The sequence below is a fragment of the Salvia miltiorrhiza genome, chromosome 1 (assembly GCF_028751815.1).
Source record: "Salvia miltiorrhiza cultivar Shanhuang (shh) chromosome 1, IMPLAD_Smil_shh, whole genome shotgun sequence".
NCBI classification, from domain to species: Eukaryota; Viridiplantae; Streptophyta; class Magnoliopsida; order Lamiales; family Lamiaceae; genus Salvia; species Salvia miltiorrhiza.
The window spans coordinates 590,001-662,089 of record NC_080387.1 but is presented as its reverse complement, the minus strand read 5'-3'; the positions used below and the strand labels follow the sequence as shown (position 1 = coordinate 662,089).

At 37.7% G+C, this 72,089-nt stretch overlaps 2 protein-coding genes and 3 long non-coding RNA genes across 9 annotated transcripts; 4 read left to right on the top strand and 1 right to left on the bottom strand.

Annotated features, from left to right (window-relative positions):
- The first annotated feature begins 7,399 nt into the window (after window positions 1-7,399).
- Window positions 7,400-8,740, top strand: LOC131007187 (uncharacterized). Of its 2 annotated transcripts, XR_009095946.1 has the most exons (4): window positions 7,400-7,725; window positions 7,929-8,066; window positions 8,343-8,507; window positions 8,695-8,740. It is a non-coding gene; the product is annotated as an uncharacterized LOC131007187 (long non-coding RNA). The 2 variants fall into 2 exon arrangements; XR_009095945.1 differs by having other exon boundaries at window positions 7,401-8,066.
- Window positions 8,741-23,767: 15,027 nt separating this feature from the next.
- Window positions 23,768-26,467, top strand: LOC131007189 (uncharacterized). Its single transcript, XR_009095948.1, has 3 exons — window positions 23,768-23,905; window positions 25,663-25,729; window positions 26,237-26,467. It is a non-coding gene; the product is annotated as an uncharacterized LOC131007189 (long non-coding RNA).
- Window positions 26,468-41,320: 14,853 nt separating this feature from the next.
- LOC131007180 (uncharacterized) lies at window positions 41,321-42,555 on the top strand. Its single transcript, XR_009095935.1, has 2 exons — window positions 41,321-41,933; window positions 42,332-42,555. It is a non-coding gene; the product is annotated as an uncharacterized LOC131007180 (long non-coding RNA).
- A 6,345-nt stretch (window positions 42,556-48,900) lies between these two features.
- Window positions 48,901-50,272, top strand: LOC131007174 (uncharacterized). Of its 4 annotated transcripts, none has more exons than XM_057934346.1 (3): window positions 48,901-49,522; window positions 49,580-49,797; window positions 49,885-50,243. In XM_057934346.1, the coding sequence occupies exons 1-3, from the start codon at window positions 49,113-49,115 to the stop codon at window positions 49,905-49,907; spliced, it is 651 nt and encodes a 216-aa protein (XP_057790329.1). In that variant the 5' UTR covers window positions 48,901-49,112; the 3' UTR covers window positions 49,908-50,243. The 4 variants fall into 4 exon arrangements, with proteins under 4 accessions (XP_057790329.1, XP_057790328.1, XP_057790326.1 ...); XM_057934345.1 differs by having other exon boundaries at window positions 48,915-49,520; window positions 49,557-49,797; XM_057934344.1 differs by adding an exon at window positions 50,250-50,272 and having other exon boundaries at window positions 48,933-49,797; window positions 49,885-49,908.
- Window positions 50,273-55,752: 5,480 nt separating this feature from the next.
- LOC131007165 (pectinesterase 4-like) lies at window positions 55,753-57,789 on the bottom strand. Its single transcript, XM_057934329.1, has 2 exons — window positions 56,571-57,789; window positions 55,753-56,497 (listed from the first exon to the last, which is right to left on the bottom strand). Exons 1-2 carry the CDS (start codon window positions 57,568-57,570, stop codon window positions 55,803-55,805), a joined length of 1,695 nt encoding a protein of 564 aa, XP_057790312.1. The 5' UTR covers window positions 57,571-57,789; the 3' UTR covers window positions 55,753-55,802.
- Window positions 57,790-72,089: the final 14,300 nt, after the last annotated feature.

Genomic DNA, 72,089 nt, shown 5'->3' with positions numbered 1-72,089 from the left:
ATCTTTCTTGTCTCCATCTCTTTCTTTCTTTAATCGAAGAATTTGGACTTCTGCGTATGGCATCTGTCATGGAGTCGGGTTGGGCTTGACTTGAAGTTTTGCTCCCTATTCTCTTCGGTTTCAAATGTTTAGAAGAGTGTTTTCGGAATGCCGAAGGGAGTCGAGGGCAGCCGGAGGTGCGGCAAAGAGCTTGGCAGCATCAGCAGCGAAGAGACCGTGTCTTGCCGAGGTAAGCTTCTTTGCAGCCTCTCTTTTATTGTTTTGAGCCTTTGAATGTGTAGGGTGTGCTTCCTTTAACTTCTTGGTATGCTTGCATTCTTACCCTTGTCTTGTCCATTTGAGCTGCAGTTTTTGAAGTAGTTGTTCTCTCTGTGATTCTTGTTGTATGAGTTGATGTAGAAAACTCTAAGAATACAGCTTTCCTTTAGTTGCAGCCATAGCCTCTGTTTTTTCTCTTGTAATCATTCCAGTTAGCTGCCACTTATTGTACTTCGTATGATGCGCAGCTCGTTGGAGGGATGGAACGAAGGAGAATGAAGTTATAAGGAGGCTGTTGCTATCCCTTTTTCCATGGCTTCTGCAGCATTGACTACAATAGGCTCGCTGAGGAAGCGAAACATCGATACAAGTTCCGGTAGAGGGCGAACGAGCAACTGATGGCAAGCCAAAGAGAGGAACGAGGTCGTGCCATGCGGCGGTGCACCAGACCCCTTTGCGGCGATGTAGAACCGGTGTTGTTTGGAGTCCTTAACGATGGAGAGGAGGGCGTTGATTTGGCGGTGGAGGGAGGAGAGCAGAGAGCTTCTCACTGCCGTTCGCCGGAGATTGAGGAATCAGTGGCCTTGAACTTGGGGTGGTCCAGGCTGGAGAGCGCCAAGGAGGCTGTAGCTGACCATGACTGGAGGTCTTTGGCGACGACGTTGCTCTAGCGGGGGGCTGCTGTCGGAGCAACACGGCGGCGAGACGCCGAATTTGATAAAAGGAGCAGAGCAGCGTCGTGTATGTGTGTACTGTCAGCGAAACGAAAGAGAGTATCACCTGCAGAAAATGTGGCGCCGGCAACGGGAAGAGGTTGGCGGCAGTGGGCGGATTTTGGGTGGACAGTGGCGTGAAGGAGACGGCGCCGGGCATAGCTCCTTGTTGCTTCCCTATTTTGCTGGAGTTGCGCGCATAGCGGCAGTCCCCAGAAGCGATGGCGGTGCGGCTCTTTCAGGATTTCAACGGTGGTATTTCGCGGAAGATCCAAGTCTTCGGAGCGGCGGCGGGAGTAACTCCTTGTTGCTGCCCTGTTTCGCCGGAGCTATGTGCGCAGCGGCAGTCTCCAGAAGCGGTGGCGGGTCTGCTGAGTTGTCTCGCAAAAGTTCAGATGGCGAGGAGAGGCGACCGGAACGAGGCCGGATGGCAGGCGGTTGCCGGAGAAGGGAGAGTATGAGAAGAGATGCGCCGCCTAGGAGTGTTGGCTGCGGTCTCATCCGAGGAAAAGAGAGAGTATGCAATTTAGCCCTTGGTTGAATTTATGTTGGGCCTTCTTTTTGGTCCCCAACCCTTTTTCATGGTTCAGATCTAATTTTAGAAACAAAGTATAGGCTCGATTTAAGTCACTTCAGACATATCAAGTCTATTTCTATAAGGAAATCACAAAATTAATTGGGCAAGAACTATGACTTTTTTTTTTTTTTTATGCAAGTAAATTTTCAATATGAATTTTTTTTTTCTTTTCTTTTTTTTTTTTTTTTTTTTTTTTTTTTTGCAGTTGGCAGCAGCGAAAGCTTGGTGATAGCGACCTTGGAGGGTTATATTCAAGATTGGCGTAGTTTTATCAATCAACTTCATGGCGGATTTTGCCCCAAACAAGATGCTTTGAGTATTTGCAAAGTTCGGAATCTATTGTCATTTTTCTTTCAGTTTTGACATCTCCATTAGCCCGACTAAAGACCGTCCTCAGAGAGTTTATCCAAAAATCTGGCGGCAGCTCATCTAAGACCTTATTTGAGTGATGTTTACTTTGCACTTCAGGTGGTTCAATTGGCTTTTAATCAGATTTCGGGTGCGCTTGGATCTGGGCCATTGTGAGTCCAACCTTTGAAGATTGCTGGTTACATCTTTTCTTTGCGCGCATTTGAGCAGGCTAGATGACTCAAATGTGTGAACGTGTATTTCCACTCCACAAATAGTTTCAACTTTAGAGAAGTGAAGTTGGCGATGCATAGCTGACCTCAACGCCAGATGACTCAATTCTTTGACAGGTCTTGGGTGCGCTCGGACCTGGGATTGTTCGAGTCTGGTTTGAGTGAGGTTGTTATGTTTGGCATCTCACGAAGTTGGGAGAATTCTGCACAACGACTCGAGAAGATTGAGTCTTCTCTTCTTGATGCTTAAGCCAAGGAGAATGAAGCCATCGTCAGAATTGCTTTGATCAAGGAAGAGCTTGCTATGATAGAGATGTGGGAGATGGAGATGTCGTCGTCCTTCAAGCAAGATAGTGTCTCCTTTCATACCGTCCGAGGTGCAACCCAAGAATTCAAAAGAGAGTTTGACAAACATAAAGCTGCACTTATTGACGAGGAAATGCTGAGGAATTTGAAGACTTCAGCGTCACTTTTGATCTCTGCTCAGAGAGCTTTGGAGGATCAAGACCCATTTTGCTTAGTATTGGTGCAAACCGTAGTTTCTATCATTTTCCTCTTTTGATGACTCTCATTTGGTTTGTGGTGGATATTTTGACATCTTTTTCTCCAGATACTTGTGCTTCTTTTGATAACTTGATCTTCTTCTCAATCTTAGAATGAGACATATTCGGCGTCACATAATCAACTCAAATCATAATTTGATGATATAAATCGAAAAGAGTCAAACACAACTTATGACTGAACCTAGAAATTATCTAAGCTGCCTACGTATTTGAAAGGGATCAAGTCAAAACGTAGTTCATAAGATCAACAAGTGTTTGAAAATGGGTGCCGTGCACAGTTTATATACATGCGGGCTAGGAGTAACATGCAGTTTAGGCTCGTGCGTCAAGGAGCTGTCTTCATACACTCCATTTTGTTGCTTTTCTCCATTTCTGCTTTTTCATCTAACTCATTTTTTTGGCTTTTCTGCTTTTCTATTTTTTTTTGGCTTTTTCTGTTTTTTTGTTTTTTTGTTTTTTTTGTTTTTGTTTTTTTTTTTTTGAAGAACTATATACATATGTTCATGCTTCCTTCTCTACTATTATTCAGGGATAGTAGCGTTTCAAAAACTTGCCGTTGATAGGCCCGATTCTGACGTTGTCATCTGAAAGAAGCCTATACGCCCCATTTGTATAAACTTCCTTGACAACATATGGGCCGTCCCATCTTGATATGAATTTGTTTCCAACACGGTGAGTGACAATAATTGGCCTCCTTACAGCGAGGACCAGGTCTCCAACTTGAAAAGAACGTACTCGCACCGTTTTGTTGAAAGATCTTGAAAGGCGAGCTTGATAGTATTTCAATTTTTGCTGGGCTTCTAGTCTCTCTTCATCCAGAGTTTCCAGTTCTTTGGGGCTCAAGTGCGAATTCTCTTCTCCAACGACCATTTTCTCGCAGGAGGTGATATGGTTTGCTGTGACAACGTCTTCATCCTTTCGGCGAGGATCTTTGCAATCAAAATACGTCTTTATGCTTTTATTTCTCTGGCGTATGAAGGCCATATTCTCTGCAACGCTTGTTGTGATAACGCCACTTCTAACGAGACTTGCAATTTCACGGGGCTCTTGACTTTGAGTAGTATGAGGAACTGGATTACTAGCACTATTAGTAGTGTAGTAAGAGGAAGCCACACTTTCTCTATCTTCTTCATCTATGGCATCTCGTGTGAAGATGGTGGTCTTCATTTGAGCTTTCATTTCTTTCCCACATGACATAAGCAAAGTGGTGTATCTTTTCATTCGAGGAGGGATCAAACTTCTCCATTTCTCTGTTATGTGTAGTTCATCACTCCATTTTGTCTTGCTTCGTTTCCATGATTTGCCTTTGCCAAGTCTTTTAAAGACAGATACTCGTTGAGCTTCTCTTCTACCCATCCTTCTGAAAACAGAAACCCTTTGAATGTTTGACGATTCCAGGGTTTGTTGGGTGCTAACATAGTTAGTGGAAGCTCTTTTGATGGCGATACGAACGGGACTCTGCGCTGTATATCCCAAACCTGCTTTGGAGTTTTGGCCCGCGTTATTAGTCTTTTCCAAATGAGACTTTGACATAGAGCTTTCTTGAGGATTGTATCCAGCATTCACGAGGAGTTTATATGCCTTCGGACCAAAGTGCTTTGAGAGTTCTTTGTTTGAGAGATCTTCATGATCTGTGACGCCACTTCGCTTTGGTCGGACAAACACTTCAAATGGTTGGAGAATTGGCTTCTTGGCATCAATCTTCGTTAAAGGCATGGTGAATCCTTCCATCTTCAGAAAAGATTCTTTCTTCTTTTTCTCCTGGCAAGATCCCGACTCGTCATGTGATGTATCATCTTTCACCATTGAGACTTTGGTTCTTTCCAAATAGAACTTAGCATCAGCAAAATGTGACTCTACTTCCGTAAATGGCTTTTGATCACCAGCCACTTTTCTTACGGCTCCATTTTGATAGTACTTGAAGCATTGATGCAATGTAGAAGGAATGACACCGTTTTCATGAAGCCACGGTCGCCCTAGAAGCATGTTGTAGGATGTCCTTGCATCAATCACATGAAACAACGCCGTGGAGTCCATGTCCTGCATCTGCAATCGTAGCTTTATAGTACCAAGAGCTCTTTGTCCTTCATGGTTGAAACCTTGAATCATTAATCGGCTATTTGATAGCTCGTTTTCTTGAATTTCTAATTGTTTCAAAGTCCTTAGTGGTAAAATATTAACCGCCGAGCCTCCATCGATGAGAATTCGATTGACCTTCTGCTCCTGTGTATAACAACTCACGAACAATGGCCTGTTATGAGGTTCAGATCCAAGCTGCAAGTCTTCATTGGAGAATGTGATTGCCAATACATCATCATCTTCATCCATATTTAGCTCAGGTTCTTCATCTACTTGATTGGATGTATCATACAGAGCTCCAATACCTTCTATTATGTCATTCAAGTCGGTGGAGACCATATTTACAGTAGTAGCATCTTCTTCAAAAGATATTTTCCCTTCTCGAGCTAACCGCATGACCTTGTCTTTGAAGATGAAGCAATGATGTATGGGGTGCCCAACCAGACGATGGTATTTGCAGTAACTTGGATCGTCTGTCCTCCCTGCTTCATTTGGTCGCTTCATTTCTGGCAACTCGATAAGCTTTTCTTTGAGCAGGTCATCAAAAATTCCTGAAACATCAGAGTCTAAGAATGGATATTGTTTTTGTTGCATTTCTTTCAAGGTAGGTCTTCTTTGCCCCACTGTAAACACAAATTTTTGTATTTCAATTTGATAAAATACAAAATGGGTTACAAAGATAATTTGATAGATTTGAAGATAGATTTATGCGGGTTGCAATCTCTAGTTAATCCTCTGATTCTTCTCTTCCATTTGATTCTTGAACAAGCTCGAAGGTTATTGAAATACTTGATTTGATGACGCCAATCCAAGGGACTTAAGTCGTGATTTTGGATTGAACGTTGAATTTGATTTGATTTGAGAAGAACGTCCTTAGAATTTTGTAAGAACGCCTTGAAGCTTTCGAACTTGATTTGATTTGATTTGAAGAACGTCCTTAGAATTTGTAAGAACGCCTTGAAGGATTTGATTTGAGGAAGATCGTTCTTGGAATTTGTAAGAACGCCTTGAAGCTTTGGGATTTGGTTGATTTGATTTGAGGAAGATCGTTCTTGGAATTTGTAAGAACGCCTTGATCACTTGAAGATTTGAAGGTTTGATCACTTGAAGATACTTGAAGAATACTTGAAGACTTGATAGAATTCTTGAAGACACTTGAAGAATACTTGAAGGTTTGAATAGAATTCTTAGAGATGCTTGAAGTTCTTCAATTCTTCCAAGACTTCACTTGATACTTGATAGAATTCTTTGAACTCCTCAATCTTCCACTTCAACTTGCGATACTAGAGAGGATTCTTTATGCTCTTCGATCTTCCACCCCTTCAAGTCGTGATAATGAGCACCCCAACACCTCTATTTATAGATTTTAGAGATGGGCTTCATGGGCTTTATGAGCTTTGGGCCTTCATGCATGGGCCTTAGGGCTTTAAGTGGCCAATAAGCCCATTAATTCATTTTATTAAATATTAATCATATATATCTATTTAATTAGGAATAAAATCCCATTTAATAAAATAGAAAATATAATTGAATATTTAATTCATGAATTTACACGTGGCACGATTTAATTCGACGACAAATTTAATTGTCTACAAATTGCCCCATCGAGACTTGTTTATGGACGAAATGCCTTTGGTAATAGACGAGTCTCGAAATTTATTTTTTGATAATTTAAACTCTTATCGAGGTGTTCTTGAATTTCTTTGGATTTATAAATAGTTTATACTCGTATTTAGGAGTTCTTCATTTGATTTTGGAATTTTAAATAGTTTATACTCGTATTTAGGAGTTCTTGAATTTCTTTGGATTTATAAATAGTTTATACTCGTATTTAGGAGTTCTTGAATTTCTTTGGATTTATAAATAGTTTATACTCGTATTTAGGAGTTCTTTATTTGATTTTGGAATTTTAAATAGTTTATACTCGTATTTAGGAGTTCTTGAATTTCTTTGGATTTATAAATAGTTTATACTCGTATTTAGGAGTTCTTGAATTTCTTTGAATTTTGTAAATAGTTTATACTCGTATTTAGGAGTTCTTGAATTTCTTTTGAATTTATAAATAGTTTATACTCGTATTTAGGAGTTCTTGAATTTCTTTTGAATTTATAAATAGTTTATACTCGTATTTAGGAGTTCTTGAATTTCTTTTGAATTTATAAATAGTTTATACTCGTATTTAGGAGTTCTTGAATTTCTTGAACTTTGTAAATAGTTTATACTCGTATTTAGGAGTGCTTCAATTTGAATTTGAATTTGTAAATAGTTTATACTCGTATTTAGGAGTCCTTGAATTTCTTTGAATTTTGTAAATAGTTTATACTCGTATTTAGGAGTTTTTGAATTTTGTAAATAGTTTATACTCGTATTTAGGAGTTCTTGAATTTCTTTGAATTTTGTAAATTGGCTACAAATTCTTGGCGCAACTTTAGACATTGCAGCCTATTAATTAATGCTTTACTTGAAGTGGGCAAAAATCATAGCCACAATTCCAAACTTCACGTTTGTTTTTTTTTTTTTTTTTAAAAAAAAAGCCATATAATTTTTTCGGCCAATTCCCTTTCTTCCAGACTTTTAGAAAATGATCCAACAATTTTCCTCCAATTTAAAGATGAGTGGCCCATCACCGATTAGTGATTACACCCACTAACACCACTCCACTAAAGGGGAATGAATCCACTGCCACTTTTATCTTTGTCTTCAAGTTTCTGCCAACTATTGTTGAACAGCTGTGGAGGTGTCTTTGTTTGCATTTAATGAAGTCCCTTTTAAGCTTTAACAGCTTGTTTGAAGGGCCTTTCATAGCTGGAAGAACAACTAAAACTCCACTCTTCGTACACTTTTTTTTTTTTTTGAAGTTTGCCTATAAATAGAGACAATGTTGCCACTCTTCCTCATTCACCAATTCCCTTAGTAGTAGATTTCAGTAGCCGTTCACATTTCCGCTACTAACAGTAGGAAATTTCCTCTTCTTTCTTTCCGATTTCTTCTCTCCACCTTGATCTTCTCTTAACCTTGCAGTAGATTATCTTCTCCATATATATTTTAGAGATAGAACTATGTCACTTCACTCTTTCTCTTTTTGTTTGTTTTAGCTTCAACGCCGGAATGTCGTCGGCGACGAACTTACAATGCCTTGCTTTTATTTGATGTTCAGCTCTTTTCCGGCGAAGTTACTACCGTAACGGAGTAGAGGTTCGAGCTCGGAGCTGCTACGGTGTTGGTGATGGAAAGGCGTAAGCTTTGGGTCGGCGAAGGAACAATGTCGGCAGCGACGTGACCGTGCTTCATCAAGGTAAAACTCCTTTGTAGTTTCTCTTATATTGTTTTCGAGCTTTTAAATTGTGTATAGCGTGCTCCTTTCAACTGCTTCGCATGCCTACATTTTGTCTTCGCATTGCCCATTTGAGCTGCACTTTGGAGTAGCTGCCTCAATCTCTTTCGTGTATCCCTTCTTTTGCTGAGTATATTTAGTTCCAAATTTTAGTTCAAATGCCCAGAGCCGATTTTAGCAGCTCCATTTCTTGTATTGTTCTTCCCAAACTCAGTGGCTACTTTCTTAACTCCACAGCTATTGTCCTCTACGAGAAAAGCGCAGAATCTGGCGGATACAACAAAGCACAAGCTCGTGGTTTGGGTGACTAACATGGTGGAGTGAGTTGCTTTGATCGCATCGAGCGTGGAGAGAAGCGGCAGTGAGAGCGGAGACCGCTGCTACTAATGGCGGGAGATGGAGGTACGGTAGTGTTGGAGGTTGGAATCGCCGGATTTCCATCAAAGGCGACACGACGGCTGCAATTTCAGAGAGACGGATAGAAGCAGCAGCAGTTCATGGTAACTCCAGCAAGAGGTGGTCGGTGGGCCATGTTAGTTCTTGCTGATTTTTTTTTTACCAACGGCGGCGGTATTTTAAAGAGATGGAGACGGCTTCTTGCCGGATTTCAGGAACCACTAGGCACGAGGGTGCAGGTGAGGGCTCGTCATCTTCTTTCTTTCTTGTCACGTTTCTTCCATATCTTACTTCTCCTTCGCCGGTGGCGGAGGCGGCGGCGCGGTGAACTCGTGCTTGTTGAGAGCCTCCTGAATCAAGAGCTTGAATTCGTCGAGAGCTTTCTTCTCTGGATTGACGAGGTCATCGACTTTGTTGCTCTCCTCTTTAAAGGAAGCGGATTCAGCAACCTTCTCATCCGCCGTCGCCGCTTCATCTTTCTCCTTCTCCGCAGGCGCCGCCACCTTTTTCGGCTCGGGTTCGGGCTCCGGCTTGCGGGGGCACGTCCTTCTCCGGGGCAGCGGGCTTCTCCGCCACCGGCACCTCCTCAGCCGCGCATGCTGCCGCCTCGGGAGCCACCGTCTTCTTGGTTTCCTCGGCCTGCGGTTCTGTCCTATAACCCACAAACCCAAATTGCCGACTCTTCCCATCCTTGGTGCGCATAAGCTTGGCATCTGTCACTTCCCCTTTCTGGGAGAAGAATTCTCTAAGATGGTCCTCCACTACATACTTGGGCAAGTTTTTCACACAAACTCGCGGCATGATTTGCGGATATTGTTCTTATACAAAATAAGAAGCAAAAGGCTGTAAGACTGCAAAACTCCACGCCGCACAGATAGCTTCAACGAGATAGACATACGCGGGCAGCGCAGAAAGAGACGGAAGGCGGTTGTTGTGATTACGAATTAGGTCGCGATTTCTCGGAGAGACAGAGAGGGAGAGGGAGCTTGTCGTGCGGCAGCTGCTGGTGCGGCTGGAGGGCGCTCTGCTCTAGTGCTGTGGACGACGACGACAGCTGTTTGGATGTTGCGGGCGGCGGCAAGAGAGAGAGAGAGATGAGTTCGCGTGCGTGACTCATGAGCAGGAGGCAGTAGCAGCAATTAGGATTTAGGAGAGGGATTTTTGAGGAGTGAGAGAGAAGTGTCGGTCGACGATTTGAGGCGTTGGCCCTGGATATTGGGCTGAATCCCTACTTTTGGGCTGTAGAGAGAATTGGGCCCCTATTTTTCATAGAGAGAGTGAGCTTGGTGGGCCTTTCATTTGTGTAGATATATAATTTTAGTCATGAGCTCGACTAGATCTCATTTTTCCATTCAATGACTTGAAGTCACATTTTTATTTTGATGCAAATAAATTTCTAAATCTGAATTCTGCTTCTTCTTTTTCTTGCAGTTAGTGGCCCTTCGAACTTAATGATGACGACCTGCAGAAGACCGTTGCACTGTTCCATCACTGTATTCAAGATTGGTGTAGTCTTATCAACCAACTTCATGGCGGATTTTGCCCCAAACAAGATGCTTTGAGTATTTGCAAAGTTTGGAATCTATTGTCATTTTTCTTTCAGTCTTGACATCTCCATCAACCCGACTAAAGACCATCCTCAGAGAGTTATCCAAAAATCTGGCAGCAGCCCATCTAAGACCTTATTTGAGTGGTGTTTACTTTGCACTTCAGGTGGCTCAACTGGCTTTTAATCAGATTTCGGGTGCGCTCGGATCTGGGCCATTGTGAGTCCAACCTTTGAAGATTGCTGGTTACATCTTCTATTTGCGTGTATCTGAGCAGGCTCAACGCCAGATGACTCAATTCTTTGACAGGTCTTGGGTGCGCTCAGACTTGGGATTGTTCGAGTCTGGTTTGAGTGAGGTTGTCATGTTTGGCATCTCACGAAGTTGGGAGAATTCTGCACAGCGACTCGAGAAGATTGAGTCTTCTCTTCTTGATGCTTAAGCCAAGGAGAATGAAGCCATCGTCAGAATTGTTTTGATCAAGGAAGAGCTTGCTATGATAGAGATGTGGGAGATGAAGATGACGTTGTTCTTCAAGCAAGATAGTGCCTCCTTTCATATTGCCCGAGGTGCAATCCCATAATTCAAAAGAGAGTTTGACAAACATAAAGTTGCACATGTTGATGAGGAAATGCTGCGAAATTTTGAAGACTTCAGAGTCACTTTTGATCTCTGCTCAGAGAACTTTGGAGGATCAAGACCCATTTGCTTAGTATTGGTGCAAACCGCAGTTTCTATCATTTCTCTCTTGATGATTCTTATTTGGTTTGTGATGGATATTTTGACATCTTCTCCAAATGTGCTTATATTGCTTTTGATGGCTTGATTTTCTTCCCAATTTGAGACATATTCGGCTTCACATAATCAACTTGAATCATAACTTGATGATATAAACTGAAAAGAGTCAAACACAATTCATGACTGAACCTAGAAATTATCTAAGCTGCCTACGTACCCTTTTGAAAGGGATCAAGTCAAAACGTAGTTCATAGAATCAACAGGTGTTTGAGATTGGGTGCCGTGCACAGTTTATACTCATGCGGGCCAGGAGTAACATGCAGTTTAGGCTCGTGCGTCAAGGAGCTGTCTTCATACACTCCATTTTGTTTGCTTTTCTCCATTTCTGTTTTTTCATCTGACTCATCTTTTTGGCTTTTCTGTTTTTCTATTTTTTTTTTTTTTGCTTTTGCTATATATATATATATATATATATATATATTTTTATTAAACTATATACATATGTACAAGCTTCAACTTCTACCACCCTTCAAGGATAGTAGTACTTCAAGAACTTTCCGTTGAGAGTGATAACAATTGGCCTCCTTGCAGCGAGGGTCATGTCTCCAATTTGAAAAGAGGGCGCTCGCACTGCTTTGTTGAAGGATCTTGAAGGAAGAGCTTAATAGTATTCCAATTTTTGCTGGACTTCTAGTCTCTCTTCATCCAGAGTTTCCAGTTCTTTGGGGCTTAAGTGCGAATTCTCTTCTCCAACGACCATTTTCTCGCAGGAGGTGATATGGTTTGCTGTGACATCGTCTTCATCTTTTCGGCGAGGATCTTTGCAATCAAAACACGTCATTATGCTTTCATTTCTCTGGCGTATGAAGGCTATATTCTCTGCAACGCTTGTTGTGATAACGCCACTTCTAACGAGACTTGCAATTTCACGACGCACTTGACTTTGAGTAGTATGAGGAAGAGGAACTGGATTACTAGCACTATTAGTAGTGTAGTAAGAGGAAGCTACACTTTCTCTATCTTCTTGATCTATGGCATCTCGTGTGAAGATGGTGGTCTTCATTTGAGCTTTCATTTTTTTCCCACATGACATAATCAAAGTGGTGTATCTTTTCATTCGAGGAGGGATCAAACTTCTCCATTTCTCTGTTATGTGCAGTTCATCACTCCCTTTTGTCTTGCTTCGTTTCCATGATTTGCCTTTGCCAAGTCTTTTAAAGACAGATACTTGTTGAGCTTCTCTTCTACCCATCCTATTGAAAATAGAAACCCTTTGGGTTCTCCGATTGCTTGAAGATTCCAGGATTTGCTTGGTGCTAGCATAGTTAGCAGTGGCTCTCTTGATGGCAATTCGAATGGGGCTTTGCACTGTATATCCCAAACCTGCTTTGGAGTTTTGGCCTGCGTTATCAGTCTTTTCCAAATGAGACCTTGACATAGAGCTTTCTTGAGGATTGTATCCAGCATTCACGAGGAGTTTATATGCCTTCGGACCAAAGTGCTTTGAGAGTTCTTTGTTTGAGAGATCTTCATGCTCTGTGATGCTACTTTGCTTTGGTCGGACAAACCCTTCAAATGGTTGGTGAATTGGCTTCTTGGCATCAATCTTCGTTAAAGGCATGGTGAATCCTTCCATCTTCAGAAAAGATTCTTCTTTCTTTTTCTCCTGGCAAGATCTCAACTCGTCATGTGATGTATCATCTTTCACCATTGAGACTTTGGTTCTTTCCAAATAGAACTTAGCATCAGCAAAATGTGATTCTGCTTCCGTAAACGGCTTTTGATCACCAACCACTTTTCTTATGGCACCATTTTGATAGTACTTGAAGCATTGGTGCAATGTAGAAGGAACAACACCATTTTCATGAAGCCATGGTCGACCTAGAAGCATATTATAGGACGTCTTGGCATCGATAACATGAAGCAACGCTGTCGAATCCATGTCCTGCATCAGCAATCGCAACCTTATAGTTCCAAGAGCTCTTTGCCCTTCATGATTGAAACCTTGGATCATCAATCGACTGTTTGACAGCTCATCTACTTGGATTCCCAATTGCTTCAAAGTCCTTAGTGGCAAAATATTGACCGCCGAGCCTCCATCGATGAGAATTCGATTGACCTTCTGCTCCTGTGTATAACAACTCACGAACAATGGCCTGTTATGAGGTTCAGATCCAAGCTGCAAGTCTTCATTAGAGAATGTGATTGCCAATGCATCATCGTCTTCATCCATATTTAGCTCAGGTTCTTCATCTACTTGATTGGATGTATCATACAGAGCTCCAATACCTTCTATTATGTCATTCAAGTCGGTGGAGACCATATTTACAGCAGTATCATCTTCTTCAAGAGATATTTTCCCTTCTCGAGCTAACCGCATGACCCTGTCTTTGAAGATGAAGCAATCATGTATGGGGTGCCCAACCAGACGATGGTATTTGCAGTAACTTGGATCGTTTGTCCTCCCTGCTTCATTTGGTCGCTTCATTTCTGGCAACTCGATAAGCTTTTCTTTGATCAGGTCATCAAAAATTCCTGAAACATCAGAGTCTAAGAATGGATATTGTTTTTGTTGCATTTCTTTCAAGGTAGGTCTTCTTTGCCCCACGTCTCGGGAAGAGTTCTGATTGTCTCGTGAAGTGTTCTGGTTGCCTTCTTGTCCAGCTTCTCTCTTTAAGAATTTCACCGAAGTTGCCTTAATCGCCATGGATTCTCTCTTTGGTGTTTCATCGGATGGTTTGCTTCCTTTCTTGAATTCTGGCTTGAATTTGCGAGGTTCTCGGATGGGTGGTTCTTCGATCCCGCTTGCCATCATGCTCAACTCCATATCATGAGCTCTTGTAGCAAGTTCTTCGAATGTTCTAGGCTGGATTCCTCGCAAGATGTATTGCAAGCCCCAATGCATCCCTTGAATACACATTTCGATGGCAGATGATTCAGACAATCGGTCCTTACAGTTGAGACAAAGGTTTCTCCATCGGTTGATGTAGTCAATGACTGGCTCTTCTTTGAATTGACGCGAACTTGTGAGCTCCACCATGCTGACAGTTCTTCTAGTGCTATAGAAGCGGTTGAGGAACTCATGCTCCAGTTGTTCCCAACTATCAATTGAGTTTGATTCTAAGTCGGTGTACCAATCAAAGGCATTACCTTTCAATGAGCGAACAAACTGTTTGACCAAATGATCTCCATAAGTACCAGCGTTGTTGCATGTTTCAATGAAATGAGCCACGTGTTGTCTCGGATTTCCTTGGCCATCAAATTGTTGGAATTTGGGGGGCTGATAACCAAGAGGCATCCTCAAGTCGTCGATTCGCCGAGTATATGGCTTGGAGTAGATCAATGATGACTTTGAGTTTCTAGCAGAGTTACTCTTCATTGTTGCTTCGATGAACTCTTTGAGTTGGTTGATGGGAATGAGGCCACTAGACGAGAAGAGAGTGTCATTTCCTGAAGGCTTTTTTCCATCACTCTTTGGCTTATCTTTGGAGATTTCTTCATCGTTATTCTCTCCATCTTCTTCGCTTTCTTCGCCTTCCCTATCGTTGTTGGCGTGGCTTGAATCTCTTTTTTCTCCCTTTTCTCCTTTGAGCTTTACAATCTGGGCATCTTGCTCTTGGATGTGCTTGGTTAGAGATTCAACCATCTTTGTTAAGTTCAAGAGTTGTTCCTCCATGGTGGAAGTGTTTGTCATCATGACACTTGCATGGAGTTGATAATTTTCAATGGGGAATGTGAAGCTTCTCTTAGAGTTGTCATCTTCTTCATGGATAGATGGAAGATGAAAGATCGGCTTGGATACTCCTTGCATCGATTTTGATTTGCTTCGCGTTATCATACCGATGCTTGCCGAAGAAACTTTGGATGAAGCTGGAGCAGTTGCATTTGATTGAGTAGACATAGTTCAAGATTTTTGGTGAAGAGTAGAGATGAGAGGTAGAGATGTCCCACCGGGCGTGCCAAAATTTGTAAACACAAATTTTTGTATTTCAATTTGATAAAATACAAAATGGGTTACAAAGATAATTTGATAGATTTGAAGATAGATTTATGCGGGTTGCAATCTCTAGTTAATCCTCTGATTCTTCTCTTCCATTTGATTCTTGAACAAGCTCGAAGGTTATTGAAATACTTGATTTGATGACGCCAATCCAAGGGACTTAAGTCGTGATTTTGGATTGAACGTTGAATTTGATTTGATTTGAGAAGAACGTCCTTAGAATTTTGTAAGAACGCCTTGAAGCTTTCAAACTTGATTTGATTTGATTTGAAGAACGTCCTTAGAATTTGTAAGAACGCCTTGAAGGATTTGATTTGAGGAAGATCGTTCTTGGAATTTGTAAGAACGCCTTGAAGCTTTGGGATTTGGTTGATTTGATTTGAGGAAGATCGTTCTTAGAATTTGTAAGAACGCCTTGATCACTTGAAGATTTGAAGGTTTGATCACTTGAAGATACTTGAAGAATACTTGAAGACTTGATAGAATTCTTGAAGACACTTGAAGAATACTTGAAGCTTTGAATAGAATTCTTAGAGATGCTTGAAGTTCTTCAATTCTTCCAAGACTTCACTTGATACTTGATAGAATTCTTTGAACTCCTCAATCTTCCACTTCAACTTGTGATACTAGAGAGGATTCTTTATGCTCTTCGATCTTCCACCCCTTCAAGTCGTGATAATGAGCACCCCAACACCTCTATTTATAGATTTTAGAGATGGGCTTCATGGGCTTTATGAGCTTTGGGCCTTCATGCATGGGCCTTAGGGCTTTAAGTGGCCAATAAGCCCATTAATTCATTTTATTAAATATTAATCATATATATCTATTTAATTAGGAATAAAATCCCATTTAATAAAATAGAAAATATAATTGAATATTTAATTCATGAATTTACACGTGGCACGATTTAATTCGACGACAAATTTAATTGTCTACACCCACATCTCGAGAAGAGTTCTGATTGTCTCGTGGAATGTTCAGGTTGCCTTCTTGACCAGCTTCTCTCTTTAAGAATTTCACCGAAGTTGCCTTAATCGCCATGGATTCTTTCTTTGGTGTTTCATCGGATGGTTTGCTTCCTTTCTTAAATTCTGGCTTGAATTTGCGAGGTTCTCGGATGGGTGGTTCTTCGATCCCGCTTGCTGCCATACTCAACTCCATGTCATGAGCTCTTGTAGCAAGTTCTTCGAATGTTCTAGGCTGGATTCCTCGCAAGATGTATTGCGAACCCCAATGCATCCCTTGAATACACATTTCGATGGCAGATGATTCAGACAATCGGTCCTTGCAGTTGAGACAAAGGTTTCTCCATCGGTTGATGTAGTCAATGACTGGCTCTTCTTTGAATTGACGCGAACTTGTGAGCTCCACCATGCTGACAGTTCTTCTAGTGCTATAGAAGCGGTTGAGGAACTCATGCTCCAATTGTTCCCAACTATCAATTGAGTTTGACTCTAAGTCAGTGTACCAATCAAAGGCATTTCCTTTCAATGAACGAACAAACTGTTTGACCAAATGATCTGCATAAGTACCAGCGTTGTTGCATGTTTCAATGAAATGAGCCACGTGTTGTCTTGGATTTCCTTTGCCATCAAATTGTTGGAATTTGGGGGGCTGATAACCAAGAGGCATCCTCAAGTTGTCGATCCGCTGAGTATATGGCTTGGAGTAGATCAATGATGGCTTTGAGTTTCCAACAGAGTTACTCTTCATGGTTGCTTCGATGAACTCCTTGAGTTGGTCGATTGGGATAAGGCCACCAGACGAAAAAGGAGTATCCTTTCCTGAAGATTTTCTTTCATCATAGTTTTCCTTGTCCTTGGAGATTCTTTCATCGTTATTCTCTCCATCTTCTTCGTCTTCTTCATCTTCCCTATCATTGTTTGCGTGGCTTGATTCTTCTTTTTCTTCCCTTAGCTTTGCAATCTGGGCATCTTGATCTTGGATATGCTTAGATAGAGATTCGACCATTTTTGTTAAGTTCAAGAGTTGTTCTTCCACAGTGGATGTGTTTGTCATCATGACATTCGCGTGGAGTTGATAATTTTCCATGGGAAACATGAAGCTTCTTCTGGAGTTGTCATCCTCTTCATGAATAGATGGAAGACGGGAGGTCGACTTGGACACCTCTTGCATCAATTTTGCTTTGCTTCGTGTAATTACACCGATGCTTTCCGAAGAACCTTTAGATAAAGCTGGAGCAGTTGCATTTGGTTGAATAGACATTGTTCAAGAGTTTTGGTGAAGAGTAGAGATGAGAGGTAGAGATGTCCCACCGGGCGTGCCAAAATTTGTAAACACAAATTTTTGTATTTCAATTTGATAAAATACAAAATGCGTTTACAAAGATAATTTGATAGATTTGAAGATAGATTTATGCGGGTTGCAATCTCTAGTTAATCCTCTGATTCTTCTCTTCCATTTGATTCTTGAACAAGCTCGAAGGCTCTTGAAATACTTGATTTGATGACGTCAATCCAAGGGACTCAAGTCATGATTTTGGATTGAACATTGAACTTGATTTGATTTGAGAATTTGTAAGAATGCCTTGAAGCTTTTGAACTTGATTTCTTTGGATACTTGAAGATCACTTCAAAGATTCGCAGAAATACTTGAAGATTTGAAGAAATACTTGAAGATTTGAAGATACTTGAATACTTGAAGATTTTGAAGGATACTTGAATATTTGAATGATACTTGAAGATTTGAATACTCAAACAATTGAAGATTTGAAGGAGACTTGAATGCTAGATAGAATTCTTCAAGATACTTGAATACTTGGAAGAATACTTGAACTCTCCAATTCTCCACCTCTTCCACTTATGATACTAGAGAGAATTCTTTGTGCTCCTCAATCTTCCACTCCTTCAAGTTGTGATAATGAGCACCCCAAGCCCTCTATTTATAGACTTTAGAGATGGGCTTTATGGGCTTTATGGGCTTTGGGCCTTCATGCATGGGCCTTAGGGCTTTAGGTATCCATGAGCCCATTAATTCATTTATATCAAATACTCCCTCCGTCCCTAAAATAACTTCCTCTTTTTCCATTTTGGGACGTCCTCCAAATAACTTCCTCTTTCTTTTTTTCCATTTTTAGAAACCTACCCCACCACTAATAATACTTTATTTATTCTTACTTCTCACTTTTCACCACTCTCAATACTAATTATAACACTTTTCACAACTTCCAATAATAATTATATCACTTTTTCTCCACTATCAATACACTTTACAACTTTTTATTAAAACCCGTGCCGTCCCCAAAGAGGAAACCATTTCAGGGACGGAGGGAGTATTAATTATATATCTATTTAATTTAGGAATAAAATCCTATTTAATAAAATAGAAGATATAATTAAATATTTAATCCATGAATTTACACGTGGCGCGATTTAATTCGACGACAAATTTAATTGTCTACAGCAGGTAAATACTAAGCTCAGCTTATTCAAATCCAGTGCATGCATCATACCATCGATCACATGTTTGAATAAAAATACAGAGTATACAGATGACTATATGCATAAAGGGACTTAGCAATCACACCAAGTTAGTTTATATACATGTTCTTCATGAGACAAATGCATTAAGAACTCTTATCAAACAGATGCAATCACATGCCTTTAGTAATATAGGAGCCAACAGAGTTGAGTTATGAACTGCCAAAAACTAGAAGTTCTTCTTCACAGCAGAGTAGTACTGAACTTAGCATTTAGGAGGGGAGGGAGGCTTATTCAAGGTATTTTGTTGTACCTGATTTTCATTGAACGGGGACGGATGCCGGTTTGATGTCGACGCTAACCGCGAGGAAAAGAGAGGGAGGCTAGGGCTCAACGGAGAGGCTAGTTTTGGCCAAGGAAAGCGCGGCGGCGCTGGAATGCTTAACAGCGGGGCCTCGCCGGAACCGGATGGGCGAAGCAGCAGATTGAGTTTGAGAAGAGGATTAGGGCTCTGTTTCGTTTCCAATTGACAATGTGTGTTTTCTGAAATTTGGGGATCGGGAGGAAAAGCACGAGAAGAGAGGTGGGACGAAGGGCGTGACGGCAGGGAAGATGAGGACGCCAAATGGCCGTCGCCGGCGGCGCGGCTTTCAGAGGCGGCGACTTGAGAGAGAGAGAGAGAGAGATCGCAAAACAGGGAGAGAATGCAAGAAAGGAATGGCGACAATCAGTCGCCGGAGTTGAGAGAAGAAACGTCGGATTTCAGAGTGGCGGAGGCGGCCGTTCGCCGGAGCTAAAAAAGTCAGCGGCGGCGATGAATTTGGCATGAAGGAGAGAGTGCTGATCCTTTCAGCCGTTCCTGACTAAAAAAAAAAAAGAAGAGGTGGGCCTCTTGCTTGGGCTGAATTTATTCCTTAAGGTGGGCCGAAATGTTGGGCTGGATATAATTAGAAAAGGGCTTACTTATTTCCTTAAATGAGCCCAGGTTTGATATTAAGTAGAGTAGACTGATTAGAATTCATTGAATTGGGCCTTTATTATTTCTCCTATATTTAAGTCTAATTGAAATCAGTTCAACACTCATTAGTTTATTAATTTCTGATTATGGATTAAATAGAGTAGATCTATTTAATTAGTATGTGGGTTAGAATACTCTAAGATGAATGAATATATTAAGATTAATTATCCGATACCCTAAGACGAGCTTTAATCCTATAATTCGATTATTATTTAAGGAATATGAGCCATGCATATTTATTTTACGCATTCTCATTTATTTGAGAATTTTCTTCGAGCTAAGGTTTGACCTTATGTTCTCGCATTAAAGGTTAAGTGCAAGGGTAAGAGCTAGTCAAGGAGTTACTGAACTGTAGCAAAGATTTGCTATCAGGTGGGTTTACTTTCATATATATTGAATGAGTTAAATGTTATGTTTCAACAAGTTATTTCATTTCAAACCTTTGAACTGAAATTATTTTAAGTATTGTCTTGTCATAAATGTTTCAAATTTTAGTATGATATCTATCTGCTTTGGCTTTGCCAATGATGCAATCGAATTCGGGTCCTGAGCAGTTGATAGCTATCCTGTCAGGACTAGTGTACACCAGTGACCGTGAGTCATCTAGCGGGTTGGCCGGTCAAGTGTTTGTGAGAGGTGGCCACCTCTCCGGCACACAGTTCCAGATATGATAGATTACAAGAGAACTTAGTCTGATCAGACGAATTTTAAGAATCACAAATGAATTTAGTAAGCTTGGGCCTTTTAGCTAAAACTCCCTTGCTGTACTGTTTATGATGGCATGACAATTTATAGTTTTTATGCAATCATGTGTATATTTAGGCATACGTGCCCACTGAGTACTCTCGTACTCAGCCCTGCATATATTTCTAAATGTACAGGTTGAGCAGTGGCTGATGAAGATGAAGTGAAGAGCGGAGCTTTTGTCATAAGTTAAATGAATGAACTCTTGGATACATGTCTTCATACATGTGATCAGATTATGTTATTCCACTGCGTACTCTTAGGTTTTATGTCCTTTTAGTTTAGTCGGATTCATCTGAACTTACAAGTCTGTTTGAGTCTTTGTGACTAAACATCAGTTATATTATGAATTTTTCCTTCTTTAACAATTATTTTAGTTCGATCCTTTATTATTTGTTCACTCTCTTTCTATCGCCGTTTATAACTGTGTCCTTAGTTACGATTTTCTGGCTTAATTATCCTTAATTAAGTCTGGTCGTGACAATAAATTATTTAAGAGCTCATATATATTGTCTTAATAGCTTATAAATTGTAAAGTATTTGAATAATTAAGCCTAAAATACTATTTCCCACGGAACAGCTCGATCGGTTCTCTCTTAAGTTAAATAGAGAAAATCATAACTAGAGTGAGAAAATTGAAGATAAATAAAATCGCAAATTCTTCTGTACAGCCGATCTGCAGTCATACCGAATTTAACCCGTTTTCACCCAATCTGCATCAATACCATATATAACAATTCTTAACAAATAAATGCAATAGTAAGACTTTGGTGCAATGGCTCCAGCTCCACCACTTTCCCTTATTCCAAAAGGTGGGGGGTTTGAAACCATTTACATGCATTTTTTAAGTTTTGTGTCCTTTTTTTTCTTCTTTTGTAAGTTTTTTGTTTTCTTTTCTTGTTTTTTTTTTTTTTACATTTTTTCTTTTTGCGGTTTTGTTTCCTTTTTTTGTTTTGTTTTTACATTTTTTTTCTTTTCTTGTTTTCTTTATTTTTTTGTATTTTATTGTAGTAACCCGCTCTCTTAATTATATTTAAGATTAGTAATGCGATAATTAATTATTGCATCTTTCAGTGATGAAACCCAATGTTGATCTATGTTTGTTTTCGACTTATGATTTTGAGTTATATAAAACTTAAAGCAGAGTTATTATTTTATTTCGCGTGAGAAACCGCGATAAGGATTATTGAACAATCAATAATTTTTATTCCAAGTTCATAACTGACTTAGCAAAGTCATGTTATTTAGTAGAAATATTTTTTATATTATTAGTTGTTATTATTTTTGTACTTGTTTAAGTCGTGAATTTATTCCCGCTTGTGAGGAGAATTAAATCTTCGGATTTAATTTAGATATTAGATGAGCAAACGAATTTAAATCTACATATTTAATTTAGAATTATTTTTTACAGTCTATCGATATTAATATCAAGCAGATACACCATCACACGTTACATATTACAGTTATAAAAATTCTTTTCTATACTCCTATTACACACCGGCTGCATCATCAAAGGTGAATGAGTAAAAGAAAGAAGAAAAGAAATAGGAGAAAGAAAGGAAATAGGGAGGAAATAGGAGAAGAAACAAAAGAGAGAGGAGGCGTGCGTGTGTAAAGCAGCAACAGCTCTGCCACAGCCGCCCAACTCTACCAATCCCCTTCTCCCTACACCCTACCCCTATTCCTTAGCAGCTGCCAGCCGCCCCACTTCACCAATCTGTTAGTCAAAGGTTCTACAATTTTTTTTTTAGTTTGGCAGCAACTCTTTCCATTTTTGCTGCTTGCAGCAACATTCCCTTTTGTCAACATTTGCTGCCACTACACCCTACCACCTACTTAGCACAATCAAGTCCAAGCAACCCTTTGCCTTCTCTTAGTCTCAAACCTCCAGCCAGCAATCTCACTTCATTCTCCCCCATTCCACACTAAGGACTTTTGAGAGAGAAACGGGAGAATCCATTGCTGCTGCAAGACTTCAAATAAGGTAAGCCCTGACTTCAATCTCCTCCACCTGCTTCCATGATTCCACCTTCATTTGTTAAGAAAAACAATACATAATTCTATTTCAGTTTGTCTCCACGAGAATCAATAGCAACACAGCAGCCACCCAACAGTTTGAACATATCCAAGGTATTTCACTATCCCAAGTATTCAATCCAGTTCGCATTCATTACAAAACATGGCTAGTTTCGATTAATAAATGACCATAAGCATGTTAAACTTAGCAAAGTTACATGTTCTCTAAGGGATAACATCACTAGAATTAAGGACTAATAGAAAATAGAGGGAGACGAGAACTCAGCTTTTAGAGAAGGCGGGGCTACTGCCCTGTTTGTTCGGACCGAAGGACGTCGAGTGGGCGGCAACTCGCGGGGACAGCAACGTCGGCGGCGTCGAGCGGTGAAAGGCAGACGACTCCCGACCTCGGCGATGGCTCTCGCCGATTCTGGATTTCAGCAGCGGCGGAGTACCCTTCGCCCGAATCCAGCAGCAGCGTGGCGTCAGACCTCGGGGAATCGACGGAGGCGGCGAGAAACGCAACGGCTGCGGCAAGATTGAGAGTGGGCTGAGGACCAGAGCTCGACCTCTGCCTCGGGTGTGTGTGTGCGTGTTCCCGGAGCTTCCAGAAGGGAGAAGAGGTGAGGAATGGCGCCGGACTCAGGCTCTACACCGGCGGTGATTTCCGATTTGGGAGAAGGAACGACCGCGGCTCATCGAAAGTTCAGGGGCGGCGGCGGTGATTTCCGATTTGGGAGAATTAGGTCCCAAATTTTTGGGTGGCCTTCCTAAATCTGAGATACAGCAGCAGAAGCTCGGCCGGCACGGTCTTGCCGGAGCCGTTCGCGGCGGAACCGGCTGGAGACGGAGCGAGAGAGAGAGAAAGGGAGAGAGAGGCGTTCTGATTTTTTTTTTTTTTTGAGAAAGAGGAGTTTCGAGAGGAGAGAGTGAGATGGACGAGAGGCGCCGCCCTCGGCCAGGTGCGGCCGCGCCGGAGTCGCGGCGGCGGAAGCCTCGGCAGATTGAGATTTGGAGAATTGAGAGGAGAGTGCTGAGCGTGATTTGTAATACCCGGGCTTTTGATGAAGTGTTTAATTGCTTGAGTTTGAGTAATTAGGGTTTAGATCCATTGTTTGATTTACTTTGTAAAGATATGAGGAGTTATATAAAGTTTTCTTGTTATTTTTAAGATATTGAGATGTTATTTTGATGATGTGAGAATGACGTGGGATTTTATATCCGTAATTGAGTTTGAGTATTTGAATAATTCGTGATAATTATTTGAATGAAAACGATGAACTCGGAAGTGAAATCTGAGTCCGTTAAGACGTTTTTGAAATTTTTGACTTTTTGACGATGAATAGTAAAATTCGGCTATTTCGTCTTTTTGTCGACTTTCAAAATATTACGTGCACGTCGTCGAGAAATATTCTTAGTTTTTCGATATGAGTCCAATAATGAAAGTTTTTATTTATTTATTTATTTTGGACGATGAGTGAATAGTAAACCGGGATTTCTCGATAAACGAACCGAGCTCGTTTATCAGAATTTTGAGAACGAGTTTGCGTTTTCTATATTTATATAGAATAACGAGTGTAATGAAAGTGAGTAGGAGTTAAGAGGGCGAGTAACGAAGAATATGGGTAGTTAGTCGTTAAAACGAGACGAAACGAGATATTTAACGACTAAGTGGGATAATATACTATCTACCCTACCCTACCCTAACCACTCCACCAACCACCCAACCCCACCCACTCACACTAACACTCCACTCACGCTGCACACAACACACACACTAAAACACATTAGAAACACACACACTTCACGTTAACACCATTTCTTTGGTGTTGGAACTTTTGACCTCCGATTTGAGCACCGAGACGAGCGCCGATCATCTTTTCGATCATGTATCTAAGTAGGTAAGATCTCTACCTACGTTTTGATGGTTTTCTTTTCGATTTTCGTCGACGTCGAAAAACGTCGATTCTCGACTTTATTTTGAAACGACGTCGGATCGTCGTGAAATTTTAGTATGTTGTTCTTGGGTAGATGTTGAGCATGTTTAATGAAGGGAGTAAGAACGGAACGAACCATAGCTATGAAACCCATGAGGGCAGCCCCGTTTTTCACATATTAGCTTGTCTTTCGATTTTGTTTGATGGAATTGACTGGGTTTATGAATGTTTATATACTGGAAGCATGCTAATTGATTTATAATTTATGGATGATAATTGTTGAACGAAATTAAAACTGGAATTCTGTCAAAATTTTACAGCAGTTTCAAGCTTATGTTTCGATGAGTTTTCATTGCTTGATGGCTCTGAAATTTTAGTATGTTTATCTATGATATATGTATTTCGTCGCTGCAAAATTTCATGTCTTTTGGATGATGTTTGCTATTTTAAAGATATTTTGAAAAATCCTTGACAGAATCTGTCAACCGTTGGTAGACTTCATAAAAACGTTTATATCTATTAATCCATGAAGGATTTTGCATCACCGTTTTTTTTAAAACGAAACTAGACTTCAATACCTTTCTAAAAACATAAGATTTCGATTTTTATGACCTCTGAAACAGAGCAGTTTATTATTTCAAAAATGCCTTGTTCTGCTGTCATATTTTTCCAACTGTAAAAGTGTATGAGTTTCATTGTTTATTTGGTAGATCATATGAACGTTTTCTCTTGTAAAATTTTAACCAAATCTTCAAGGATACCTTTAGTTTTGGCTGATTAAATTTGATGAAATTTTATTAAGGTTTGCCTTGATTTCTAATGGCCTAAACAAAATTGGCAGAAACTGTCAATCTTTGACAGCCTGCACTAAAAGAGCAATATCTCCAAAAACCTTTAACCTTTTTGGTTAACTACCATTTTTAGAGTGAACTACACTTCATGAAGTTTTTGAGATCAATTGGTATGAGAGTTTATGATGATTGAGTTGGTTGTTATGAATTTTTAAAGATGACACAAAAACAGCAAAACTTTCTAGATAACAACTTGATTATATTTGTTTTGATGGATGATACGATATGACTAAATGGTGTGAGTTGTGAGAGTTTTGATTTACGCACATACGTGTTGGTATCTGACACTCGAACAATTGGCTTCGAGTATAAATGATAGTTTACTGATAAAGAGTTTTGATGATTTTGAATTGTTTGGTTTGCGTTGAAAAGATGTCAAGATGTTAAGTTTTGAGTCGAGAGACGAGTTCACGTAGTGAGATTCACGCGTTGAAATCTCGTGGCTGACATTATATATGAATAGGTCATGCCGAAATTTTTAATGAATACTTTGATATATCATCAAATAATCATTATAATTTCTAAGTGAAATTAGGATTTGAGTATAGTCAATTCTTGTTGACCCGTGATTCAAATACATGCCTAATGGAAAGTTTAATTTTCTAATTGGTTAATTAGATGAGATGAGAGTGAATAGATCTACTAAGAAAGTGGACTTTTCGATGTGTTAAATATTTCTTTTTAATTGAAGCGCTGCTAATTATAACATAAGGATGTTATAATTAATGAGTAATGACGAGAGATAATAATTGTTATTGATTAACAATCAAGAGAGATGAACATTAGAGATACTAATGTTTCATAAAAGAGATTAGATTGTTAATCGAGGTTTCTTTTATAACTTCTCATCAATTCTTCATAACGATGAAGGTCCTTTTGGGAAGTAACAACTTGAGGGAGAGAGTGACGTTACTCATTGATACAAAGACACAACGAGGTGGGCATTACTTTCATATATATCAAATGAGTTTAAATGTTACGTTCAAGCAAGTTATTTCATGACTAAATTAATTGAAGTTATTTCAAATATTGTCTTGCCATAAAATATTTAAATTTCAGTATGATATCTATCTGATGTGACTTTTATTATGCAATCGAATTCGGGTCCTGAGCAGTTGATAGCTATCCTGCCAGGACTAGTGTACACCAGTGACCGTGAGTCATCTAGCGGGTTGGCCGGTCAAGTGACCGTGAGAGGTGGCCACCTCTCCGGCACAAAGTTCCAGATATGATAGATTACAAGAGAACTTAGTCTGCAGACGAACTTTAAGAATCACAAATGAACTTAGTAAGCTTGGGCCTTTTTAAGCGAAAAACTCCCTTGCTGTACTGTTTATGATGGCATGACAATTTACAGTTTTGAAGCATGTATTTTTATACTTAGGCATACGTGCCCACTGAGTACTTTTGTACTCAAGCCCTGCATATATTTCTAAATGTGCAGGTTGAGCAGCTACCGATGGTGATGAAGTGACGAGTGGGACTCTTTTGTCTTATTATGTATTAATGAACTCTAGGGATACATGTCTTCATACATGTAATCAGAACCTTATTCCGCTGCGTACTCAGAAGTTTTATGTTATTTTGACTAAGTCGGAGTTATCCGAACTTACTAGTTATTTGAGTTTATACGACTAAACCTCCGTTATATTATAAATATTCCTTTTGTTAACAATGATGAAATGCGATCCTTCCTTGTTTGATTATTCCCCTTTCTACCCCGCTTCTAATCTCCCTCCATTAGTCACGGTTTCCCCGGCTTAATTATCCTTAATTAGGGCCGGTCGTGACATGATTGGAGATGAGAGAGAGGCCGATTTTGTGGGAGTATGGGAGTTGGGCCAATTTTTGGGCCTTGTATTATTTTTCCTTTGGGCCTCCCCTAATTTATTTCTATTGGGCCTCATCTATTTTACTTGGGCTATTTCATTTTATTCTTCCTTCGAGCTGCTTATTTATTTCATTTGGGCCCAGAGTTATTTAATAGTTTGGGCTGGTAGTTATTACATATTTGAGCTTATTATTTAGTTGATGGGCTGTCATGACTTTTAATTAAGGCCCACTTCTACGTATTTAATTATTTGGCTACCTTATGTTTGGGCCTTTTAATTATTGGATTATTTATATAAGCCCGATTCATGATCAGTCCTTAATAATCGATTAATTGGACTCAGATAGTTTTAATTACAGATTTCGTATTACGTAATTATTAAGTGATTAATTCGATTGAGCTATTTCCTTTTAATCGATTACAGAGCGAGATCTATTATAATTATCAAGTGGGATAAGAACACTCTAGATAAGCGGATTCATTATAGTTATTATCCGACCTCATGCGACGAGTCTCATTTAAGTTATTTAATTTATTTAATCCGAGAGTTAGGATTAATAGTAAAATTTCCCGGAGTAATAAGTCGGAATAAAGAATCATACATAAGAAGTCATGCATAGTTATTTTATACATTCTCATTCATTTGAGAATTATCATCGAGTTAAAGTCTTATATTATATTCTCGCAATAAAGGTCAGGCGCGAGAGTAAAAGCTATTCAGGAGTAACTAAGCTATAGCAAAGGTTTGCTTATCAGGTGGGCATTTCTTTCATATATATCAAATGAGTTTCATATTACAGTTGAACAAGTTATTTCATGACAAAATCTTTGAATTGAAGTTATTTCAAGTATTGTCTTGCCATAAAATGTTTCAATTTCAGTATGATATCTATCTGATGTGGCTTTGCCAAGTTATGTAATCGAATTCGGGTCCTGAGCAGTTGATAGCTATCCTGCCAGGGCTAGTGTACACCAGTGATCGTGAGTCATCGGGCGGGTTGGCCGGTCAAGTGTCCGTGAGAGGTGGCCACCTCTCCGGCACACAGCTTCAGATATGATAGATTATAAGAGAACTTAGACTGATCAGTCGAACTTTAAGAATCACAAAAGAATTTAGTAAGCTTGGGCCTATTTCACGAAAACTCCCTTGCTGTACTGTTTATGATGGCATGACAATTTACAGTTTTGAAGCATGTATTTTTGTACTTAGGCATACGTGCCCACTGAGTACTTTTGTACTCAGCCCTGCATGTATTTCTAAATGTGCAGGTTGAGCAGGCGATGGAATGGATCGGTGTTGAGCGGATTTTCCTTTTCAAGGTTATGTAATGAAACTTTGAGTATGCATCTCCATATGCATAACTCACACGTTTTTCCGCTGCAAATACTCTGACTTATTTATCATTTCTACTTGAACTTATTACTACTTTATCTTGATTAACTTTCATTTGAAGTCTAGTCGTTATGGTAGGCTCGTTTGTAAATTACCCAAGCGATTATATATATATATATATATATATATATATATATATATATCACTAGTTTGTTGTTGTTAATGTTGGTTACTTAGCAAATCCCTTAAATTTCTGTTTCTTATTGTTCACCCCAAGTCATAACCCCGGTTAACCCGTCATTGGGATATTGGGCTGTGACAGAGTGGTATCAGAGCAGTTCGTTTGCTCTGGCCCTAGAAACCTTATTATATAAAAAAAAAAAAAAGTCTAGTTTGATTCACTAGACATATGTGGGATCATACGACACCGCTCAACACTCCATTGCATCGTGCTCAATCAAGGAAAAAGGTAACTGCAATTACAACGTTTTAAAGATGTTATTGTTCTAAACTGTTTCATGAAGATGTTTATGTAAAGAGCATGCTATGATGAAATGTTGAATGTTTTGCCTTTCATTAAAATGTTGAATGTTTTGCCTTTCATGGCATATCATTACAGTTATGATGATATAATAAGAAGGATGATAGAGAATTGACACGTGCTTTCCCCAGAAAACATAGATTGCTATAAGTTGCATGATCACGATTCTAAAAGAACATAGACTGCTGGATTAGTAGGATATCTCTACAATCTAGATTCTTGAAGTAATGATTTAGAAGAATGATAGAGAACTTAGAGCATTTCAGCTTCCACAAGAAAACAATGGTTCTTTTGAACTACAAAGAGGAATGAAAAGACATGTACGCGTTGAAGGAAAAGCACGGAATGATGATACAAGATGAATTCAAGGCAAACGTTGCATCAAGGGTTTAAGCATAAGTCTCTACGTTCGAATGTTTACCCACGATGGAACATTGAATCGACTTATGTTACACGATAGATTATAAAAAGGGCGTGAATTGATTGTCTGCGGGTTATATATATATTTGTGACATACATGGGAAATGGGATCCGAGTCCACTAGAATAGAAGACCTTAAAATAAGTTTAGTTGTCTTAATGAAACTTATGTTTTGTTATGCGTAGTATGTTCATAACCGTGTACCTTTAAGAGTTTTGTGTCTACTTACGTATAAGAAGACTCAGACTTGCCCTTATCTATTAAAGATAGTTAAGTTCAGACTTATTCCGATGGTTAGGAGAGCTCCGTGTTTGACCCCAGCAGAGACTACCCGGGCATATCAGGATTTTAGTATAGCTTTTGACGACGACATAAGAGTTGTTATAGCTCAGTATACACGCCTTTGGACTGTTGCTCATGTCTTTAGGACTACAAGTTATATAAGAAAATATGGTTCGACTGTCTGTATGTAGACCCTTGGGGAATAAGAGTCTAGTTCAATAGGACTAGAACCTTAAGTTTGAGCTTTAAGCTGCCACTACGAACTTGAGTTTTATTATGAATAGTTGTCCACGGCTTTCTAAGTTCGGGACGATGTTTTCCGTGTGACTGGGAGGTGATGATGTTGGACCTGGCCAGTCCACATGATCCAGATCTCAGTAGACGTCTTTTGAGTTTATAAACTCCTGTATTTCAACTTCAGTTTAAAAATCAGATGGGTTCTCACTCTAGGTCATTTTGTTCGACCTGGTAGTTACTCTCTTCTACCCTCTGGTTATTTATTTGAGTCTCTTGAACAAATTTTCCGCAACACTTTATTATGACATCATTTGAGATTTGAGCTTTTGCAACTTTTGAATTGCCCTAGTAGACTCTTTTGAGGTATACGACTAAGAAGTGTTAGTATATTGACTTAGTAAGTCACCCAAACTATAGCTTGGTAAACTGTCCATCAGTTGTGTCTAAAATTAGTTGATATTAGTTCTTCTCCTATGATTATTATCAACCATACATTTTGTTAGCAATTTAGAGTACAAACCGTAATGTAGGGTTTCAGTACAAGGACTTGAGTTGTTTTGTCTATGATGATTTTACGATTGAATCCTTACACATGTAATATGTGGCAAGGAGTGTGTTGATTATCGCTTTTCTCTTGAAAATAGAATGTCGTGTAGACGAGGAACTAGAAACAAGGTGGGGACAGAAATGAACCATTACGAAAGGTTGAGGAACTTTTTCTCGAGTAAAGCTTGTTTTATTTATTAAAACCAAGAATCTAGTTGAGGGTAAACTCTAGATTAAGACGATGAAGAGAACCTTTGATTTTCCTTGTACCGCACGAAAATGACTTCATGTGTCGCATTCCAGTTGACTAGATCTACAGATTTTGGTGGGAGGCCAAAAGAAAGGTAATGACTCCTCAATAGTTGGCAAATTTGCCTTGGGAAGACTTTAAGACGGAAATATATGACAAGTACATTCCAAAAAGCTACCGCAAGAAAAAGAAAACTGAATTCTACAACCTAAAGCAAAACAAGATGTCTGTAACAGAGTATGATCGTGTTTTCTGCGACATGTCCCGCTATGCTCCACAACAGGTGGATACTGATGAAAGGATGTCGGAGAAGTTTTGTTCTGGTCTTAGACACGAGATTAAAATGGCACTCGCCAGTCACGGTGATCTTACTTACTCTGAGGCGCTCAGCAGAGCTCTGGATGTCGAGGCAGCTATGCCCGAGGATCGCCCGACACAAACTCAACTCAAGAGCAAATGATCGAGGAAAAAGGTAATAAAAAGGAAACAACAACAATAGATACTACTATGATAGTCAAAATGACAAAAAGACTTGGTAGGAAACATAGTGCCCAAAGGCAGGGGCAAGGACGTCAAAAGAACGTAGTACCTGCTAAGGATAATCAGGGCCAGCTTGGGACACCTCTATAGCCGAGTTTTCCAAGTCATATTATGGTGTATGTTTGGATGGTAATAATACCTGCTTTAAATATAATCAGAAGGGTCATTTTGCTAAAGATTGCCAAGTGAGGCTACAAGGAGAAATGTAAAGATAGAATCAACTCGGGTCAAACTCAACCTTTTAGGATCATTCTAGGCCAACAACTATTATATCCACCACAACTCCCTTAAGTTAGAACCTATGCCGTGCACAAGATTAAACAAGGAAGCAACCAAGGAAACCTGATAAGTATGGATACGCTACTCAGCACGCCTGTTATACTTTTGTTCGACACGAGTACTTCACATTCTTTCATTTCAAGTGCATGCGTCGACACTCTAGAACTCAAACAGGAAAGTGCTAATCAGGATATGAGAATTTCTTCACCAATAGGAGGGGTGACGACAGTTACACACGTTTGCTCGAACTTAGATTTGAACATAAGATCACTTAAGGTTGTAGTGAACAACTTGCATGTTATACCAATATGGGACGTGGACGTAATCCTAGGAATGGATTGGCTAGCAGAGAACTATGCCACGATTTTATGCAAAGAACGAGAGATCTCATTCAAATATCCAGGGAAAGACGCTTTGAGTTTTCACGGAATAAGTATGGGTAGGAACATACCAATCATTTCAGCCCTACAAGCGAGAAAGAAGATGAACAAGAAAGACTGCCGAGCTTTTCTTGTGTACCTAGACGGAGAAGCTGGAACAGAAGGAGCAATCGAAGATGTGAAAGTTGTACGAGAATACAATGACGTTTTTTCCAGATAACTTGCCAGGACTACCACCAAATAGGCAAGTGGAATTTACCATTGACTTGGAACCAGGATCAGCACCAGTTTCAAAAGCACCCTACAGGATGGCTCCAAAGGAATTGGAGGAGCTAAAGATCCAATTACAGGAATTATTGGACCTAGGTTTCATCAGATCTAGTGTATCTCCATGGGGAGCGCCAGTTTTGTTTGTCAAGAAGAAAGACGGCACTTTGAGAATGTGCATCGATTACAGAGAGCTGAATAAGCTAACGCTCAAGAATAAATATCCTTTGCCAAGGATAGACGATTTGTTTGATAAACTCAAGGGCGCGAGCGGGTTTTCAAAAATCGATTTGAAGTCTGGGTATCATCAGTTAAAGGCTACATGAAGATATACCCAAAGCGGCTTTCCGAAAAAGATATGGCCACTATGAGTTTGTAGTTGTGCCTTTCGGATTAACAAATGCGCTAGCTGTATTCATGGACCTCATGAATAGAGTATTACACCCTTACTTAGACAAGTTTGTCTTAGTATTCATAGATGATGTCCTCATCTATTCCAAGAACGAAGAGGAACATCAGGAGCACTTAAGGACTACCTTGCAAACACTAAGGAATGAATGACTTTACGCCAAATTCAGCAAGTGTGAGTTATGGCTTAAAGAAGTTACTTTTTGGGACACATCGTATCATCAGAATGAATCAAAGTAGACCCCGCTAAGGTGGAAGCGGTGCAAGGATGGAGGTCACAAACAACTCCAAATGAGATAAGAAGTTTCTTAGGATTGATTGGCTGGCTACTATCGAAGATTCATTGATGGATTTTCAAAAAAAAATAGCAAGACCAATGACGCAGTTACTTAGGAAATGAATCAAGTATACTTGGACTGATGAAGTGCGAGAGGAGTTTTCAGCAGCTCAAAGACATGTTAACCACTGCACCAGTGCTAGCAGTTCCAGAACCAGACAGGGAATATGTGATCTACACGGATGCGTCGGAAAAAAATGGATTAGGTTGTGTGTTAATGCAAGAGGGAAAGTTGATAGCATATGCATCAACTTAGACCACGTGAACTGAATTATCCAACCCATGATTTAGAATTAGCTGCAGTGGTGCATGCACTGAAAATCTGGAGACATCACCTATACAGAGTTAGGTGTGAGATATTCACCGATCATAAAAGCCTGAAATATTTTTTCAAGTAAAGGGATCTGAACATGAGACAAAGAAGATGGCTCGAACTAATAAAGGATTATGATTGTGGTATTAACTACCACCCAGACAAGGCCAATGTAGTAGCCGATGCATTGAGTCGTAAAGTCTCGTCTAAGTTAGGATACTTTCTCACGAGGGAAGATGAACTCATTAAAAAAAAAAACTTGACAAAATGAGGATAGAAGTGATTAAACCACCTAATACAATAGCGAGTGTTGTTGCGACAATAACCAGTTTGAGAAAAATGGTGGTAGAAACACAAAGGAAGGACGAAAAGATGGAGAAGCTACGAGGAAGAATAAGGATAAGAAGTTTCAAGAATTACAACGACGAATCAGATAATGCTATCTTCTTTGAAGGGAAGATATGCATGTCCATGACAATAAACTTAAGAATAAGATAAAGACATGGCACCCATATACTGTTACCAGAAAGTACTAAGATGTATTAAGATCTAGAAAAATTCTAGTTAGGAGGAATGAAACGAGATGTAACCTCATTTGTTGAAATATGTCTTGCGTGATAGCAAGTGAAGGTTTTACAACATATCATATTGTTACTTTGAGTCTTGGAGCTCATAAAGTCAAGCTTAATGTCGTGTTTGGGACAAACTGAGCCCTTAACGAACCAATGAATTTCGTTGTCGAGATGGATTTTTTTCGAATCCGTCAGACTTAAGCAAAGGTTGTCACGAAAGGGGGCAGTCAATGCCCACATGACTCGAGATTCCTTCGATGAATGAATAAAAGTTTATAACGGCGTTTTAGGCTGACTGCCTACATGCTCGAAATGGTTGGTCTCCTTACAAACTGTTTAAGTTGCCTTAAGAATGCTCTAGAGATATTAGTCATTATAGTTCATCTTAAACGACATAGAAATTACTAATAAGGTATGTTGGGGATGACCGAGCTAAACCGGGGTGAAAGCTGATAACATGTTTTTGCCACTCATTGTGAGACATATAATACCAGTTATAAACCGACTATCGATATGTTGGCAAATGAGGCGTTATACCTGAGGAAATATAGATCACCACCTTGTTGGGATGAAATGGCGAGATGATTGAGATCGTCCGTCAAATCAGAAAAATGAATCAAGGAAACCCAGGATAGATAGAAGTCATATGCTGACAAACGCCGAAAGGACCTACAGTTTGAGGATGGAGAGAAAGTTTTTTTTTCAGAAGGTTTCTCCATCAAGAGGAATCGTTAGATTTGGTGTAAAGGGTAAACCTAAACCCCGTTTTATAGGACCCTATGAGATCCTAGAAAGGGTGGGCCCGGTAGCGTACAGGCTGGCGTTGCCGCCAAGTCTTGAGAATGTGCATAATGTGTTTCATGTGTTGAAGTTAAGGAAATATGTTTATGATCCAAAACACGTGATCCAAGAAGAGATGATCCTTAGCCCAGACTTGAGCTATGAAGAGAGGCCAGAGGCCATTCTAGATCGAAAAGTGCAACAACTCAGGAATAAGGCAATCACATCAGTGAAAGTCTTATGGCGACACCACGGACAAGAGGAAGCCACGTGGGAGCTTGAAGATAAGATGTAGGAGAAATACCCCGAACTATTTTAGAAGAGATATGCAAATTTCGGGACGAAATTTTTGTTAAGAGGGGTAGTATGTAGTAACCCGCTCTCTTAATTATATTTAAGATTAGTAATGCGATAATTAATTATTGCATCTTTCAGTGATGAAACCCAATGTTGATCTATGTTTGTTTTCGACTTATGATTTTGAGTTATATAAAACTTAAAGCAGAGTTATTATTTTATTTCGCGTGAGAAACCGCGATAAGGATTATTGAACAATCAATAATTTTTATTCCAAGTTCATAACTGACTTAGCAAAGTCATGTTATTTAGTAGAAATATTTTTTATATTATTAGTTGTTATTATTTTTGTACTTGTTTAAGTCGTGAATTTATTCCCGCTTGTGAGGAGAATTAAATCTTCGGATTTAATTTAGATATTAGATGAGCAAACGAATTTAAATCTACATATTTAATTTAGAATTATTTTTTACAGTCTATCGATATTAATATCAAGCAGATACACCATCACACGTTACATATTACAGTTATAAAAATTCTTTTCTATACTCCTATTACACACCGGCTGCATCATCAAAGGTGAATGAGTAAAAGAAAGAAGAAAAGAAATAGGAGAAAGAAAGGAAATAGGGAGGAAATAGGAGAAGAAACAAAAGAGAGAGGAGGCGTGCGTGTGTAAAGCAGCAACAGCTCTGCCACAGCCGCCCAACTCTACCAATCCCCTTCTCCCTACACCCTACCCCTATTCCTTAGCAGCTGCCAGCCGCCCCACTTCACCAATCTGTTAGTCAAAGGTTCTACAATTTTTTTTTTAGTTTGGCAGCAACTCTTTCCATTTTTGCTGCTTGCAGCAACATTCCCTTTTGTCAACATTTGCTGCCACTACACCCTACCACCTACTTAGCACAATCAAGTCCAAGCAACCCTTTGCCTTCTCTTAGTCTCAAACCTCCAGCCAGCAATCTCACTTCATTCTCCCCCATTCCACACTAAGGACTTTTGAGAGAGAAACGGGAGAATCCATTGCTGCTGCAAGACTTCAAATAAGGTAAGCCCTGACTTCAATCTCCTCCACCTGCTTCCATGATTCCACCTTCATTTGTTAAGAAAAACAATACATAATTCTATTTCAGTTTGTCTCCACGAGAATCAATAGCAACACAGCAGCCACCCAACAGTTTGAACATATCCAAGGTATTTCACTATCCCAAGTATTCAATCCAGTTCGCATTCATTACAAAACATGGCTAGTTTCGATTAATAAATGACCATAAGCATGTTAAACTTAGCAAAGTTACATGTTCTCTAAGGGATAACATCACTAGAATTAAGGACTAATAGAAAATAGAGGGAGACGAGAACTCAGCTTTTAGAGAAGGCGGGGCTACTGCCCTGTTTGTTCGGACCGAAGGACGTCGAGTGGGCGGCAACTCGCGGGGACAGCAACGTCGGCGGCGTCGAGCGGTGAAAGGCAGACGACTCCCGACCTCGGCGATGGCTCTCGCCGATTCTGGATTTCAGCAGCGGCGGAGTACCCTTCGCCCGAATCCAGCAGCAGCGTGGCGTCAGACCTCGGGGAATCGACGGAGGCGGCGAGAAACGCAACGGCTGCGGCAAGATTGAGAGTGGGCTGAGGACCAGAGCTCGACCTCTGCCTCGGGTGTGTGTGTGCGTGTTCCCGGAGCTTCCAGAAGGGAGAAGAGGTGAGGAATGGCGCCGGACTCAGGCTCTACACCGGCGGTGATTTCCGATTTGGGAGAAGGAACGACCGCGGCTCATCGAAAGTTCAGGGGCGGCGGCGGTGATTTCCGATTTGGGAGAATTAGGTCCCAAATTTTTGGGTGGCCTTCCTAAATCTGAGATACAGCAGCAGAAGCTCGGCCGGCACGGTCTTGCCGGAGCCGTTCGCGGCGGAACCGGCTGGAGACGGAGCGAGAGAGAGAGAAAGGGAGAGAGAGGCGTTCTGATTTTTTTTTTTTGAGAAAGAGGAGTTTCGAGAGGAGAGAGTGAGATGGACGAGAGGCGCCGCCCTCGGCCAGGTGCGGCCGCGCCGGAGTCGCGGCGGCGGAAGCCTCGGCAGATTGAGATTTGGAGAATTGAGAGGAGAGTGCTGAGCGTGATTGGAGATGAGAGAGAGGCCGATTTTGTGGGAGTATGGGAGTTGGGCCAATTTTTGGGCCTTGTATTATTTTTCCTTTGGGCCTCCCCTAATTTATTTCTATTGGGCCTCATCTATTTTACTTGGGCTATTTCATTTTATTCTTCCTTCGAGCTGCTTATTTATTTCATTTGGGCCCAGAGTTATTTAATAGTTTGGGCTGGTAGTTATTACATATTTGAGCTTATTATTTAGTTGATGGGCTGTCATGACTTTTAATTAAGGCCCACTTCTACGTATTTAATTATTTGGCTACCTTATGTTTGGGCCTTTTAATTATTGGATTATTTATATAAGCCCGATTCATGATCAGTCCTTAATAATCGATTAATTGGACTCAGATAGTTTTAATTACAGATTTCGTATTACGTAATTATTAAGCGATTAATTCGATTGAGCTATTTCCTTTTAATCGATTACAGAGCGAGATCTATTATAATTATCAAGTGGGATAAGAACACTCTAGATAAGCGGATTCATTATAGTTATTATCCGACCTCATGCGACGAGTCTCATTTAAGTTATTTAATTTATTTAATCCGAGAGTTAGGATTAATAGTAAAATTTCCCGGAGTAATAAGTCGGAATAAAGAATCATACATAAGAAGTCATGCATAGTTATTTTATACATTCTCATTCATTTGAGAATTATCATCGAGTTAAAGTCTTATATTATATTCTCGCAATAAAGGTCAGGCGCGAGAGTAAAAGCTATTCAGGAGTAACTAAGCTATAGCAAAGGTTTGCTTATCAGGTGGGCATTTCTTTCATATATATCAAATGAGTTTCATATTACAGTTGAACAAGTTATTTCATGACAAAATCTATGAATTGAAGTTATTTCAAGTATTGTCTTGCCATAAAATGTTTCAATTTCAGTATGATATCTATCTGATGTGGCTTTGCCAAGTTATGTAATCGAATTCGGGTCCTGAGCAGTTGATAGCTATCCTGCCAGGGCTAGTGTACACCAGTGATCGTGAGTCATCGAGCGGGTTGGCCGGTCAAGTGTCCGTGAGAGGTGGCCACCTCTCCGGCACACAGCTTCAGATATGATAGATTATAAGAGAACTTAGACTGATCAGTCGAACTTTAAGAATCACAAAAGAATTTAGTAAGCTTGGGCCTATTTCACGAAAACTCCCTTGCTGTACTGTTTATGATGGCATGACAATTTACAGTTTTGAAGCATGTATTTTTGTACTTAGGCATACGTGCCCACTGAGTACTTTTGTACTCAGCCCTGCATGTATTTCTAAATGTGCAGGTTGAGCAGGCGATGGAATGGATCGGTGTTGAGCGGATTTTCCTTTTCATGGTTATGTAATGAAACCTTGAGTATGCATCTCCATATGCATAACTCACACGTTTTTCCGCTGCAAATACTCTGACTTATTTATCATTTCTACTTGAACTTATTACTACTTTATCTTGATTAACTTTCATTTGAAGTCTAGTCGTTATGGTAGGCTCGTTTGTAAATTACCCAAGCGATTATATATATATATATATATATATATATATATATATATATATATATATCACTAGTTTGTTGTTGTTAATGTTGGTTACTTAGCAAATCCCTTAAATTTCTGTTTCTTATTGTTCACCCCAAGTCATAACCCCGGTTAACCCGTCATTGGGATATTGGGCTGTGACATTTATTTCTTTATTTTTTATATATTTTCTTTTTGTTTCTTTTCAGTATTTTTTTTTTCTTTTTAGCATTTTTTTACTGTTTTTCTTTTGCATTTTTTTATTTTATTTTACTGTTTTTCTTTTGCATTTTTTTTTATATATTTAGGGTTTTTTTCTTTTCAGTATTTTCTTTATTTTTCGTTAGCTTTTTTATTTACTATTTTTATTTTGCATTTTTTTATATATTTTCATGAAAAAATGTAATACTTTTAAAATATTACATTTCTTCATATCAATAATTACTTTTTTTTACGACAATACTTACTTGAGCAAATAACTAAAACTATAAGTTTTCGTGAGTAAAATTAACAATTATTGTTAACAAATGTTTCAAAATTATTATATTTGTTTATGATAATTGTTACTTTTATTTATTAGAACTTGTACTTTTAATTATTTGATTAAGTAATTATTATAATAAAAAAAGTATTGATTGATATAAAGAAAAATAATTATTACTATGAACAAAGGTAACGTTTTTGAAACATTACATTTCTTCACATTAATGTTTATTTTTATTCATAAGAACTTTTACTTTTTGTATTCAGGGTTTAGAAGTTAAATACTTATATTAAAATAAGTGTACATTTGTGCGAACAAATGTATACCTTATGATAATTAAATGTAATATTTCTATTAGGATTCATGATTTAGCGTTCAGGATTTTAGGGTTTAGTATTCAGGGTGGTTTTAGGATTTAGTGTTCAGGGTTTAGAGTTTAGAAAATATAATACTTTATATTGAATGAAGGTAAATACTTATATTAGCACAATTATACATTTGTGCTAACAAATGTAGACTTTATACTTATTAAAAGCAAATATTCCTATTAGGGTTTAGGATTTAGTGTTCAAGGTTTAGTGTTCAGGGTTTAGGGTTTAGATAATACTTCATATTGAATGAAGGTAAATACTTATATTAACATAAGTATACATTTGTGCTAACAAATGTATATTTTATACTTATTAAAAGTTAATATTCCTATTAGGGTTTAGAATTTAGTGTTCAAGGTTTAGTGTACAGGGTTTAGGGTTTAGATAATACTTTATATTGAACGAAAGTAAATACTTAAGTATACATTTGTGAGAAGAAATGTATATCTTATGCTAATTAAATGTAAATATTCCTATTATGGTTCATGATTTAGTGTTCAAGGTTTTAGGGTTTAGAGTTCAGAGTTTAGGGTTTAGTTTTCAAGGTTTAGGGTTTAGAAAATAAAATATTTTATATTAAATGAAGGTAAATACTTATATTATGTCACAGCCCGGCCTAAGCTAGTGAATAGTTAAGTCGGGAAAAGTGTGACTGAAAACAAAGTAAGAAAATGAAAAAGAAAATAGATCTCATAAAAATTACTAACCTGCTTAAACAATAATTTACCAAAATATTTGGAAATCATAAAGGATCTTTTTTCTAAAACTCAAAAGCAGACAACTCGCAATACATAACGACAAGTTGTCTAAGTATCGAGTGACATAATTCTGTAAGCTATTAGTTTGAAATCTTTGCAACACATCAATAAAGTAAAACGCACTAAGCGTTGCAGCGGAATAGCTTAAGTGGATTACATGTATGAAGACATGAAATCCTGAGCCTAATTTAGTACTTATATATCAAAAGCTTTGCTCTGCTGACATCCATCTGCATCACAGCTTAACCTGCACATTTAGAAAACATATGCAGGGCTGAGTACCTAAAAGGTACTCAATGGTCACATGCCGAAATAACTTGAAAGATTGCTCTTAGAGTTATAAATTGAACTTGTCATCTCAAGCATCACACAGGAGTTTTATTTAAATAACCTGTGCATGCAAAACTGTAAAACTTCCCTGTAATTATCATAAACTTCGCATGCGTCTGCAGACATACTTCTTTGTACTCTACCATATCTGCAATGATAACTGTGTGCCAAGAAGGTGGCCACCTTCTACGGTCACTGACCGGCCGATACGCTAAACCGGCTCACGGTCCTAGACCGGCTGATACACTAAACCAGCTCACGGACCTAGACCGGCCGATACGCTGAACCGGCTCACGGTCCTAGGCCGGCCGATATGCTAGATCGGCTCACGGTCCCTTGTGTACACTAATCCTGTCTAACATCTGGATAGAACATGATCCGAATTCGATTAACTTCTGGTGCCAGATAGGTATCATACAAGCTCATAAAAGTTTTGGCAAGTCAATAACTTTGATATAACCTTACTCATGTAAACATCATTAAATAGTGTGCACTTCACATTTGAGTTTAGAAAGCCCACCTGATCGTGGTCTGACGACACAAGTAACTCTGAACTAATGCTTTACTTCTTTTCCCTTGTATTTGACCTTCAGTATAAATACTGACTAATAAATAATGAGAACATGATATGAAATTTATTTAGACAATACTTATGTTGGTTTTAAGGTGATGGTTCTATTGAAAATTATGGTATGAAGACTAGTTGATATTTGGCAAACTTACCAATAAATACTAACGTGAACTTAAACTGCGATAATTATAACTGCGGTGTTAACATAACATTGCTCACACTTATGTCCCACTTTGTGTCCCACTTTCAATTTTATTTATTTTCTTATATATTTTTTCTTCAATTTCAACTTTATATGCTTTAGTTTAATTTTGTGATTATTAACTAGGGTTTATTCCATCAATCTAGGGTATATAATTATTTTTTATCATTTAATTTCACTTTTATTAGTTAATAATAGGTTAAAAAATTCAAAGTCATGGTATATACTTTTTAAAAATTTTAATTTTTTAAAATAAAAATTAAATATAATTCATAGTATCATAATAAATTTTATTTTTATAAAAAATATTTTTAAAATAATAAATATAAGAATGGGACACAGTGGCACACATAAAATTGTGGGACACTGAATCTCATCCCGCTCACACTTATTTAATAAGCGATTATTAACATAGAAATAACATAAATTCTCTTTTTTCTTTTCTTTAAAGAATCTGATTTCGAAATAATCTAGTGTCTAATTTATGCATAAGTACATAAGGTAATAGCATAAATTAGTTAAAATAATTCTACATATCTGGGCCATTTAATAAATCAAACAAATTATTAGCTAATAATCCTTTATTTAAGATTATTAAGCTCAAATTAAAATACTATTGAATCCAATTAAATAAATTAAGGACCCAACTTAACAAATTAATTCCATAATCTCATGTACTCCTAAGGCCCAACACAATTTATTATTACTAATCCCTTTGAGATTAATAGGCCCAAGTACCAGCTTAAACCCAATTACTAGTTTGAGCCCAATTAACCATTTTCAGATTTAAATAAATTAAAATTAATAACCTTCTTTAAAACATAAAACAAGTTAATCTCTCTCTATTTTCTATTTCTTCCCCACGCAGACATCTCTCCCTCTCTTCGCTCCCTCTCTCGGCCGCCTCTCTCTCCCCCCCTTCTCCGGCGAGCGTCGCCGGCTCGCGCCGCTTCCGGCGCGGCGAGGCTGACGCATCTTCTCCCCTTCCGCTTTCTTCCCTCTCCTTCCTACATTTAATTCCCAAATTCTAAAATCAATTCAACCTAGGGTTTTCAATCTTCCCCATCAATTTTACTCCTCTGGAGAATCCCGGCGAATAACGTCGCCGCCGCCCCAGCTCGTCGGATTTCCGCTCCTCCGTCGTTCTCCCTGCCTCAGGTAAGTCCCCTATCTCTCTTCTTCTCTCTATATCCTCCCTCTCAGTCTCTCTCACTCTGCCCCTCTCGATCTCTCTCTCTGCCCTGTTCGCGGCGGCCGCCGTGAGCCGTGGCTGCGTAGCAGCGCCGGCGCCGCCCTTACTCCTCTTTTCTTCCTCGTTTGCTCTGCCTCCCCCTTGTCTCTCTCCTCTATCTCTATGTCTCTATCTCTCTGTTGCCAGCCACTGTGGGCCGCCGTAGCGCGGGCAGCACCGGCGGTCATCGCCATCAGCTGCGCCCCGCCGTGGTGGCTCGCGGCTGCCGCTGCTACCGTCCCTGTTCTTCTTTCCCTTTTATCCATCTAATTCTCAGATTTTTACTTCCTCAAACTAATAAGTCTCAAACTATTTTCCATTTCAGGAATCGATGATTCAAGGGATCTCCAGTTCGTCTACTGCTCAAGATCCAATTTTTATATGTTACTATAAACCTATTTTCCTTTATTGCTTATTGTAAAACTGAGATTTTGATGGTGAGGAAACAATACTGTATCGTTACTATGCTTATGTGTAGCTATGTCTTTTCTGCTGCTCTTGATTGTTCCTTTTATACACAAGGAATTGATTGAATTGTATACAAGAAAACTACCTGCTTTGCTTGATGCTGCTATAAACTGCTGGGGATTGTAAATGATCGTGGTTGAGTCGTAATTATTTGGTCAAGTAATAGTCGTAATTACTTTTCATCACAATAATAATTATTTTGAATAATGTAGAAATAGATAAAATAAAGAAAAAATAACAAAGTCATTATTCAAGTAATCATTATTATAAGAAAAAGTAACTATTGAAATGATGGAAAATAATGCTTCAAAAATATTATTATGTCATTAATTATTTTGGAATAGTGTAAAAATAAATAAAATACGAACAAAATAAAATAAAACATTGTAAAAAAATAATAAAAATAATCTAAAGCAGTATATATATATATATATATATATATATATATATATATATATAGGGTCACACTCCGCAAAGAAACGTTCTTAGGCTTAGAATTAAGAAGGAATCTGGAGCGTCTGTTTCATCTCATCCAACGCTCAAGATTTAATCCCGTTCAAGAGTTTTGCAATTCCAAAATATATGGCCGTCAGATCATGTTGATCGAATGGACTGAAATTCTTCTCATTTCTAACAATATATAGCTTTCTCAAATGAACCTTCCCCTATATATATATATATATATATATATATATATATATATATATATATATACATATTCTTTTCGATTACCTTTGAGTGGTAAACAATCCTGGTTTGACTGTCATAGGAGGTTCTTAAACTCGCCGGAAAGTTAACGACCGTTTAATTCGGTCGTTAGTTAACGACCAAAATTTCGGCCGTTGGTTTTTCTCAATCGTCGTCCACCGGCTGGACCTCAACCAAAACAACGACAGAATAAAATGGTTGCTAATATTAAAAAACGGTCGTTGAAATTTAACGACCGAAAATTTTCGGTTGTTGATTGCCGTAGGAACGAAGAAAACGACGACTCGAAAAAAGGGTCGTTAATTCGGTCGTTAAAAGTTTAACAACCGAAACGACCGAATTTTCGGTCGTTAGAAGCGCGTTTTCTGGTAGTGTCTTAGACTCACAAATAAATATGTTTTCATCACGATAAGCACAATAATGGTTAGAATGACTTAGTTTGTTGTTAGTTCTTGAAGTACCAGAAGGTGATATCCTCACAAACAGAAGGATGCACTAAGCATCAAGCTACCTTTTGACTTTCAATTGGTAGAAACAAAGCGATTGTTGGAATCTCGAGCGAAGGACCGAAGCAAATAGTATGTATGATAAAGTTTTCAACTAACTGTCAAAGTATGATCCACATCTGGTGGACACTAATGAAAAATGCATAAGGATTTTCCCTTGTATTATTTATATGAATTGGTCGCACCTTAATTCCAACAAATGTATATTTTATACTTATTAAAAGTAACTATTGTCTTAATAAAAAGTAATTATACATATGAATAAATGTAATATTTCAAAATTAGTATTATTTTCTCAAAAAATGTTATTTTTACTCACGAAAACTTGAAATTTTAATTATTTGGTCAAGTAATTATAGTCGTAATTACTTTTCATCATAATAATAATTATTTTGAATAACGTAGAAATAGATAAAATAAAGAAAAAAAAATATCAAGTTATTATTCAAGTAATCAGTGTTGTAAGAAAAAGTAACTATTGAAATGATGAAAAGTAATGCTTCAAAAATATTACTTTTCTTTATGTCAATAATTACTTTGGAATAGTGTAAAAATAAATAAAATACAAACAAAATAAAATAAAAAAACATTGTAAAAAAATAAAAAATAATAAAAATAAACTAAGGCAGTATATATATATATATATATATATATATATATATATATATATATATATTAAAAAAAAAACGTAAGCATACAATGAATTTTGAAACCCTTTCCCTTTGGGATAAAGCAAACAAGGTTGTCATAATATTGCACCACACTACACTTTTGAATTTTTTACCAAAATCAATAATATAAATGTTTGATACGGGTCAGGTTGGATCCGATCCATCTGACCGTCAAATAAAATTGAATAGATATATATTAGTACAAAATCTTTATATATATAAGGGATTATAGCCAAAAAATACACGAACTTTGATAAAAGTTGCAATTTTCACCTGAACTTTCAAATTGGCCAAAATATACCTGAACTTATATTTTTTGTTGTAAATTTCACCTCGACGGAGTTCAATCATTGCAAGTTCAGGTGAAATTTACAACAAAAAATATAAGTTCAGGTATATTTTGGCTAATTTGAAAGTTCAGGTGAAAATTGCAATTTTTATCAAAGTTCGTGTATTTTTTGGCTATAATCCCTATATATAAAAAGCAAAGTAAATGTAAATAAATTCAATTGAAAGGATATAATTGGAATTGAGAGAAAAAAAAATACACCCACTACTCTAATTATGTAACTAACTGCCGAAAATTTTCATCTAAAAAAAAACTGCCGATTTTTTTTTAATGCCATATTAAACATATACCATATTAACACATTTATCACAACAACAAAAACTGCCACATGCATGTGATTTTATATACTTATTATTTATTTTTATTTTTTTTGTAGAGAAACCATATTTCTCTCATTTTAAAACTTTTGTTTCACAAATTTTTTCTTAAAAAAATAGAAGAGTGAATAATTGATTTTTAAAATAGGATTAATAAATAGTTGTTAATGTATTACTTAAAAAATAAAAGTTGTCAAGAAAAAAAATCAAATTATTTTGTTACTTATAGTTTCAATTTATTATATTTTCTCTTCATTGCACATTTTTTTTTCTATTTTTGTTATGCAATATTTAATTATATATCTAAAACAAAAGATAATGAATAACATTTAATTTGATACATGAAATGTATAAATCAATTTAAAATGAACAAGTTATGACAGTTTAAAATTTGTATCTATAATTTTTATTTTATTTTTAAATTCTTTTATTTATTTTTCTCGAAAGTTGAGAATACTGACACGATTAAACATCTTTTTTATTTATTTTTTATTTTTTTCCATTGTTTCCTTACGAAATTTTAATCATAGTATGTAGTCATATTTATTTTACATTGAAAATTTGTTAATAGGATACAATGTCACTATTATAAGAAGATAATATTATATATCACCATGTATGTCAATAAGGAAACCATAAAGTTGTCAAAGTGAAATAAAGAATGTTATGTATAAATTATTTACATAAATTTTTTCTTCTAAAAATATGCTATCAGATTATAATTTTTGTAATTTTAATTAATTTTCAATATTTATTTCATCATCAAATGAATGAAAACTAAATAATCCTATTTTTATTTAATCAAAAGTTGTAAGAGATAAAGAAAATCATACGTGTTTCAATTTATTCAAAAATTTTGTTGCTTTCTAATTATGACATTTTTTTTTATTAATATAAGTATTTTTTTTATATCCATAGAATTATCTTTATAGGTATTAAATGAAGTTCGGATATATTTACGTGTCTATTAATATTTCAAAAATAATGTATTGAGATATGGTATATTAAGGACCATTATGCCTAATAGCAACTATTTTCATCAATTAAATTGTGAAGATCTTTGGTGAAGCTCCACTGAATAAATTTTTGGTTTAGAGTTTGAATCTTGTAGGTTGAATTTTTTTTTTTATGTTTTTTTATTTAGAATTTTTCACAATAAATTCATAATTTACATACTGAATTCATATACAACTTATTTTTATATGATAAATCTGGTTTCATTTGTATTAGTATAGAAACTCCCTATATACGTGATATTATGTCTATATATAGACACATGTTATATTTTTGTATGAATTGCCTAGGTTATGGAGTATTAAAATATTGGATCACTTTGCAAGTAATAAATTTTGTATCAAATTTTAATTTTATTAGTTTATATTAATATTATAAAGCATATATATGCACAATTTACGCGATGAGGATGAATTTGAGCGCTTAGATATATTCAGACATGACTTCAGTGATACATAAAGATAAAATTGCATATTTGAGGCTAAAGGGGAATCAGAATAGAAGTGAAAAGCAAATATTTATGTTTAAAAGATTTCTATTTCAACTACAGAGATACAAATTTGAAATACATGGCAACCAACGAATTTGCCCTTCTCAAATATTATTATTTGGACTTCGAAACCAAGCTAAATGGACCTTGGTATTATATTTCAACAATAGGCTTCAAAATAATTCTAGATTTAACCTCAATTTTTTTTTCCGTATATTAAAAAAAATCGAAGATGATTTAAAAAAAACCGAAATACAAGAAAAAAGGGCTTGGGGGAAATAATCCTAGATTTGTTCCATTTACATATTTTTTTTTTCCAATATTAAAAAAAATAGTTCGAAGATGAATTAAAAAAAACGAAATACAAGAAAAAGTTGCTTGGGGAATTTGAACCTGAGACCTCAATAATATGTGAGTGATACTTTGTCACCTTGTCCGATAGTGTCAACCGCATTAGTTATTCGTTAGAAATAAAAATAAAATGAATGATACGATGGGACATCGATCGAAAAAATAAGTAACATATACTTGGATTAAATGTATTATAATAACATATACTTGAAGACAATGTATTATAATACGATGAATTTATAATTAATTGAAATAAATTAGTGATCTTGAAAGAAAAAAAAATTGTGAATACGATGGGAATTTTCTTGGAAAACTATATAACATATACTTGAAAACAATGTATTACTATAATATAGTATTGATGTCGATTTGATAATAAAAAAAATGAACTACTATACTGTAATAATGAAGTCGAAATAATTATACTCAATGAAATAAAGTTGAATTAAAGTAGTGAAGTAAAAAACTATATAACATATACTTGAAGTTTATGTATTATAAAATAGTATTGAAGTCGAAATAATTAAACTCAACGTTCATGAAGTTGAATTAATTAATTGAAATAAATTAGTGAAATTGAAAGCAAAAATAAAGTATACTCGATCCTACGTAGAGATTTTGCTCGCGAAACTATTTAACATATACTTGAATGAGAAACAATGTATTATAGTAAAGTATTAAACGCGATATGCCAATAAGACAATGAACTGTTATAGTGTATGTAACGAAGTCGATATAATTATTCATTATGAAATAAATATTTATTAATTAATCAAAGTAAATTAGTGAATATAATATAAAAATAAATACAATAAAGTGAAATTATTCATACGATTGAAAATCGCTCGCGAAACTATTTAACATATACTTGAATGAGAAACAATGTATCACAATAAAGTATTAAACGCGATATGCCAATAAAACAATGAACTGCTATAATGTATGTAACGACGTCGATATAATTATTCGTTATGAAATAAATATTTATTAATTAATCGAAGTAAATTAGTGAATATAATATAAAAATAAATACAATAAAGTGAAATGATTCATACAATTGGAATCGCTCGCGAAACTATTTAACATTTACTTGAATGAAAAACAATGTATCGTTCACATGTAATCTTGGCAAGGTGGCAAAGTATCATTCACATGTAATGGAGTGATCACTAATTTCTTAACAACAAAATACCGCAACTAACACGGTGTAATTGTAGCATATATAGCAATCGAGTATTGTATCCACATGGACAAATAAACGAAATAACTCTATCTATTCTATAAACAAAATCTAAATTAAACCCTAATATGGATAGATATATATATTAGTGGATTTTGTTTTGATTTTGCAAAGAAATAAATTTGGAAAAAAAAAACCCTAGGAAGGCCAATTTTGTTTTGATATATTAGTATCTAATTTCAAGGATTTTGAAAATCTTCGAAAATTTTATACAAAATTCGTTTAAGCATTTATACAAATAGTTGGCGTACATTGTTTTGGTGGATGAATTGAAGATGAGAGGGGCCGAGATTTTACATTGTTTTGTGAAGATTTGATTTTTGATTAGTCATGTCAAATAAATCATAAATATAGGAGTGGTGAATATCTAATTTTAAGGATGATAAAAATCATTCAAAATGTTATACAAAATTCGATCAGACTTTTTAACAAACATCTAGCGTGCATTCAAGCTCTTTAATTTAATAAACTTACTTAAGAATTTTAAATTTAAGTAAAAAATAAAAAGATTACTTAATTATTTACAAGTATTAATATTACTAACTTATTAGTGGAAAAAAAATCATAATTTTTGAAAAAATAAAAATAAAATTTCCAAGGAAAAATAAAAATCATAAATATAATTTTGGAAAACTAAAAAAATAAGGAAACAAAAATAAAACAAAAAATAAGGAAACAAAAAAAAACCAAAAATAAGGAAACAAAACAACCTCTTTTTCGGATGTTATCAAAACCGAAAACACAAAGCACCAAATTGAGTATATTTCAAATTTTCACACAAACCAAAAATCGGCTCATTCTCTACCAAGCCAAAAAACCGGGTTTTAAGTGAGTGTCCAATTATCACTACCCTTGTATTAATTGCCTTTATTAAATAATCATCATCACACAATTAATAGAGCCGAAAACGAAGTGGAGTAGTATTTTAGAACCCTAAAACAAGCAGGCGCAGCGGTTGAGTTCCCCAAAAAGGCGGGTGTTAGAGTTGTCCGATGTTGGCGAAAGAAAACGAGATGCGCAAGCAAGGTGATTCTGATTGCAGTTCCGATTCTGGGAGCGGAGCACAAGCTATGACGCTAGCACTGAAACCGAAACACCCGCCGTCGTCGTCGTCTAAGGTATTTAGCGACGAAGACTCAATAACGCTGTTAAAGAGTCTCGCCGTTTTCTGGGCTAGTGGTAGAAATAATAAGTGGGCAGACTTCCACCGGATTGTCAAGGACAAACTTTCCAAGCCAGATTTTACGCGCGTTCAAATATCTGAGAAGGTCCGAAGTTTGAACAAAAAGTATAAGACTAACTGGCAAAGAGGTCGCGTCCCCGACAACCCTCATGAATTGGTTGTGTATGAGTTGTCCAAGCCGTTGTGGGAAGATGAGATGAATCAAGAAAGTGGTAAGGTGTGGGAAGATGAGATGAATCAAGAAAGTGGTAAGGGGATGAAGAAGAATAAAAAGAGGAAACGCGAGAGAAATCCAACATTGGATGAATTTCGGTCTTCCTATCCAAATTTATATGCGTCGTTCAATATGTTTGGATTTCCCAAAATTGCCCGGAAAAGATGTGTATTGCTTGGGAGAGAGAAGGCACAAAAGCTTGAAAATGAGTGGAAGCAACTCACTGAAGAATTGCATTGTTTAGAGGGTAAAAGGCTTGCCCTCTCAACGAAACCAACAGGTATATATATTCATTTATTAATTTCACATGATTTTCTCCAGTATATGTATTCATCTTCTAATATTTCTTATTTTTAATTATGTTTAGGCGACAATTCAGAGGAAGGTTAAGGTACGGTGGAGAATCTATCCTTGCTACTTGTATATTTAATTCAATATATGGTTTTAGTTCAAGTTTTATTATATGTGTTCATGACATGAATATTGAGATCTCATGCTATTAAAACCTAGCTAGCTCAGAGGGTCACAAAAGTAATATCCTCTCAATATATGAAAAATAGAAGAAAAAAAGGAAACAAAAACCGATCGATCATTATAAAGCCCTCACTGAGTTATAGGGTCTCATGGTTATATATGAGTTGATTATAAAGTTGGTTTGTTTATGTGACAATATATCTTAATCGCATGCTGATAGTATAAGTTATGATATTCTATCTATTTTTGTTTTTGTAGTGAGGAGTAGAAGCGGAGGCTGCTGTTGAAAATAACTACAAAGTCAAGAATAACAGCATCCAAAAGTCAGAAATTGCAGTAGCCAAATCTCCATGTATCAGTCAAATATTAACCAAGGATCCCTTAATCATAGGGATCCTGGTATGACTTTAGAGGAATGTAATACATTATAAAGGGTGATTGTATTCTTCAGAAAACATAAGCAATACAACAACAAGAAATACAATTACAATCTTTAGCTTCTCTTTCTCTATGCATTATGATAATTCCATGTTTTAACATGGTATCAGAGCAGGTTCAATTCTAGGAACTCAGAAACAAATCATCATCGTTCATAATCCCAAACCAAAACCTTTCTTAGCCAATTCACCAATTCACCAAATCAAGGCAGCCTCTGTTCTTCATTTCCTGGAAAAAAAAAAATGCCAGGAGAGATTGAAACCATAAACCAAACAGATTCAAATAACCCAAATCCAAACAGAATCCACAGAATGGGTCGAAGAGACCCAAATCCAATCAACTGCAATGAAGAAGGGATTAATAAGCACCGAAAACTGATCGGAAATCACCGATTATTTCAGTTCCTCCCTGGATTAGATGGGAGATACGACAAACTTTGTCGGGACATTCTCAAGAAAGTTCTCGTTCCCACAGTCGAGTCGGCGTTCTCAAAAGTGAGAAGGGAGGCCGCCCGACTACAAAACTTACAGCCGGCAACCAACCGCTCCGACATTGACGTCTCATCATCGAGAGGGGTCGGAGCCGGACTCGCCGCCACCCACCGCCCTACTCAGCGGCCTGAGGTCCGACCGCCACACACCGCCGCCGGTCCAGGCAACGCCACCAACCACCACAATCCCACACAGCACGATCAACTAACCCCCAAATCTCGCATAAATCCCAGATATCTTCACATAGCAGAGGCAAGGCAGGATCACCGAGGCCGTCACGCTCAAAAACGCCCCGACCAGCGACATCAGATACCCGAAGAAGGGCACGGTCAACGCCACGAAGATGGTGCTCCCCACCAGCAGCGTCCTGATCAGCAGCAGACCGAATCGGCGGCGTTGGCCGCGAGGGCAGCGGCGGTGGCTATGGAGCGGTCGCCGGAGTCTGGGCAGATTGGAGGAGGCCGAATTGAGGAGATTGGCGTGAATGGAGAAGGGCCGAATGAAAGAGGCGGAACTTCTAAGAATTCAGGTATAGGGTTTGGTGTTTTTACACCAAACCCTCCTAATTTCGCATATTTACACAAAATACCCCATACCTTGCCCATAAGTCCCTCAGATTCTGGAGTTTTACAAATACCACCCCTGGGTTATTCTGAATTGCAAAAAGAGCCCCACTTTATGCAAACTACCCCCCTGGATTTCCATAAATTACAAAACCACCCCAAACCTCTACATAATACTAAAAACACCTCTCAATTATGTAGAAATTCCCTAAATACTTCCGCTGCATATCAAACCTCTTGTGATAATAGGGATAGAGGTAAAGGGTGGATTTTTGATTGTGGAGCCACTGATACAATGACTTTTGATAAAACTGATATTATTAAGTCATCAACATCACATCGTACGCATGTTCAGACTGCAAATGGTGATTTGACTCGTGTTAAAGGAGCCGGAACTATAGAAATTTCCCCTACTTTACGTCTCTCAAATTGTCTTTATGTCCCGTCTCTTTCACACAAACTCTTATCTATTAGCCATGTTACTAAAGAGCTCAATTGTACCATGCTTATGCATCCTCACTTCTGTTTACTTCAGGATATCAGAACGGGGAAGATTATTGGGCGTGGCACTGAGCGGGATGGATTGTACTATGTGGATGAGATAGCTCAACAAGGCAAGGTGATGCTGGCTCACGGAACTGCTGACCGGGAAGCCTGGCTTTGGCACCGTCGGTTAGGGCATCCATCCACGGGTTACCTTAAACTTTTATTCCCTAACATTATGCAAAATAATACTTTGTCTTGTGAAACTTGTGTTTTGGCTAAAAGTCATCGACAACCTTTTAAACCCAGTGATACTCAAGTCGATTCTATTTTTTCTTTAGTTCACTCTGATGTTTGGGGTCCTTCACCTGTTGCCGGGGGTCAAGGGTTTAAATATTTTCTGCTTTTTGTTGATGATTGCACTAGAATGACATGGACATATTTTCTCAAAAATAAATCTCAAGTTTTTGATAAATTTACTCATTTTTTCGCCATGGTGCAAAATCAATTCCAGAAAAATATCCAAGTCCTTAGAACTGATAACGGGGGTGAATTTGTCAATCATAACATGCAGAACTTTTGTCAACAAAAAGGGATAATTCATCAAACCACTTGTCCCCATACCCCTGAACAAAACGGTGTTGCCGAACGAAAGAATAGAATCTTGCTTGAAATGACCCGAGCTATGATGATTGAGTCTAAGGTACCCAGCCATTTTTGGCCCGAAGCTGTCGCAACCTCAGTTTACCTTATAAACCGCCTTCCCACTAGAACACTCAAACTTCAAACCCCATTACAAAAATTATCCACTTTGGCTAATATACCCACTGCCCTTACGCTGCAACCACGAATCTTTGGTTGTTCCGTATTCGTTCATGTTCCCAAACATGAGCGGACAAAACTCTCTCCGTGCGCTATCAAGTGTGTGTTTGTGGGCTATGGGGTCAATCAAAAAGGGTATAGATGTTACAACCCTCAAAACCGTCAAATTGTGACCACTATGAACTGTGACTTTCTCGAAACGGAGTATTTTTACAGTAACCACCCTAACAGTCAGGGGGAGAGTGAAAGTGAGAATAAGAGTGAGATCGACTTGTTAAGTTGGTTACCAATGCCAGTCCCGGAAGCAGATCCAACAGAAAAAGTTAACCTAACCACCGAGCATGTTTCATCCACTCCAGAACAATCTAGTCCGCTGCATGAGCCTATATCTTCTCCGCCACTGATATCTGAGGTAAGATCTTCTGAACCTACTATTGTGGCTTCTGATTCTGCTGATAATATTTCTCAAGTCATTGAAGAAGAACAGGAGGATAATACAGTAGATGGAGATACTGGGAGATATGTGCTACCACCCAGGAGTAATCGGGGTGTACCTCCTAAACGGTATACCCCAGAGAAAATTGTGAGGAATTCGCGATACTCAATTGGGAATATCGCCAAGGGAAACTTGTCCAAAAATGCCACAGCCTATGAAGCGGCCTTATATGATGAGGAGATTCCACAAACAGCAGAGCAAGCCCTGAAGATCGAGCATTGGAGAAATGCTATGAAGAAGGAGATAGGAGCCCTAAACCGGAATCACACATGGGAGAAGTGTCGGTTGCCAAAAGGGAAGAAAACTGTAGGATGCAGATGGGTTTTCACAATCAAACGAAAACCCGATGGATCTATTGAGCGATACAAAGCTCGGCTGGTTGCAAAAGGCTACACACAAACATATGGGATCGACTATGCAGAAACTTTCTCGCCTGTGGCAAAGATGAACACTGTCAGGGTGCTCCTCTCCATTGCTGCAAACAAGGATTGGGATCTTCATCAGTTTGATGTTACAAATGCCTTTCTTCATGGTGAGCTTGAAGAAGAACGGGAGGTATACATGGATGCACCCCAAGGTTTTTCAGATGAGTTCGAGGAAGGGAAGGTATGCAGATTGAAAAAAACTTTATATGGACTCAAACAGTCTCCCAGAGCTTGGTTTGGAAGATTCACCACAGCTATGAAGAAGTTCGGGTACCAGCAAAGCAATTCAGACCACACCTTATTCTTGAAGAAACGAGGTGATCTTATTTCTTGCTTAGTCATTTACGTTGATGACATGATCATAACAGGGGATGACTTAGAAGAAATCCAGAAGTTGAAAGCAAATCTTTTCAAGGAGTTCGAAATGAAGGACCTTGGGAGACTAAAGTACTTCCTCGGGATCGAAGTACTCAGATCGAGGAACGGGATTTTTATCAATCAGAAGAAGTATACTCTTGACCTTCTTGCAGAAACTGGGATGCTAGATTGCAAGCCAGCTGAGACGCCTATGGCTGTCAATCATGGGCTACAGATTGTGAAGGGAGCTGAATTGGCGGATCGAGGAAAATATCAACGTTTGGTAGGGAAACTTATATATCTTTCCCATACTCGGCCTGATATTGCATATGCTGTTGGAGTTGTGAGTCAGTTTATGCACCAACCACAAGCTGACCATATGGAAGCAGCACTCAGAATTGTGAGATACTTGAAAGGAACCTTTGATTATGGAGTACTGTTCAGGAAGACTGGACATCTCGAGATACAAGCCTACACTGATGCTGACTGGGCTGGAAACCCAGTTGACAGGAAATCAACAGCAGGATACTTTGCCTTCATTGGAGGGAATCTTGTATCATGGAGAAGCAAGAAACAAAAGGTAGTGGCACTCTCAAGTGCAGAAGCAGAATTCAGGGGAATCAAGAGTGGGCTGACTGAAGTTCTTTGGTTGAGAAGGCTACTAATGGAGTTAAGTCTTCATCCAACAAAAACATGCCAAATGTTCTGTGACAACAAAGCCGCCATCAGCATATCTGAAAATCCGGTGCAACATGATAGAACCAAACATGTTGAAGTTGATAGGCACTTCATCAAAGAGAAGATCGAAGGAGGGATCGTGACCCTACCCTTTGTCAGATCCGAAGATCAACTCGCTGACATCTTAACCAAAGCTGTGAACTCCAAGAGTTTTTCAGAAGTTCTTGGCAAGTTGAATATCGGGAATCCCGTTACTCAACTTGAGGGGGAGTGTTGAAAATAACTACAAAGTCAAGAATAACAGCATCCAAAAGTCAGAAATTGCAGTAGCCAAATCTCCATGTATCAGTCAAATATTAACCAAGGATCCCTTAATCATAGGGATCCTGGTATGACTTTAGAGGAATGTAATACATTATAAAGGGTGATTGTATTCTTCAGAAAACATAAGCAATACAACAACAAGAAATACAATTACAATCTTTAGCTTCTCTTTCTCTATGCATTATGATAATTCCATGTTTTAACAGCTGCGAAAAAGAAGACTGAGAAGATGAAGTTATTTGATTTTGCAAGTTAATATATAGAACTTGGGTTAATTGATTTTAGTTCTTGGTGATACTGATTTTATTACACTTTTTATGCAACTTTTTTGGTAAACTTTGATGAACGATTCTATAGAGTAGGAATGGTGCATTTTCTGTCAATTCTTGCATATTTTTTATTTTTGTTCAATTGATCTCTTCCTTTTTTTGAAAAGTTTGGATCTGTATGACTTTACAGTGAAATGTTTAAATCAATCTTTTGAATTATGATGGTCGAGTATGTATATAGTTCTTAGATTTTGATGAATTCTTGGTCTGTTAATGTGTTAGACAAACATTCACATTCGGTGCTTTTAATTTTATTTGATAACATACATCATGATGTCTGTTGTATTAATATTTTTTGTATGATTATAATTAATATGGTGTGCGTTTATGTGTTGTAAGAATTAGAAGCAAGATATAATTAGGTAGTTAGAAGCAAGATTGCATTGATATAGTATCCCAATAGCATCAATACAAGCCCATCTGCACAGGGACGCCGGTCTGCGGCAGCCATTCTCCGGCGGCGAGGAAGTGGCCGACGGTGAATTTGGCAGCTTCAGCGGCGGTAATGACCTTGAAACGCTTGAATTCCTTGGTGCGGCGATTGGTATTGGCTCCGGGGCCGGTGTTTCCGTGCTCATACATGGTGCAGGTGTGGTGGTTGGTGGAGCCGTCCCAAATCTTCCAGCCCTCGGGCCTGATGAAGTCCCCGAGAGTGCTCTGCATGACGACGGTGAGCGCCTCGGGCTTCCAGGGGCGGCCGAGGAAGGTGGGGATCTGGAACCTGACCGGCCACAGATAGTCGTCGGGGACGATGGAGCAGTGGTGGAGGACGAGGCCGTTGCTGCCGCGCTTGATCTCCCTGCCGTCGGCAGTGACAGTGTTAAACTGGTTGGGGAGGGGCTTCCTGACGATGATCTGGCTGTCCTGGATGACGCAGTCGCCCTTGCCGAAGATGAAGTCCACGGTGCCGTAGATGCGGCAGTTGCGGTAGAACTGCTTCAGGTTCTGGTAGTACAGAGTGTCCTGCGACCCCTCGAAGCTGCAGTCGAACAACGCCGTCTTGTCCCCCTGCGACCGGAACGCCACCGCTTGGTGCCCCTGCGGCCCGGCCTCGTTGCGGAAGCTCATTCCCCGCGCAATGAATCCGGAGGCCTCGTTTGCTGCCATCAGCAATCATATTTTCCAATTAATCATCAATCCACAACACTATATATATATATATGTTTTCATTACCGAATGTAGCGGTGTGCATTGTTCCGATGTTCATGATGCCGTAGTTCTTGCTGCCCGTCACAATGGTCTTGGCAATGCCGTCTCCGTAGATGAAGACATTAGGCTTCTTCTTGTCCACGATGACCTGCTCGTTGTAGACGCCGGCCTTGACGTGGATGACGAATCTGCCCTTGAATTTGGGCGGGTAAGCATTGAGAGCTTCGCTGATGGTCTTGAACTTGCCGCTGCCGTCCTTGGCCACCACCACATCGGGCACCAGCTGCCCGCCGGAATGCTTGGCCAGAAGCTTCCGCTCCGCCGCCCCAAACCAGTAGGGGAAGCCCTCTTCCAGCGCCAGCAGGCGCCGCTGGCTCAATGTGGAGCCGGCATTAGGGAGCTTGACGTTGAAGAGCTTGAGCATCTCCGACAGCTCGGCCATGATGTTGACGGCGTTGTGCGTCAGCTGCGTGGCGTTCACCATCCCGCTCTGCACGGCGGCCTTGTACTCGGGGTTCTCGATCTGGTCCGTGCAGGTCGTCTGGAACGCGTAAACAGCGGTCATCCAGCTCAGCAGCTCGTGCTGCCGCTCATGAAGATCACCGGCGCCGCCTTCCGCCGCCGAGATGGACGCCTGGAGCATGTCCACGGCGTAGTCCAGGAGATGCTTGCAGTCCTCCACCGCCACGTGGTTGTACTTGTCCTTGTCCTTGTCCACGGAGATTTTGCCGGTGGCGGCCAGCGCGTTGTTCACCTCCTTGAGCGCCGCCTCCACCACGGCGCGGACGTAGTCATTGGCCGTGGCGGAAGCGTTCTTGGCAATGGATTGGAGGGTGGCCTCGCAGGCTTCCTTGTAATCGGTTGGGCCGCAAATGGAGGTGACCATCTTCATCGACGGCAACTTGAAGTTCTTGGCTTCTTGGGCTTCATCGCCGTTGCTTTTTATTACCACCACTACTCCGATCACCACTCCCACCACCAGCAACAGCGACACTATAGGAACCGCAATCTTGGCTGCGCCCATTGATATATTTATTTATTTTTCTTATTTTAAATTTTTTTTAATTTTTTTTTTTTTGCTTCACTTTGATTTCCTCCCTACTGTATATTTTTCTAAAATTTTACTGAAACCTGGTAATTAGGTTTCAGGGAAGGGAGGGTTCAAGTGAAGAACGGGGGGGAAAAAAAAAAGGAAACTTTAACCAGATGAACTGGTTTGGAAGGGGCGAGATAAAATGTGTTGAAACTTTCATATTTATAGAGTTTGGACAAATGGCTAAACGCAATTTTAGCGAAAAGAAATGGTTTAGGAGAAACCATTATTTGAGTAATGAATTATGTCTACAAATTGGAAAGATTAATGGCGGGCCTCTAGCTACCATCAAAATTAGTGGCATGCATGCATGCATGAGATCTAATTCTCATATTCACAATTATAATCACCAACTCATTACCTATTTTTGAAACAATCCACTACTACAAATTCGCTAATAGATACTGGGCATTGGCCGATGTTGTAAGCTAGGAAAGATTGTCGTTCTAGGCATCAGAAAAAATATTGATATCCAATTTAACATAATTTTAAATAGTATCAAATTGTCACTTATACAAACAAATACCATCTCGAACACATGCGCATGTGTTGGCCTAGCAGTAGATAGTTCATGTCTAAGATATAAGATTCTGGGTTCGAGTCCTCTATCGTGTAGGCTTTAAAATTTATTTATTTACTTATATAATTTATCAAAAAAAAATCTCGCACACTGGAAAAGTAAGTACATGTGTAGATATTGTATCATAGAATAAAACTGTAAAGAACAATATGCCAAGAATGGTTACCCAATTCATTAATTGATAATATATTATATCATCGAATATATTAAAACATTATATAATATAATATATTAAAACAGTAAACTAAGAATGGTTACCCAGAAACCTACATATGGAAGCACTATAATTTAAAAAATTCAAAATTAAAGACTAAAATTAATGATAGAAACAAATTCGCAGTTAAAAAAGCGGTGTTAACGATGTGACGAGACCGATATTTGGCCCCTATACCTAAACCTGCGACCTTTGGTCAAATCCCACAAACATTTGTAAATTAATCTTTAATAAATTATTAGAACTAGAAACAAAAAAAACAAAAAAAAAATATATTAGAACAAAACACAGAACTGATGCAAATGAGGAGGTCAAGCAGAGCTGAGTAGCTAGAAGCAGGGACGGAGCCAGGAATTAAGTTTGGGGGGCTGAAATTGTTCGGGGGTCGCCCCCGAGAAATTTTTTTTGGGCATTCTGTATATTTAAGGTATTTTTTTTTATTAAAATACGAGCATAATACTAATAATAACGAACAATATTTTCATAGATTATATAGTTTCAATATATCACAAAACTTTTTTTGGACATTCCGTATATTTAACACATTTTTTATTAAAAGGCAAGCATAATCTTTATATATATAAAAAGCAAAGTAATGTAAACAAATTCAATTAGAAGGGTATAATTGGAATTTGAATGACAAATTATAAAACTAATTCAGCAAAAATCGTGGACTTATGGAAACCACATCAATTTTTTTTTTTCTTTCTTAATGATATACTATTATAAAAAGCAAAGTAATGTAAACAAATTCAATTAGAAGGGTATAATTGGAATTTGAATGACAAATTATAAAACTAATTCAGCAAAAATCGTGGACTTATGGAAACCACATCTTCAATTTTTTTTTTCTTTCTTAATGATATACTATTGGTATCAAATTGTGTTTTTAACTTTTTAGGATTATTATATCTCTAAACAAACTTAATCAATAACTTGAATTATAATGTTAAAAATATAAATATAAATATAAAATAAATAATTATATCAACTAAATAAATGTTATTTTATTTTATTTATATTTTGCGGGATTTCATCTTGAATTATAGATGCATCTTAAATGAAAGAATGTGGAAAATCATTTAATTTACTATGTATTGAATCTGAAATAAATAAATAAATAAATAAATTCAACAAAATAAATGTTTTCTATATTATTTTACTTATGATATTTTGATTATTATATTATGCATTAGATTTATTTAATGTATAAAATTTATTAATAAAACAAAATTACAAAATATAGTTTAGTTTTTTATAATAATGTATCTATATATGGTTCTTATTTTATTTTACATTATTATTTTAAATATATAATCTGTGTGCATTGCATAAGTGTTATATTAATATATATTAATACAATATTATTGAATTGAATTTGTTATGATTCAACATATTATTTGAATGAAATAACTTTTTATTTTTTTATTTTTCCTTATATATATATATATATATATATATATATACACACACTATATATATATATATATATATATATATTACTTGATTTGACTATTAATTATAATTTTGTATTTGAAAGTAGTTTTTAATATGGCTTATATCATTAGCAACTTATTATATAAGTGATACTATATCTATATATAAACAAATATTATATTTTTGCATAAATTACGTTGGTTATATTAAAATATTAGATCAAGTTGCAAATAATAAATTTGATATTAAAAGTAAATTTTTTAGATTATACTGATAATTACTCTCTACGCCCACAAAAACAGTCTATTTTTGTCATTTAAGGACGTCCACAAAAATTAGTCTCAATATATTTTTCGAAAGTTTGCATCATATGATAGATCCGATGGATCTTTTTCTTCACTCACAATATAATTAATTATCATTTTTCTTTTTCTTGGAGTATTTTTTATGAACGAAGAAAATATAAATATATATACAATTTATGCGAATCTAAGATTACAATCACCGCGCATAGCGTGGGAGATACACTAGTAATAATAATAACAAATAACAAGTTCATAGATTATATATTTTCTATATATTACAAATTAGTTTCAATACATTATAATTTTTTTCAGCATTTCATACATATTAGGCATTTTTTATTAAAAGACAAGTATAATAGTAATAATAACAAACAATATTTCATAGATTATATAGTTTTAAATAACAGAATTATCCTTAAATTAAGTATATATGAAAGAATATAATAACCAAATACTCTTTTATAAAATAAATTATTTTATAATAGGTATAAACATATATCTATAAAAAAATTTTAAAAAACTCAAAATTTGTGAGGGGGCTCTAGCCCCCCCCCCCCAGCCCCCCTGGCTCCGTCCCTGGCTAGAAGAGAATTCGTGGATGGATAGGTGTGAGGATAAGGGTGAGCGTCTTTATTAACGAAATGAAAGACCCAATAAAGAAAACGTACGTATGTATCAGAGCAGGTCGAAGGCCCAGAGGAGAATGATGACATGAGATTTGGATCGAGGAGGACACCCGAATGTTTCAGATCTGAAGATGAAGACAAAAACCTTTAGAGCTTCTATTTTGTTGATCGAGCTAGAATCGATCTCAAGCTCGGTTCGAGTTCGGCTCACGTGATAATCGATAATATCGAATTCAAGCTGGAGCTCAAGTTGTAACAGATTTCTAGAACCGTAGTAATTTTGTAGTTTTTAGTTTGGAGAAACTAATATAAAAATGTAAGCTTGGAACCAGATTAGGAAAAATTAGAAAAGAATAGAGATAGGTAAGAATCTATACCTATTATAAAAGAGCCTTGTTTTACAAAATTTGATTTGCCTATTATGTCCCTATTTTTTAATTTATTTAAGGGCAATAATGTAATATCATTTTATTTATAAAAGAGCCTTGTTTTACAAAATTTGATTTGCCTATTATGTCCCTATTTTTTAATTTATTTAAGGGCAATAATGTAATATCATTTTATTATGATTATTATTATTATTATAGAAGAAGCCCACACTAATCACAATTCTTTGTATTCTTAAGCGATATGATTATTATCATTATTATAGAAGAAGTCCACACTAATCACAATTCTTTGTATTCTTAAGCGATGCTAATAAATATATTTAAAGAGTATTTATAAATAATAGCTACGGATGGCTCTATCCTCGCCGCGTTCTGATGTTTGTCATCCTCCATTGCCGGTGATAATTGAATCTGTGAGTGTATCGAGTCGTGCCTGCCCTCCATTCTCCGTTGCCGGCAATTATTAGTATGTCCGGTTCTTTGTAGTGTTGAAAATAAGCATGGCGATTATGCAAGAGTCCGACGGCAAGTCGTAAAAAACGATGTGCATGGTTTCCGTATATTTCGCATGATTTTTGGTGATCAAACTCGAATGTTTGTCGAGGGGTTACATATGAATGTGCCGTCATATAAGAAATTATGTGCGCTTCCAGTTTGTGCTTTTCTCAGAATTCTTTAAGGTTCACAATTCTGTAATTGTATTCTTAAGCGATATATATTAGTCACAATTCTTTGTATTCTTATTATTCCTACACTAATCATAATTCTTTAATTCTATTCTTAAGCGATATATATTAGTCACAATTCTTTGTATTAATTATATGTTTGTTCAAGTACATAACCGACCTTATTATTGTAGATGCAGATTTAGCAAGACCACCTTCCATTAATACTGCTCGCTCATCTTCTTTGATAGCTTCACTTTCCAATTCAGCGAGATTATTATCCGAATGACTTTTGGGCAGAAAAGCAAGTCACTTATCACAGGAGATGATTAACAGAAGAAGATATTATTATTTTGATTGGTCTATTACTTAATTGTTTCGTAGTATTTTTATTGTTTGAAATCCTATCCTTCACCTTATTCCCTTAAAAAAAAAAGGATTCATACATAAATATTAGTTAATTGTTTCGTAGCATTAAGAAATATTATTATTGAGTATTACTTACACTTTAGAAGGGGAAGATGATTTCCTATATATACTCCAACAGCAAATATCCATGTGATAATAATTGGGTGTCACAATTTTATGTTTGCTATATATATATATATATATATATATATATATATATATATATATATATAGGAATGGGATCATATAGATCCCAATGCTTATAATAGATCCCTAGATCCAAATCTTGACCACATATTTATGACATGTGGCGCATCAAGATGGTGACACGTGGCAAGGAGCTTCCAAGCATTCCAAGGCAAAATCTGGAGGGGTAAAATTAGAATGTAATTTTCGGATTTAATAATTAAAAAAATGTTATAAACTAGAGAGAAGCGAGAGAATAGAGAAGAGAATACGAATCAAGTGTGTTCAATATGATGGCCAAAGACCTCTATTTATACAAGTAGGAAGCTAGGGTTTTAGGGAGATTTCTTGGTCAACACACATAAGATATATCTTATAGATATATTTACAACACTTCCCCTTGATTGACCAATCCCTAAAACAAAAAAAAATGTTGCCTCATTAAAACCTTGCTAGGAAAACCCAATGGGACAAAACCTAGTCGAAGGAAAAAGAGTACAACTGCTTCCCCTAAACTTGAGATCATAGAAGATCTTTGAGTCGACGCATGCCGATCTCATGTACCAACTTTCTGAATGTCGATGTTGGTAATGCCTTGGTGAATAAGTCCGCCAGAATATCACTTGAGCGAATTTGTTGAACGTCGATATCGCCATTCTTTTGAAGGTCGTGTGTGTGTAGAAGAGCTTGGGAGAAATATGTTTCGTCCGATCGCCTTTGATGTACCCTTCCTTGAGTTGAGCGATGCAAGCAACATTGTCTTCATATAAAATAGTATGTTTGGCCTTTGATGAAGCTAACCCGCACGACTCTTGGATATGACTCGTCACATTTCTCAATCATACACATTCTCGACTTGTTTCTTGGATTGCAATGATTTCAGAATGATTTGAGGATGTTGCAGTCAAGGTTTGCTTCACAGATTCCCATGATGTAGCAGTTCCACCACATGTGAAAACGTATCTAGTTTGTGACTTAGCTTCATGTGGATCGGATAAAAATCCTGCATCCGAGTACCCCACTAGAGTATTATCAGATTTTTCTTGATAATATAATTCAAGGTCAATGGTACCCTTTAGATAACGTAGAATGTGCTTAACACCATTCCAATGCCTCAAAGTGGGTGCAACGCTAAATCTTGCTAGAAGATTGACATAAAAAGCTATATCTGGTCTAGTATTATTAGCCAGATAAGTCAACGCTCCAATTGCACTTAGATATAGTACTTTAGGACCAAGTATTGTTTCACCCTCTTCAATTGGTCGAAATGGATATTTCTTAGTATCAATAGATCTAACGACCATTGGTGATGAATGTGCATTATCCATGTAAAAGCGTTTTAACACTTTTTCTGTATATGTGGATTGATGGATAAACGTTCCTCCACGGATACGTTCCATTTGCAAACCAAGACAAAACTTTATCTTTCCCAAATCTTTCATCTCAATTCTTTCTTCAAATATTCAGCAGTTTTATTGAGCTCTTCAGGAGTCCCAATTAAATTTAAATCATCAACATAAACTGCTATGATTGCAAATCCACTTTCTGTTTTCTTAATGAAAACACAAAGGCATATATCTTTATTCTTGTATCCTCTTTCAAAAGATACTCGCTCAGTCTATTATACCACATACGACTAGACTGTTTCAACCCACACAACGATTTTTGCAGTTTAATTGAATACATGCTTTTGGGTTTTGACTGCAATCCTTCAAGCATTTTAAATCCTTTGGGAATTTTCATATATACGTCATTGTCTAATGACCAATATAGATAAGCAGTTACTACATCCATAAGGCGCATATCAAGCCTTTGTGACACAGCCAGACTAATCAAAATCTGAAAGTAATAGCGTTCATTACAGGAGAGTATATTTTCTCATAATCAATTCCTGGTTTTTGTGAGAAACCTTGTGCTACGAGTTTTGCTCTATATCTCGTAACTTCATTTTTCTCGGTTCTCTTTCTAACAAAGATCCATTTGTTTTCAACATGGATTTTAGATTCCGGAGTTAAGGTTATATATCCAAATACTTTCCGGTTATCACAGGAATTTAATTCCCTTTCTATAGCTTCTTTTCACTTTGGCCAATCAAGTCTCTGTTTGCATTGTGCAACAGATTTTGGTTCAGGATCCTCATTTAATACTTGAAGAGCTATATGAAAGGCAAATATATCATCAACGATGATATTTTCTCTCTCTAGTATCTGATTTGAATGTATATAATTTATTGAGATCTCATGATTTTCAGATACTTGCAATTCTTCAGGAATTACATCACTTTCATTTGATTGATTAGTCGTTTTCGTCATTGTTTGGTTTCCATCTTGCCCCTTTTTTTTCTAGGCATAGAATCCTTGGAACCAACTGGTCGACCACGTTTTTGACGAATTTTGGACTCATTTGCTGCCAAAGTTATTTGTCCTTCAAGGACATCAATTTTAGCTGGAGTATTTGCAGCATGTATGTGAGATTGTGTCACTTTTCTTGTATCTACAAAAGCATCAGGAATTTGATTTGCAATATTTTGCAAATGAATGATCTTTTCAATTTCTTGTTCACATTGATTTGTTCTATAATCAAAATGTGATAAGTTTTTCTCATTTCAAGAGAGTTCCTTGTGCTTTTCTGGATGTAGATTTATTCCTCATAATGTTGGAAATGTCATTTCGTCAAAATGACAATCTGCAAAACGTGCAGTAAATAAATCACCTGTTAAAGGTTCTATATACCTTATAACCGAGGGTGAATCAAATCCAACATATATCCCAAGTCTTTGTTGGGAACCCATTTTTGTTCGTTGTGGGGGTGCTATTGGGACTTGAACCGTGCAACCAAAAGTTCGTAATTGAGAAACATCAGGTTCTCGGCCAAAAATAATTTGCATTGGGAAGTATTCATGATTGGCTTATGTCGAACTAATGTTGCAGCATGTAATATGGCATGACCCCAAACAATAGTTGGGAGTTTTGATTTCATAAGTAATGGTCTAGCAATAATTTGAATACGTTTAATCAACGATTCTGCTAAACCATTTTGAGTATGGACACAAGCTACTGGATGCTTAATCTCAATTTCAATAGCCATACAATAGTTTTCAAAATGCTTGAGACGTAAACTCACTAGCATTATCAAGACGAATTTTTTTAATTGAATTGTCTGTGAATTGAGCTCTTAATTTTATGATTTGAGCAAGTAGTCTAGCAAATGTTGCATTTCTAGTAGAAAGCAAGCATACATGTGACCATCTATAAAAGGTATTAATTAATACCATAAAATATCGAAAAGGTCCACAAGGTGGATGTATAGGTCCATAAATGTCTCCTTTAATTCTTTCTAAGAAATATGGAGATTCAGTATTATCCTTCGTATATGAAGGTCTAATGACTAACTTGCCTTGCGCACAAGCATCACATGAGAATTCATTTGTTGAAAGAACCTTTTGATTCTTATATTGTGCCCATATGAATTACAGCGCATCATAGTTGCTCCATGATGTCCAAACCTATCATGCCAAAACATAAAGCTTTTGTGTCATTGAACTTCACGTTCATGACATGGTTTGTCTTAATTGCTTTTATGAATGTATAATACATTCCAGAAGGTAGTGATGCTAATTTTTCTTTTGTCGGCTTATAGCTTGAAACAAAAGAATTTATGTAAAGATATTCATTTCTACCTTCCACACAATTGTCTCGATGTGGTATCCATTATTACGGACATTTTTGAAACTTAGTAAGTTCCTTTTAAACGTACTAGAGTACAGGGCATTTTCAATATCTAATTTAGTATCATTTGGCAAAATGATACAAGCTCTTCCGGAGCCTTCAATGATGTTTGATGCACCTGATATTGTGTTAACATTATTCTCATCTAATGTCAACTTAAGGAAATACTTCTTATTTTGAAGAATAATTTGTGTATTGTCACTATCACCAAGACAAATTGTCACGACCGGCCCTAATTAAGGATAATTAAACCGGGGAAACCGTGACTAATGGAGGGAGATTAGAAGCGGGGTAGAAAGGGGAATAATCAAACAAGAAAGGATCGCAGTATCATTGTTAACAACAGGGATAATTATAATATAACGGAGTTTTAGTCGTATAGACTCAAATAACTAGTAAGTTCGGATAACTCCGACTTATCCAAAATAACATAAGACTTCTGAGTACGCAGCGGAATAAGGTTCTGATTACATGTATGAAGACATGTAACCCTAGAGTTCATTAATACATAATAAGATAAAAGAGTCCCGCTCGTCACTTCATCACCATCGGCAGCTGCTCAACCTGCACATTTAGAAATATATGCAGGGCTGAGTACAAAAGTACTCAGTGGGCACATATGCCTACTATGAAATATAACATGCTTCGTAAAGTTGTAAATTGTCATGCCATCATAAACAGTACAGCAAGGGAGTTTTTCGCTAAAAAGGCCCAAGCTTACTAAATTCATTTGTGATTCTTAAAGTTCGACTGCAGTCTAAGTTCTCTTGTAATCTATCATATCTGGAACTTTGTGCCGGAGAGGTGGCCACCTCTCACGGTCACTTGACCGGCCAACCCGCTAGATGACTCACGGTCACTGGTGTACACTAGCCCTGGCAGGATAGCTATCAACTGCTCAAGACCCGAATTCGATTACATGATAAAAGCCACATCAGATAGATATCATACTGAAATTAAAACATTTTATGGCAAGACAATATTTGAAATAACTTCAATTAATTTAGTCATGAAATAACTTGCTTGAACGTAACATTTAAACTCATTTGATATATATGAAAGTAATGCCCACCTGATAGTAATTTTCTGTGATACAAAAGCTCCTCAACAAATTATCAATCTCGCCCTTGACCTTTATTACGAGAATATATGTACATATATAAGATATTTGCTCGAATAAAATCTTCAAATAATGAGAATGCAAAATTAACTATGCATGATCTGGTATGCATGAACTAATATTCTGAAATAATAATCAGGGAAATTCTATTGTTAATCCAGGTTATCGGATTTAAACAAATGCTAAGTCTCGTCTCATGATTCTGGATAATTAACTAAAATAATCCGTTCTCTTCAGGGTGTTCTAATCCGTCGATTAAATAAATCCCGCTCTTCGTAGTCGATAGAAAAGAATAAAATACTTCAGCTTATTCGCTTTATAAACTCATAATCAACCGGGCTTAATAATGAGAATTTGAAATGTTATGAATTCGAATAATAAAAAGGCTCAACATAAGGTAGCCCAATAATTAATTAAGTAGAAAATGGGCCTGGATAGCTAAAATGAAAGGTCCAATTGAAATAATTCATTGGGCTTAGTAATTAAATAAATCTTGGCCCAAATGATTAAATAATGAATAGTTGGGCTCAATTAAATAAATCATGTAAGGCCCAACTAAATAAAATTTTAATCCATAATTTAAAATTAGCCCAAGAATAGAATGAATTATTCTGAGCTTAAAATTAAATAAAACTCGGCTCAGTTGATATGATACAGCAGCCCAAAGAATTAAAAGACAAAGCCCAATTCCTTAAATTAATTCATGCTCAATAAAAATAATGAGAAGAGCCAATTAAATAAAAGACTGGCCCAATTCGAATTTAAATATGAAAGCCCAAGCAATTAAAATTGGAAGCCCAATTTCATTAAAAATAAGCTCAAAATTTCGGCCCACATAAATTAGAGGAAAGCCCAAACAATTAAAATTAATCAAGCCCAAAGAATTAAATGAAAAGGCCCAAATCAAGCCCACTCTATTTCTTTTCTCTTACAACTCTCGGTCCTCCCTTTTCTCTCTCCCACACAATCCAATCTCGCCTCTCTCTCTTTCACTCCCAGATCAGTCGAGCTCTCTCTCCCTTCGGTTCTCTCTCTCTCTCGATCCATCTCCAGCCGAGGCGCCCGCCGTCGCCGCTCCACAATCCGGCGAGTCAGCTTCTACCTCGCCAAAGTCCGACACCTCCTCCTCTCTTCAATTCCTTAATTTCAGATCTCTCTCTATCTTTTCCTTGGTTCTCGTCGAGAACTCGTCCCCAGCCCACCAAATCCGGCTTCGTCGATTCAGCGCCGCTGTCTCTGCAAATCCGGCGGCACCCGCTGCTACCTCCGGCGAACAGCCGATTCTCGTTCGTCTTCCTGCGTCGGTCTCTCTCACTCTCTCGATTTCTGGAATCGCAGAACATGAAGGCGAGCTTCTTCGCCTGAAACCGCTGTCGTCGTCTCTGTAATTCCAGCGAACGGCGGTTGAACCTCCTCCCTCACGTCCATCTCCGACAATCAACACTCGACTGATCCTCTCGCTCTCTCTCCTCTCGAAGTTTCACCGCCTCCTTTCTGGAACTCCGGCGAACGACAGCTATAAGCCGCGCGGCCGCGGCTCCTTCCGGCGAGGAACCTCGCACCGCCTCGCACAGGTAAACCCCCAAATCTCCCTTCTCTTCCTTTCAAAATAAAGAATCTGAAAATCTAATTCCTCCTCTCTCTTTCGTTGGTAGGAAGAGGAAAAAGGCAGCGCCTTTGCCGCCGTGTCGTGACTGAGTAACCGGCGAGCAGAACCGCTGAGGTCTGTGCTTGCGCCCCTCCGACGCCGGTGAAAGTTCTGCCGTCGCGTCCTCGATTCACTGAGCAGGGCAGTCAGCCTCATTTCCTAAAGCTAAGTTCGATTCCCAATTGTTGGGTAAAAGAAATTCTTGTGGTATCTAATACTCTATGAATCTCATAAATGTTATTGTTATCTTGAGTACTTGGTTTAGAAGCTAAAATGTTGAAACGTACTTATCTCGCATAAAAATTCTAGTCTGATGTACTGCTATTTATGCCTTTGTCTTGTGAATAAAAACTGATTGAGCTATTCTATATCTGAATTTTTGATTGATCTAAGCATGCTATGTTGGGGTGTGAAATATGCAAACATATAGACTAACTTGAGATGGTAATACCTTGATTGTTTTATCCTTTTGGCTGTCTGTTGCTCTGTTTGAATTTAATGAGAAGATAGCTGAAAAAAAATCACATATCTTGTTTTTCTTTAACAATGCAGGGAGAACTAAGAAAAGAAAAAAAATGGATAAGGCTAAGCCAATCTTACCTCTTCGAAGTTTTGCAGCAGCTAGACAATTCTCTCAAGCTATTGATGCGTAAAGAGAGAAGGATTTTTGGTGGATGATATAATAAGGAGTGAAGTTGGTGGCTGTAAAGGGAGGAAAGCATGGCTTTTGGTGGTTGAAGAGGTGGGGATCAAAGGATGGTGGCAGCACACTTATTTCTTTCCACTAACCTTAATGATTTTCCTTTATTGCTTTAATGATTTTCCTTTATTGATTCCTTGTCGGCTGATGGTATTAAACAAGGAATGGTGTTGCATTTGATGTGTAGTAATGTGGGATATGGCTGAAGTAAAGCTCTTGCCTCTTGGGAATTATAACTTGTAGTACAGTAATGCACTTAATGAAATACTAATCTTGAATTCTTACTAATGTAGCGTATATATATATACTCGCACGATATTTGATTTCTTGCTTGCTAGCATCGATGGACTGTAAAATAAATCTAAATTAAATCCGTAGATTTAATTCTCCTCACAAGCCGGAAATAATCCACGACTTAAGTAATTATAAATAATAGAATCGATAGTCTCATCTCGCTTAATTAATTAACGTGACTTTGCTAAGTCAGTTATAACTCTGAAATAATATCATTGACTGCTTTAATAATATGAATTCAGGATCATAAGCTGAATTCATATCAGGATAATAACCGTTTTCATTCACTGATGAACAAAAATAAACACTCATTACTGGATTTAAAATATATAAAAGAGCGGGTCACTACATACTACCCCTCTTAACAAAAATTTCGTCCCGAAATTTGCATATTTCTTCTAAAACAGTTCGGGGTATTTCTCCTTCATTTTGTCTTCAAGCTCCCACGTGGCTTCCTCTTGTCCGTGGTGTCTCCATAAGACTTTCACTGATGTGATTGCCTTATTCCTGAGTTGTTGTACTTTTCGATCTAGAATGGCCTCTGGTCTCTCTTCATAGCTCAAGTCTGGGCAAAGGATCATCTCTTCTTGGTGGATTATGTGCTTTGGATCGAAAACGTATTTTCTGAGTTGTGATACGTGGAAAACATTGTGAACGTTTCCAAAGCTTGGCGGTAACGCCAACCTATAGGCTACTGGGCCTATTCTCTCCAAAATCTCATAAGGTCCTACGAATCGGGGCCTAAGTTTTCCCTTGACACCAAACCTAGTTATCCCCTTGGTAGGAGATACCTTTAGGAAGACCTTGTCTCCTATTTCAAACTGTAATTCGGTTCGGCGTGCATCAGCGTAAGATTTCTGTCTATCTTGCGCCTCCTTTATTCGCCCTCTGATTTGACGGACTATCTCAATCATCTCGCTGACCGTGTCCGGTCCTAGGATTTTTCTCTCACCCACTTCATCCCAGTAAAGTGGTGATCTGCATTTTCTTCCATACAACGCCTCGTAAGGTGCCATGTCAATGGTCGCCTGGTAGCTATTGTTGTAGGCAAACTCAATCAGCGGCAACACTGATTCCCAACTTCCACCTCTGTCTAACACCACTGTTCTCAACATGTCTTCGAGAGTCTGAATTGTCCTTTCCGACTGCCCATCTGTCTGCGGGTGGAAAGCGGTGCTGAAATTTAGCCTCGTGCCTAACTCCTTTTGTAAGCTCATCCAAAATCTAGAAGTAAATTTTGAGTCTCGGTCTGAAGTGATCGACACGGGCACGCCGTGTAAGCGTACAATCTCTCGAATATACAACTGAGCTAGCTTGTCTGACCCGTGTGTGATCGGAATTGGTATAAAATGAGCACACTTTGTGAGTCGATCCACTATTACCCAAATGGCAGTGTTTCCTTTCCTTGTCTTGGGCAAACTGGTCACAAAATCCATTGCTATGTGCTCCCACTTCCATTCTGGAATTTCTAAAGGTTGCAATTTTCCATATGGCCTTTGGTGTAAAGCCTTCACTTGCTGGCATGCTAGGCATCTCTCTACAAATGATGCTATGTCTCTTTTCATGCCTTCCCACCAAAAATGCTTCTTTAGATCTTGATACATCTTAGTGCTCCCCGGGTGGGCAGTATAAGGGGTATCGTGAGCTTCGCTCATGATTTTATCCTTAAGTTCATCATCTTGGGGGATGCATATCCTTCCCTCAAAGAGGATAGCATTATCTGATGCTTCTTGATAATTCTTGACGCCTCCTTTCCTTACCGCTTCTCGTAGCTTCTCCATTTTCTCATCTTTTCTTTGTGCTTCTACAATCATCTTTCTCAAGCTAGGTATTGTTGCAACAACGCTTGCTATCGTCCCTGGTGGTTTGACCACTTCTATGCTCATTTTACCAAATTCTCTTATGAGCTCCTTCTCTCGAGTGATGAGAGATCCCAATTTAGATTGAGTCTTACAACTCAATGCATCAGCCACTACGTTGGCCTTGCCTGGGTGGTAGTTAATACCGCAGTCATAATCTTTTACTAGTTCGAGCCACCTCCTTTGTCTCATATTAAGGTCCTTTTGCTCGAAAAAGTATTTCAGGCTTTTGTGGTCCGTGAATATCTCGCACCTAACTCCATATAGGTGATGTCTCCAAATCTTCAATGC

What these genes read in the sequence shown, in the direction of transcription:
- LOC131007174 (XM_057934344.1), top strand. Translation starts at nt 49,113, where the DNA reads ATGTTGGCGAAAGAAAACGAGATGCGCAAGCAAGGTGATTCTGATTGC. An exon ending in CCTCTCAACGAAACCAACAG is followed by an intron (nt 49,798 to 49,884) that starts GTATATATATTC and finishes AATTATGTTTAG; the next exon opens with GCGACAATTCAGAGGAAGGT.
- LOC131007165 (XM_057934329.1), bottom strand. Translation starts at nt 57,570, where the DNA reads ATGGGCGCAGCCAAGATTGCGGTTCCTATAGTGTCGCTGTTGCTGGTG. An exon ending in AATGCACACCGCTACATTCG is followed by an intron (nt 56,498 to 56,570) that starts GTAATGAAAACA and finishes TGCTGATGGCAG; the next exon opens with CAAACGAGGCCTCCGGATTC.